This window comes from Phyllopteryx taeniolatus, chromosome 1 (assembly GCF_024500385.1).
Source record: "Phyllopteryx taeniolatus isolate TA_2022b chromosome 1, UOR_Ptae_1.2, whole genome shotgun sequence".
NCBI lineage: Eukaryota > Metazoa > Chordata > Actinopteri > Syngnathiformes > Syngnathidae > Phyllopteryx > Phyllopteryx taeniolatus.
Genome location: NC_084502.1, coordinates 11508791 through 11579686, shown reverse-complemented (window position 1 = coordinate 11579686; position 70896 = coordinate 11508791). Strand labels below are relative to the sequence as shown.

Genomic DNA, 70896 nt, shown 5'->3' with positions numbered 1-70896 from the left:
AAGTGTCCGTAGGTGTGAAAGGTTGTTTGTCTATTTGTGCCCCGTGACTGGCTGGTGACCAGTTCGAGGTGTAGCACGCCTCTCGCCCCAAGTCAGTCGCGGTGGGCGCCAGCACACCCGTGACCCTCAAGAGGATGGATGGATGGATGGATGGATGGATGGATGGATGGATGGATGGATGGATGGATGGATGGACAGGTAGGTCGCCGGACGGGTGGGTGAACAGACGGACAGATGGACGTAAGGGTGGGTGGCCTACCTTTTCACAACACAACGAGTTGGTTTATTCTCGAATTATCTGCCATTGATTTATTTTCAGGGCACCTTAAAGGTACCTGTTGCTACATTAGCCTCTTTCACAGGAATAACAACTGAGGCATTTTGTACACAATGTATTTAAATAGCAAGTCATGGCCTTAAAAACACCACATCAGAACCAGATTATTCAGTCTTGATTCATCCTTTTATCAAGGTGAACATACCGAATGGTAAGTGTTTAAAAAAAAAACTAAACCATCCATCCATCCATTTTCCTTACCGTTTACCCTGTTTAAAAAAAAAAAAAAAACATATTGAAAGGTTTAGTTTATTTGCTGATTTAGTTGTCATTGCAATCTTGAATAAAGAAGCAGCGAGCTGCAATTGCAAAACACATTCAAATGAGAAAGGGTAGTGTAAAATACCTCTGCGGTATAATCTTCGGGCATTTATGTATACAAATATTCTGTAACTGGGACAAAGTTGAACTACGTTACAGTTAAAAAGGTCAGAGGAAAAAAAGCAGTCAGAATGGCTTTGAATGCAGAAGGATGAGGCACAGTTCAAGAGCTTGCTTGTGTTCAAGACCAGACACTGCAGCAACGAGGCAGGGGGACGAGGAAGGTGACTTTAGCAATCGTCATCTTCCTCCTCCTCTTCGTCATAGTAGCGATTTCGCTTGATCATTTCCTCCACGGTCAGCATCTCCAGCTGTGCCTTGTCCTCAGCCTCCTCGCAGTCCCGGAAGCCCGCGTCCTGCGGCAAGCGGCCGGCCTCTGCCTCTTCCTCCAGAGACGACTTGTCGACTTTCGCATCTTCACGGTCGTCCGTCTGCTCCTTCCGGTGAGCCCGACCCCCTGCGCGGACCTCATGGGTGAGCTGACGCATGGGCACGTCTTCTCCCTTCTCCGCATCTTGGTCACCCTTGTCCAGCACGTCCTCACCTTCCTGCTCAGACACATCTTCGCCCTCCTCCCCAAAGCTGCCGTTGACATCCACACGGCCGTCTTGTGCGGGCACGCTGTCGTCTGGCGACGTCCCCCCGCTAGGGGACCCCTCGTCGGGCTCGGCCTGGCTGGTCGGCATGAAGGGTGTGCGGGGCTCCTTCAAGGAGGAGCTCCTCCACAGGCAGGAAGCTCCTCTGGCTTGTTCAGGCGGCGAGTAGGAGGACGAGGAGGAGCCGTCCTCTGGGGGCCACTTTGCTCGGATGGGCTTGCCGGCCCCCTCGGCGGGTGCGGCGGCTCCGCTGCGGCGGCCGACGCCTTCCGGTTGCGGCGGCCAGGAGATTTTCAGCCTGCGCGCCTCCGCCGGCCTGTCGCTCTTCTCCAGGGATCCTTGTCCCAGGGCCTCCATGGTGGCGGTCAGGACATTGACCTTGGCGAGCGGGGAGTCCTCCACGCTGGGGCTCGCCAGCTCTGAGCCGAGGGAAGAGAAGCTCTCAGCGTGAGCGCCGGCCTGTGGCGAAGTCGCCGCCGTCATTATCTCCCGCAGCTCGCCTTTGCTCTCCCACAGCTCCTTGTGGGGCCGGTGGCCAAAGCCCTCATCGTAGTTGCCCTTGGCCTTGAAGAGCTGGCAGAAGTGCGGCTTGCAGTACACGTTGTTGTGCAGGGAGGCGTAGTTGACCAAACTAGACCATGAGAGAGGGCAAAAAAAAGAAGGCGATGCTTTGAACTTACTCTACAAGGAGTACTGGGGCCTCAAGCATGCAACATCCTGGCGCAAATAACGAAGAACTGAGAGTCATCGACCCTCCCCACCCCCAAAAAAAATGCTAAAGATCCCATGCCACACCTGTTTGAAAATAAATAAATAAAAAATCTTTGATGTCCTGTTGTCGGGTTTGCAAGATAATTTGGGTCGGAAATGCCCAGGAGGCCCTTTTCAAAGCTCTTCTCGTTGCTCTACAATGCTTGACAAAGACGGATGGATTTATTATTCATTAATATTTGACATGTAAATAAGCTTTTGCTCTGATTGGATCACTGTTCTCCAGAATTTGAATATGGGAAACAGCTTTGCTCTGATTGGTAGTTGGCGCTATCTCGGTGTCTTGCGGTGACCGGGCATCGATAGCGACGTCTGGTTTTGTTCCCCGGATGTCAGCTCTTGTCATGTAAAGCAGAATTCACGGAGCGTTGGCTTGTTGGCCCACGAATAAATTAAATGACAGTTGGCGACTCACACCTGCACATTGAGCCCTTTGATCTGACCCGCTTGTTTTCCTGCCTTTCAGCCAGTACTGCATACAATCGACCTGACTCATTTTGGCCTATCTTCTTCTTTTTCTTTTCCTTTCGGCTTATCCCGTTAAGGGTCGCCACAGCGTGTCATCCTTTTCCATGTGAGCCGATCTCCTTCATCATCCTCTCTAACACCAACTGCCCTCATGTCTTCCCTCACTACATCTATCAATCTTCTCTTTGGTCTTCCTCGAGCTCTCTTGCCTGGCAGCTCCATCCTCATCACCCTTCTACCAACATACTCACACTCTCTCCTCTGGGCGTGTCCAAACCATCGAAGTCTGCTCTCTAACTATGTCTCCAAAACATCTAACCTTGGCCGTCCCCCTGATGAGCTCATTTCTAATTTTATCCAACATCCTCAATCCTAGCGAGAATCTCAGCATCTTCATTTCCGCCACCTCCAGCTCTGCTTCCTGTCGTCTCTTCAGTGCCACTGTCTCTAATCCGTACATCATGGCTGGCCTCACCACTGTTTTATAAACTTTGCCCTTCATCCTAGCAGAGACTCTTCTGTCACATAACACACCTGACACCTTCCTCCACCCGTTCCAACCTGCTTGGACCCGTTTCTTCACTTCCTGACCACACTCACCATTGCTCTGGACTGTTGACCCCAAGTATTTCAAGTCCTCCACCCTTGCTACCTGTTCTCCCTGGAGCCTCACTCTTCCCCATCCACCCCTCTCATTCATGCACATATTTCTGTTATATTCTGTCTTACTTCAACTAATTTTCATTCCTCTCCTTTCCAGTGCATGCCTCCACCTTTCTAACTGTTCCTCCACCTGCAGATCACAATGTCATCTGCAAACATCAAGGTCCACGGGGATTCGAGTCTAACCTCATCTGTCAGCCTATCCATCACCACTGCAAACAGGAAGGGGCTCAGGGCTGATCCCTGATGCAGTCCCACGTCCACCTTAAATTCGTCTGTCACACCTACACCACACCTCACCACTGTTCTGCTGCCCTCATACATGTCCTGTATTATTCTAACATACTTCTCTCCCACTACAGACTTCTGCATGCAGTACCACAGTTCCTCTCAGGGTACTCTGTCATAGGCTTCCTCTAGATCTACAAAGACACAATGTAGCTCATTCTGACCTTCTCTGTACTCTTCCATCAACATCCTCAAGGCAAATAATGCATCTCTGGTACTCTTTCTAGACATGAAACCATACTGTTGCTCGCAAATACTTACATCTGTCCTGAGTCTAGCCTCCACTACTCTTTCCCATAACTTCATCGTGTGGCTCATCAACTTTATTCCTCTACAGTTCCCACAGCTCTGCACATCACCCTTGTTCTTAAAAATGGGCACCAGCACACTTTTCCTCTATTCCTCAGGCATCTTCTCACCCACTAGAATTCTGTTGAACAAGCTCGTCAAAAACTCCATAGCCACCTCTCCTAGATGCTTCCATACCGCCACAGGAATGTCATCACGACCAACTGCCTTTTAATTTTTATCCTCTTTAATGCCTTTCTAACTTCCCCTTTACGAATCATTGCCACTTCCTGGTCCACCACAATTGCCTCTTCTACTCTCCCTTCTCTCTCATTTTTCTCATTCATCAACTCCTCAAAGTATTCTTTCCATCTATCTAGCACACTGCTGGCACCAGTCAACATATTTCCATCTCTATCCTTAACCACCCTAACCTGCTGCACATCCTTCCCATCTCTATCCCTCTGTCTGGCCAACCTGTATAGATCTTTTTCTCCTTCTTTAGTATCCAACCTGGCATACATGTCATCATATGCCTCTTGTTTGGCCTTTGCCACCTCTACCTTTGCCCTATGTCGCATCTCAATGTTTTCCTTTCGCCTCTCCTCGGTCCTCTCAGTGTCCCACTTCTTAGCTAACCTCTTTCCTTGTGTGATTTCCTGTACTTTGAGGTTCCACCACCAAGTCTCCTTCTCTCCTTTCCTGAAGAAGATACACCAAGTTCTCTCCTGTCTGCCTAGCCACACTCTCCCCTACCACTACTTTACAGTCAGATTACATCGTCTGCACAAGATATAATCCACCTGCGTGCTTCTACCTGCACTCTTGTAGGTCATTTTATGTTCCTCCTTCCCATCTACACCATAGTAAAATAATTTAAACCCTGCCCCTAAACTTCTAGCCTTACTGCCTTTCCACCTGAATTCCTGGACACACAATATATCAACCTTTCTCCGAATCATCATGTCAACCAACTCCCGAGATTTTCGCGTCATAGTCCCAACATTCAAAGTCCCCCACATTCAGTTCTGTGCTATCCTCTTCTCTTTCTGCCGAAGAACCCGCCTTCCACCTCTCCTTCATCTTCGACCCACAGTACCTGAATTTCCACCGGCGCCCTGCAGGTTAACGGCGCCGGTGGCGGACGTTGTTAACCCGGGCCACGACCGATCCAGTATGGAATTCTTTCGATGGACGCTCATATTTGTTTGGCAAAGTTTTAAGCCGGATGGCCTTCCTGACGCAACCCTCTGCATTTATCCGGGCTTGGGACCGGCCTACACTTTGCAGTGGCTTGTGAACCCCCACCCACCCACTCCATAGGGCTGCCTATGTTCTGCATAACAGTGGGAAAAAAATTGCATTTTAGTGGCATTTGATCTATTGTCTATATATTCTAAATATACCACTAACTAGGATCTTAAAACATATCAATATCATTTCACGCTCATCTTACAAATTTTATTTTTGAAATAAATGGCTGACATGATTTAATTCCTAAATAAAATGCACCGTAAGTGCACGTGTAGCAGAGCAAAAACGTACACTTGCGGCAAAGACTCAAACTTCTGCTTACAACCCAGGCTAAACTTATCTCCTCCCTGACATACAAAGATAAAATCTCTCAGTTGAGCTGTCTAACTTCAACATACTTCCTTGACACCAATTACTACATTCCTATTTGCCATGGCTTTGGTTCCATCTTGTGGCATCTTAAGAGTGTTACAGAAAGAGCACCAAAACCCTTAAATAGATTGAGTTTTAGTGAATAGCTGAGGGTAGGTTCCACAGGAAAAAAGCGAATAAACTCGAAAAATGAAACTTGACAAAAATAATTATAATAATAAATCGAACAGACGGGGGTATATATATATCCATCCATCCATTTTCTGAGCCGCTTCTCCTCACCAGGGTCGCGGGCGTGCTGGAGCCCATCCCATGTATCATCGGGCAGGAGGCGGGGTACACCCTGAACTGGTTGCCAGCCAATCGCAGGGCACATACAAACAAACAACCATTCGCACTCACGGTCACACCTACGGGCAATTTAGTCTCCAATTAATGCATGTTTTTGGGATGTGGGAGGAAAGTGGAGTGCCCGGAGAAAAGCCATGCAGGCACGGGGAGAACATGCAAACTCCACACAGGCGGGGCTGGGGATTGAACCCCGGCTCTCAGAACTGTGCGGCAGACGCTCTAACCAGTCGTCCACCGTGCCGCCTTTTTTTTTTTTTTTTTTTTTTTTTTTTTATATATATATATATATATATTTATATATATATAAAAACCTGAAATATTTCCCTTTTTGAATGGAACTATCTAAATTAAGCTTTTGACACTATTTTTTAATTTATTGAGATGTACCTGTATATTCTGTTTACGACTTCCTTCACGTCACAAAATTTCAACATTATAATATGCATTTTTCTTGAAAAAAAAAATCACACCAGGCTTCTATTATCGCTTTTTTTTTCTTCTTCTCCGTGTGGCCTTAATACTCCTTCGTAGCGTTCGGAAAAACTACACAAGGGGTGGACGAGGTCAGACTAATATGAAGTGTATAAAGTCATACGCACAATGTCTAAATGAGAAGAGGTGCTAAGAAAGTACAGCTGGAATTATTGTCGACAATGTTTCTTATTTTAGTTGCTTTTAATTTCTGGGTTGTAATCATTGGTCGGAATCGCCAGCTTCCAGTCGGCGGCCGCCTCACCTGAGTTTGGTGTTGCAGTGGCAGCAGCGGAAGCAAGCGCTGTGGAAAATTTGCTGGTTGGCCACCAGCCTCTCCAGAGGGTACACCGTCTTCTGACAGGACACGCACGCCTCCCGCACAGGTGGCCGGAAATTCTGACCCGGAAACAATCGTGATCAAAACCTGCATTGAGTCGGCGTTGAGGTGCGAAAGACTCACCCTCGGAGTTTTGGCTGGAGAGCAGGATACGGCGTTGCCAGCACCGGGACCTGTGGCGGAAAATCAACATTTCGGCAATTTGAATCCAAAAATCATGCCGGGCCCCCGGCCCACCGCTTTCACTTGTGCCAGAGGACGACGCAGAGTCAACCAAATTTCAATTAGCGGCAGTGCGCTCACACTAGCCAAACGTAGAATTCCGTGGAATTGCGTTGTCTCAGTTGTCCCCGAGATTTCCACTCTTATTACGTAATTGATCATTCACAGCAATATTTCCCGCACGCATCATCAACCGAACTAGTTGACAATATACCCACGTGGACAAAGTTGGTATGGAAGCCCTCTGTTAATGAAAGAAAACCCCACAATGTTAACTTCAATAACTTGAAACTGACAAAAGTTAAAAAAAAAAAAAAAAAAAGGCTGAAAATTATCAATTTTTTCCATCCATTTTTAACAGCGCTTATCCTGGTTAGGGTCGCGGGGTGCCGGAGCCTATCCCAGCTGACTTCAGGCAAAAGGCAGACGACACCCTGAACTGGTCGCCAGTGAGTCACAGGGCACATATAGACACTGGCAACCATTCGCACTCACATTCATAGCGTCACTGAGTGGGAACTGAACCCACGCTGCCTGCACCAAAGTCAGGCGAGTATACCACTACACCATCAGTGACTTGCTGAAAATTAAACCATGAAAATCGGGCATTGTTTCATTTTTGTGCTAATTGGTAAACGAGCTTTTTGTGCCGTCTCGGCACCAGGAGCGGCCAAATTGCTCGAACGTGGTCGCAAATGCCGAGGATGCGGGTCCTTGGAGGGCCCGTCAGGCGCCAGAGCCGCAACGCAATTCAACGAATGAAAAGGAAAGCGGACTGTACAAAAATCGTGGGACCCTTAACCTCATTACTTTATGGCATAAGCTTTCGAGGGAATCATCGCAATCAAATGAGTTTTGTTGAACATGTCCTGACTTTGTGAAGTTTGTCACAATGTTTTTGTGATGAGTGTGGCTTTGTCTTTCTTGAACAAATGGGGACCAACAATTTTGCCTGTGCCCTGTGTAAAAAAGAAAAGAACACTGGATCTACCAACTGTGAAACAAAGACCTGCCCTGATATATATACTATTGGACGACTACTGTATAAAAAAAAGCTGAAACATTCCATCTGCAGTACTGTATTTTTGTGCAGGCCACTTTCTTTACTTGTTTTTTAAGATGTTTCTGTTGGACCACTTTCATCAACAGAGGGGTCCCGACCATTTTGTACACGTGTGCGCTTCTCCCACTGAAATACCTTACCGTTGCTCTCGGCACTAAAACTCTTTCTGCTGTTTGCTGGCTCAGGCTCTGGACTCTGTACAGAGACAAAAAGAACTTCTAGAACTTGTGTCATATGTTCATGCTAAAAAAAAAATCAATCAATCAATCATTGTGATCCAGTTAAAGCTGAGCTCACCATGTCCAGGGAGAAGGGTGGAACATTCTCCTTCTGTTTGCCACCAAACGGTTCTTGCAGATCAGTCTGAGAGATAAATGACTATTATGAGTGCTTTTGTCGATCTGTGGATCTTAGGAAGTGTACAGTACTCCCACTGACCGGGGTGGCATCCTGTTTGGAGACGGCCGCCTGGTAGAGGGCCATCCGGTCTCGGAGAGGGGTCGACTCCGCGAGACTCCCGTCTGATGCAAACGCGAGGCGAGACGACACGTTAAGGTGAGAGGAAAAGTTTTGGGGTCAAAGTGTCAACCCACAGAAGTGGGGAGACTGTGAAGTCGGCCATTTCCCGCATTCGGAGGTAATAGCGGAAGCCCCTTGAACTTTCACGCCAGCAGTTGCCTTTACTTCATTTCGCTGTTCTGTATATACTGTAAGTGGTTTGCAGAAATGGCTCAGACACGGATTGGGCCCCCCATCGTTTTCCACCTTCAGGGGTCGTGTCAGAAAGCCCCCGTTATACTTCTTGGAAAGCCGCTGTTTTCCACCTTTTTGTGTAAGGCCTGCAACACAACGAACGCCACCACCAAAACCGCCTGAACGTTCACGTAGTGTGCGGGATTCAGCCACTAGTTTCATTAGTGGCCACTAGTTTTGCGGTCGGTGACGCTCCGGTGAAAAACGCACGAGCGCAGTCGGTGAATGGAGGCGATCGATCACTGCCAACAGCCTCTCCGGCCGCTCAAAATATCCACACTCTTCTTAATCTCGCTTGTTTCCTCGGTTTATTCCTTGACAATCACGCCATGTTTTTGTGGCGCCGTACAAAATTAGCAGTAGGCCTACAGTGTATTGAATGCGGAGCCTCAAAACCTAATACTGGGTCGCAGATTTTCTGTTACGGCGCGTCGGTGGATCTACGGTGCTCAGTCGCTTGCTGTGCGGCCGAGAGTTGCCAACTGTCATTTTTTTTGCAACGGTCCACATCAGTGGCGTTGGGCCGTGTTGCTCGGTTGAACTGGCCAGTTCTCAACTTCAAAGTTAGTATCGGAGCCGAAAAGCTGGACAACAACTGAAATTTAACACCTCACCTTCACTTCTCATCCCCTACGAATGGCCGTGCGACACTATTTTATACGGCGTGCGACGGCGGTGTGACCAGTCGTCATGTGAAAGCGTGCGCGCTCTGGATAGATAAAAGCTGGAAAGACATTGCGGCTCTAATACATCCATTTTCGGTGTTTTGCATTCAAATGGTCATGTTCGAGCACAGATAGGGTACATACCCCCCAGAAGCTGCTCCATGCTGGCTGGATTAGCACCGTTTCCTCTGCTTGACGACGCCTTGAAAGAAAACAACAGGAAAACAAAATAGGAGGCAATAAAACACAAGCCAGAAAGCAAAAAACTGCTCGAGAGTGTGTCCTGCATGGCACACACTCTTCATTCATGTGTCAACATGCACGGCTGACGTCCTCAGTGGCGCTCATCGCACGCATCCAAATGCAAGACACTGTTTTGAGAATGTGTGTGTGTCCGTCTCGCCACCACTTTAATAATCCCCTTAATGAGCTCAGAAAGCCCGACAGACAACCCGTCTTATCGGCAGAAGAGAAAAAACACTGCACATGTCGCAGCTTCCATGCTGGTCCCGTATTTGAATTGAAAATTTGAAACCCTGCTGGAGTCGGAAGTGCATCCAAAGCACAACTTATAATACTCATTGACTACTCATCTCCTGCTTCTCTTCAGCTAGCATTAACCAATTCAAAAACAACAACATGTTTTTTCTTCACTGGCTTGACTCATTTTAGCGCTAATAATGCACACAGCTGCATTCTTGGCTCCACCGCCACTCGATGTTGTCGGCTCACGTGTGAAGCGCCCGAACGTCCGCAGGCCTCAGTGAGTCGCATTTGACACGACAGCGCAGAACACGTAGTGGATCGTACCGCACGAGGAGCGGCGGCGCTTGATCCTGGCGGAGTGGAACGCTCCACCGGCTCCGGCTTGCTTTTCCTCACTTCAACAAGCTCCTTCGTGAAAGCTTGTAACATAAGTGCCCAACTGCAGCTCAGACCAGTGAAAGTGGAAATTGCGCTCTTACCCGGTTTACCTGCCTGCGTCAGCTGTTATGAAAATCCTAAAAATATATCATTAAAAACATCCTAAAAATATATCATCACTTGATTGTATTACGTAGAGGGCCGCAGCTATCCAATATTTTTAGAATACATTATTCAATGGATTCATTGAGAATTGTTTTTATTTTGCAGTAAAGTCTATTGTAAAATATTTGTTTCCGATTACTATTTACTAATTGATTTTTCTTGTGTATTTGGTATTATTTAATGATTAAACAACACTAAAGAACATAAAGAACATTTCAGCAATATTGCATGAGAGGGAGTGATGTTGTACTCACCAACCTTATTGAAACTGAGCTACTACATCGCTACGGATTCATGCAAAGTAAATGGTGATTTCAAAACTAAATTCAAAGCTACAAAGCCCTGTGTGGAAAAAGTTATGCCCCGTTTGTTAAATCAAGAATGAATTCAGAATTAATCAAATTTTTGGGATAGCTGAGTTCATTTTCACTGACCACACCCAAATCTGATTATCTCAAGAAACCTGTTCAATCAAGAAATCACGCAAATGGAATCTGTATGACAAAAGGAAATTGGCCAAAATATCTAAAAAAAACCTGCAACAAAATGCCACGATCCAAAGATATTCAAGAGCAGATGAGAAATGAAGTCATTGACATCTATCGGTCTGGAAAGAATTACAAAGCAATTTCAAAAGCTTTAGGATTCCAGCGAACCACGGTGAGAGCCATTAACCTCAAATGGAGAAAACATGGAACAGTGGTGAACTGGCCGGCCGAGAAAAGTTACACCAAGAGCACATTAATGTCTAAAACTGCAGGCCTCCCTTGCCTCAGTTAAGATCAGTGTTTATGACTCGTCAGTAAAGAAGATACTGGGCAAAAATCCCATCCATAGCAGAGTTCCAAGGTGGAAACCACTGCTGACCAAGAAGAACATAAAATCTCCTTTTACTTTTGCATTATATATATATATATATATATATGGACTTTTTGGAAGCTGTGTGTCGTTACATCTGACGTAAATGTAAAGCAGCATTTTAGAAAAAGAAGATCATACCAACAGGCAAACATGGTGTCGGTAGTGTGATGATTTGGGGCTGCTTGACTCCTTTAGGGCCTGGACAACTTGCTGTGATTGATAGAACCATTAATTCTGCTCTTCAACAGAAAATCATGAAGGAGAATGTTCAGCCATCAGTTTGTGACCTCTAGCTGAAGCGCACTTGGGTTCTGCGGCAGGATAACAATGCAAAACACACCAGCAAGTCAACTTCTGAATGGCTTAAAAAAAACAAAATGAAGGTTTTGGAGAGGCCTAGCCAAAGTCCAGACTTTAATCCAATTGAAATGCAGTGGCATGACCGTAAAAAGGCCGTTCATGCTCGAAAAGCTTCCATTTTTGCTGAATTCAAATAGTTATGCAAGGTATAGGGGGCCAAAATATCTCCACAGAGATGTGGAAAAACTCATTGCCAGTTCTAGAAAACGCTTGATTTCAGTTGTTGCTGCTGAGGATGGCCCAACCAGTTCTTAGGTTTAGGGAATCAATTACTTTTTCACACAAAGCCAAGTAACTTTGGATAGCTTTTTTTTCCTTAATAAATGAAATCACCATTTAACAACAGCATTTTAAGTTCACTTTGGTTCGATGTGTCCGATAATTACATTTGTTTGATGATCTTAACATTAAAGTGGGGTAACTATGCAAAAGAATGGGAATTTGAGAAGGGGGCCAATACTTGTTCACATCACTGTATATAAGACACCCACAGACCAAGAATCTAGGCTAAAGAAACCCCCTTCACTCCCAAACCACCTCCATGATAAAAGATCAAACCCTGCGGGTGGCCGAGGGGGCAGCTTAGAGGAGGGATGGACGGACGGATCCCAGACACACGAGGAGGGGGTCTAAACATGTGGCTGGGTGGATGTAAACAGGCACGCGGGAGGGTGGATCAACGGGCCAGACAAAGAATCTGCTGCTAATCTTGACGCTGTTAAAGCTCCCTCACACACACACACACACACACACGCGCGCGCGCGACCAAAAACAACAACACCCTGGCCTCACATTAGGGCTCCCAAAAACCAAGACCAAGAAGGAAAGGGCACAGTCAACACAGTTTGGCCCCAAAGAGCCACTTATCAAGTCCCCCACCCCCACATGAAGGGAACTTTTAGAGGCAGCTTTCCTTCCTCCAACAATGCAATCCACCACAAAGCAGACCACTTGGAAGACATCAGAGAGCCAAGAGCAGAGAGCAGCCCACATACAGCCAAGTACCTCTCGTGGAGACCAGCGAGGACGGAGACGAGAAGCCGGCGGCGTTCAATCGGTGCGCTGCTCAGCTCCGGTGGGGCCGGCCCGCTCTGGCTCACCGCACGGAGAGGAGATGATGGTTGGGGTTGAGCCCCCAGAAAGGCTTCAGGGAGGGCGGGGGGATGGGCACAGGGAGCAGGTGCAGCGAGGGGGGTCGGGGGGATTCATGCAGGCTGGGGAGGAGGGGGGGGGGGGGGGCCGATGGGCCTTAATCAAAAACGGCCGAATGAGGTTTACTCCTCTTCCAAAATGGGAGCGATGCCCCGCCAATCAAGGCCAGATTACAGATTACTATGGAGGGGCGGCGGGCGGCTCCAGTCACATGACTTGTCTCGCGTCGTCAATTTTAGGGCCTCGGACCTTGCTTGGCCTTTATGAAAGACTCACCTTTGACTCGGTATTGATGAGACGCGACTCGACTACACGACTTGACCGGTCTTGCCTGTGTACGTCTGAAAATCTGTACTCTCGAGATAGCGTGCCGTACGAGCAAGCTACGTCGAGTACATCCATATGATGAACTGGTCAGACATGACCTAAGCTTCACATCAGTTATGCCTTAAATTGTCAAGGCAATAAAGTAAAAGACAATAAGGCGATTGGTTGGGGGACCATTCAAAAGTGATTGTGAATGCATTCGTAGAGCGAACTCTGCGCGGGTCAAGTGTCTTGGCCAGGGACACGAAGACGGCATGCGCTCGGGCGGGGATGTCGACCCTCGTACGCTCGCCCTGTGCGCCGCTTCTGATTTATGACTTGGCTAACCTAAGTCATGACTTGAATCGACTGACTTGAAATTTAGTGCAGACTGCGCTTGAGTTAACTACATCGACTTCATTTGGGACTTGAACTTTTTTCAGACTCAAGACTCAAGAATTACCTCTGACTTGCACATGTCCAAATTTGCTCAAGTTCTTATAGTTTCACAAATCTACTATACAATTCATCAGTCTTACGTGTATTATTTTTACATGAGTTATAGACCAATGTAAAGTCTTGAAAATGGGTCGTTCTCTTTGACGATGCAAAGTTAAATGGCTCAACGAACATGCCGTTTCCTGAAAAGTGACACACTGTATTGCCAAAAGTATTGGCTCACGTGTCATAGATCATTTGACACTTGAGACTATGAGTCCCAGGATGCACGTGTCATGGAAACAATGAGTCCCAGCCCCAGAACAATGAGTCCCTGCAATTTATCATCACAGAATACAGATACAGTAATCCTTCGCTGGATCACGGTTCTTGCTTTGCGGTCCCGCTATATTGGAGAGTTTTATTGCAGTTGTTACTCTCTTTTATATTGTTTGTACAATATTTTGTTATCCATTGCTCTTGCTCTCTCTCAATATATTTTGTTGTGGTTAAGCCTGCCACGATAACACATTTTTTAGAACAATACATTTTCCCCAAAACTTTCACGATAAACGACAGTATTGTTTGTCTTGTTATGCCACTGATGGAATGATATTAGAGCAGAACATCTAACAAATTCTGCTCTGGTAATCAAAAATATGAGCACAACTGTGTAATGTTCTCTCATTTACTGACTAAAAAGTAATAATAAAACATCAATAAATAAAGTCAATAAAGTCAATAAAACATGACTTATACGTGTTGAAATAAAGTGCTCAACTTAAGAAAAATCACAAAGTTCGAATTTCCCCCTTTTTTTGTTGGCATCTTGACACAACTTAACAAATCTTAACAACTGAACCCTTTTAGAGGTTCTGTTTGTTCAAAACCCCTGCGATTGGCTGGCGACCGGTTCAGGGTGTACGCCGCCTCTGGCCCCAAGATAGCTGGGATAGGCTCCGGCACGCCCGCGACCCGAGTGAGGATAAAGGGAACGGAAGATGAATGAATGAATGAATGTTGTTCAAAACCTTAGTTTTAGTTCGTAATGGCGTTTCGCATATTCTATGCAGTATTAAGAAGTGCTCCCAGTCGGAACGTTCCACTGAGAAGTACAAACAAAAATTCGGCCACATGCAATGCAATGCGTGTCCTATAATCGACACCATCGCTCCTCTCACCAGTTATTGATGACGACCGCCACTGTGTACAATAACGATAAACAAAGTGACAATAACGATAAAGAAAGTGACTAGAGCCAATCCACAGTCAAAAAAAGTCCAAGTGAGCACATGCGTGCAGACGTCTTCAAATTGACGTCATCGTAACTGGCACCTTGCGGAGGCTGACGTGATCGTTCATCTCGTCATTCGGTGATAACCACCCCCTCTCGAACACTAGAAATCAGCAGAACAACCGACGTAAGACAAAAGTGGGAAGGTTTGGCCGTACATAACCGAGTGAGGACACAACTCAACAGGTCAAAAGTGCATCTACTCTGGTAAAGAACCACGCTTCGTACTGATGGCCACAATCATTTTATGGCTCGTGAAAACGTGCACGCCTTATAAACCAGCAGTAGATAAATCCAAGATTAGAAGTCCACCACAACATCATATACTGTCGTCTCTCTCTCTCTCGCACCATCCGCATACGTCAGCGGAAACGCAAGTGATCGTTCGCCTAAGATTTTGCAAAATAAACACTCTGACAATATCCAACACAAAACGATGACCGTAAAGGTATATATGTGCATATAAATGTATAAACGTCAATAGACAATTCAAATAGCTAAGATACACACTGACATATTTCTGTTGTCAGCAACCCAAACCTAATTTGAGCGTCAGCTACAAAGAGGGAATGCGAGCGAAGAGCAGCAGGTGGGCAGGAAAAGGAGGAGGAAATCTGGGCGTCACGTCGTCAACCCAATCAATTGACATCGAAAAAGCCTTCTGCAGTTACGAGGGGCACGCTGTGGCTTTCGAGTTTCCGAGTCGGCAGCGTACGCAGCGAGTCGGATGGGTTGTCGTCATGACGACTGCCAATCATGCCCGAGCAGGCAGGCTGCTCTTCCCAACTGACTACAAACACATTCTTGATCCAAAGATAAGAGGAGAAAGCGGACATGAGCGGACAGGCACACAAATTCCTAAGAGCGGCGTGTCTTCGCTTGCGAGGTTCACTCCAAACTTTCCATCAAGACGATTTCAAGCCCTGCTCACTTCCGAACATGTCATCAAAACAGGAGTGACCGGGTAGCATTGTGGCCAACTTACGTTCCTCTCATTCCAAGACAACAGTACCAACATGAGGTTTTAGCTTTGACTCGACTTGGTCGAAATTGAGTGGGCACTCACCCGCTCGGATCGACAAGGCCCCTCGGGGTGCGCTCGCTAACCCTGCTCATCATCTGGCAAGAACTGCGCAGCTAGCCTCAGAGCCTTTATGATGACGGGTGATGGCTTAAAGACGCACACGCTTGCGCTGGTGCGCTTTCAAGCGGCGTTAGCCTTTGCTGACATAATAAGGGGCGACCGCATTGGTGATGCAAGTTGAGTGGGCGTGTCCGTGTGACCCGGCTTCCTAATCAGCTGTTGCTTTCTGGGTCTGGGCTTGGAACTGGGAATAACTGCCTGCTTGTCAACTGTGATTGCGTTATTGTAACTTAGTGTTAATGGTGGGCCTATTTAGTTGTATGAATGGCAACAGGGGCAAATCGACTAAGAGACGAGCTTCATATGTTGCTTAGCGGAAGAACACGCGCAAATTGTTTCTAAATCAAATCATCTGTAAACCATTTGTGTTAATGTTGTATAATAAATTTGAAATAATAATAATAATGCATTCCACTTATATAGTACTTTTCATGATACTCAAAGACGCTTTACAATCGCAGGCATTATTCATTGACTCCTCACTCACACCTGGTGTTGGAAGCCACTTGTGAGCTACAGCTGCCCTGCACAGAAGCGTGGCTGCCATTCTGTGCCTACGGCCCCTCCGACCACCACCAAATATCCAACCGCATTCATTCGTAGGCAACGCGGGTCAAGTGTCTTGCCTCGGGAAACAAGGATGATATGCACTCGGGCGTGGATACGAACCGGCGACTCTCCGGTTGCAGGTTTCAAATGACTGTTTAGGGATCATTGTTTGCTGTATTTGCGGTTCGAACTGTAAATACAGGGAATTGGGACGGCACAGCTCAGGTGGTAGAGCGGTCGATTCCCGACCCGAAAGTTGTGGGTTTGACCCTCAGTCCTTGTGACCATGTCCAAATGTCCTTGAGCAAGATACTAAACCTCCAGTTGCTGCTGATGCTACGCCATCAGTAGGTGAATGACGAGAGTGTTCAAGTGCTCGGAGTAGCTTGAAGGTAGAAAAGGCGCTTTTCCAAGCTTATACAAATTTTCACTCACAGTTTCTCTGTTAGCGGGAGGGCTCAGTCGCTGTCCCCCATGAAGTCCCCACAAATTCTGGACACCTAAAATCCTTGATAATCGCTTCTTCATGTTCTTTTCCCATCATAAGTGACTCTTTGTGTTAACACGTCATATCAGAAGACTCGCGAGTGCTTCAACGTGACATTTTTTCAGACGCGCGTGGCTGCAGGCTCAACGCGTCATGCTCCACTTTCAAGCATTAGCATCCTTTCGGAACATGACGTCAGAAGCGGTCAGCTGACGGAATGATGGCACGGAGAGAGCGAGCGCGCCGCGTGACTCGGCGCGCGACCCCTCCGAGGCGTTTGACAACAAGAAGACTTATTGAGTTCATGCGTGACCGATCGGCAGCCTGCTGTATTGGGAGACGGAATGAAAGAAGACGGCAAACTTGTTGACTCGTTTGGAAATCAGAGCAGCCGGATTGACCCCGAGACAAAGCCGTTGGGTTCTCGTGCGTACGCAACCCTCGCGGAGGCGCCTCACCTGGTCCGCTTCGCCCTTCTCGAAGATCATCTTGAGGTTGTCGAGGGGCACGCTGGGCCTTTCGGAATGGGGCACCTCTGCGCGCGCCCCTTCCCGCTCCTCTGCGACTCCGCTGACCTCGGCCTCCTCCATGTCCGTCCGCTTCGCCCGCACCGCCCTCTCTGCACCTCGGTCCTCCGGCGGGAGCTGGCGGGTGTCCAGCGCGGTCCGGATCTGTGAGGCGGGCCTCGGCTCGCCACCTGTTGATCGACGGCTGACTTTCTCGGGTGAGGCGCCGTGGCTGGGCGGGGTGTCTTTAAAACGCTCTGGTTGCCACAGCGAAGGGATGACTGCGAAGATTCTGCCACCTACAGAGATGAATATTAGTTATGACACACAAAAAACACTATTATAACTCAAGCCAACACACTCGATGAGCACGAGAATCTCTTTCCTCAATCTAAAACCTAATTTCAGCCCAGAAACCAAAGACAATACTGTATATCTTTCCTCTGTTCACAAATGAACCCAGAAATGGCAATGAACCCTCCATCCATCCATCCATTTTCTTTAGCGCTTCTCCTTGCGTGGGTCGCGGGCGTGCTGGAGCCTAGACCAGCTATCTTCGGGCGAGAGGTACACCCCGAACTGGTCGCCAGCCAATCGCAGGGCACATAGAAACGAACAACCATTCGCACTCACATTCACACCTACGGGCAATTTAGAGTCTTCAATCAACCTACCGTGCATGTTTTTGGGATGTGGGGGGAAACCGGAGTGCCCGGAAAAAAGCCACTCAGGCACGGGGAGAACATGCAAACTCCACATAGGCGAGGCCGGATTTGAGCCCGCAACCTCGGAACTGTGAGGCAGATGTGCTAACCAGTCGTCCACCGTGCCGCTGCACTGACCCAACGAGCTGAAACTGTTAGCCAGATAAGAGAACTTGTCTTTGCCTGTAAAAACGACATCTACAACTTTTCGGCAAATAAGACAAGGAAAACACAAGAGAATGACAAAACTTTACCGCAGCCACATCAAGGCTCCAGATGTGATGACTCACCACTTCTTAGACACACAAGGAGCGATACGGGCCGCCTTCTAAATGTGGAGATAATTTGGACAATCGAGCCCATAAAGACACGACTAAAAGTGAGGCTGGAGACATTTGAAACCCAACTTAAGTGCGAGCAACTTTGTCAGAGAGAGGGCTGGGGGGTGGGGGGCGCATAAAGACAGCACAGACAGGAAACAACTGGGCAAAAAGACAAAGAGCGATTCAGAGAAGGGTGCGCTGGGTCCAGTCGGAAAGGAGGAAGAAAAACAAAACAAGTCCAAACCCGAGAGGGGAGCCGGCCACCCGGCAGTCCGCTGGGGCGATTTGAGCGTCGGCAGGCCGGCGAGAAATGCGGCGAGGCGCTCCGGATGCGACAGCCGCCAGAAGTGATCGGCACCTATCCCGCCCCCTTGGCCCGCGAGAGGGAAGGAAATCGGGAGGGAGGGCCGTGAGGGGGTGGGGAGGGGGAGAAAATCAGAAACAGAGGTGGTCAGTGAGGGTAAAGAGGGAAAAGAAGTCCAGGAAATGGGGAGGGGGCTTCAAACACTCCCTCAACCTGCACTCGTGGATTTTCGTTTGCCGTTGATTGCACCTTCTGTCTGTCAACGGATTCAAGAATCAAGTCCTGTTTTGAGGGTCTGGGTTTCGAATATTAGGAGATTAGAGTTGAAAGTGAATCCAAACTAACCCAATGGCACCTTGAGATATGAAAGTCTTGACTTTCGGGTTTTTTCTCGGCAATGAGCAATTTTGTACTCGGACGTGGCGGCAGAGGTTCACCTTACCGTTTTCTTCTCCTCTGCTGCCATCTGGTACCTGAGGAACAAGTCGGCACGCCACGCACGTGGCCGCTCAGACGTGATTTGGCGATCTCTGGGCAAGTGCGCGTAGCAGAACACGCTTATCTAGTGCAGTGCGTCTTCAACTCTTCACATCAAGTAACATTTCAAAAATACAGTTGCCTAATGTTCACCAAGAACGTGATGGGGCAGGGTTTCATTCCTAAAAAGTACATTCATCATCCATAAAGTCTGACGCCACCTAGGCTGGAATTCAGTATTACAACAACAGAACCGTGGCTTCAATATGACGTGGGCGGGGCTTGAATGTCATGATTGTACCACATGTTTCTTCTGTTTTCAAGGACAGCCAGTGGTGTGTGTGTGTGGGGGGGGCGGGGGGGGGATGGAATCTTCGGAAGAGGCAATTGTTGTGAATTCACAATTATTGTCGCGTTTGTACATGCGTTGTTTGGTGAGTGGTGTTTAAGGTCAAGCACCTAGTTAGGTAGCTAAGACGTCCTCGAAAAGAGGTTTTGTTCTTTGGCGGCAATTATTATTAGTATTATTATTGTATGATTATTTTCTGCTGCAGAAATGCAAACTGAGCTTTTCACGGAACACAAGGGCTCATAAAATATGTCCTTTTTGGTGCGCCACCGAGTGGGCCAGCGTGGGAAATGAATTGGGCATTCACTAAACATATCAAAAAATCCATCCATCCATCCATTCTTCCATTTTCTGTACCGCTTCTCCTCACGCGGGCCGCCGGCGTGCTGGAGCCTATCCCAGCTATATTCGGGCAAGAGGCGGGGTACACCCTGAACTGGTCGTCAGCCAATCGCAGGGCACATATAAACAAACAACCATTCGCACTCAGGTTCACACCTACAGGCAAATTAGAGTTTACTATTAACCTACCATCCATGTTTTTGGGATGTGGGAGGAAACCGGAGTACCCGGAGAAAACCCACAGGGAGAACATGCAAACGCCACACAGGTGAGGCCGGGATTTGAACCCTTTTCCTCAGAACTGTGAGGCAGATGTGCTAACCAGTCATATAAAAAAATCAAAGACTGAAAAATAGAGCAGATGTTCGAAGAGCTGAGTATTGTGTCATCTCTAATGGTGGCTTGGGTGAAAAGAACTTATTATATATTGTTGGACTTATATACACTTATATTATATACCTACATAAATATGTAAAAGTAAACTGCTCTTGAAGATGGAATGCAAATCATATGAGCAGTCTGAGATTTTTAACCCAAAATTATTCAGATGTGCATCCTTTGTAAATGTATACATAAAAATTGAAGTTGTGGCAGTGCGTGGGGGGAAAAACCCAAAAAGGTTCCAACAAACCAACCTCTTTTGAAGTGAAGCTTTTGACTGAAATTTTGTAATATTCAATGTCTTACAACATTTCTACAGGAGGTATTTATTTTCACAGAACATGGCACACCAATTTATATTAGTGTGCTCCTGAAACTTGGCATCGTTTGGCCTTCACAAGTGCATCCATGTCATTTAAGTGTTGTCAGTGCACCCTCCAGTGGACAAAATTAGCAACAAAATGGACTGTTATTGAAAAATAGCAATAAACGTGTTCTCCATCCCCACGGGCCGGATTGGTCCCCCTGGCGGGCCGGTTCTGGCCCGTGGGCCGTGTGTTTGACACCGCTGCGACAAGAGGGACCGGCGTGGGCAACTTTGAGTACGCGGTACATTGCAGCGCCACCACATCCTGTGTGCTGCATGGCCGACATGGAAGGAGCCAAGTCCAAATACTTCCTTAGTGTACGTCAGTAGATTTTGCTTTTGTTCTTTTACTCGAGTACAGGACTTGAATCATCAGTACTTCTACTCCTCCTCCTCAGTACCTGTACTTGTACTTCAGTACTGAAGTACAGAGCGCGAGCACGTTTGCCGGCTGTGTTTCAGGCCTGCATTTTTCACGAACACGAACTGGCAGACAAATGGAGGAATCAAGGCGAGTTTGTGGGGGGTGGAAGGAAATGGACCGAACGAGGAGCCACCCGGAACTGCTCCTCTCACAGCCTTCCTGGCTGACTTTTTGTGCTTTTGATGTGAATACTTCTCGTCATCTCAATTTTTCAAATATAATAAGAAACACATTCCAGCTTTATTTTCTCTCAAAACTATGAGGATCCTCATAAAATGATGGAGCCGACGGAGGGCCTTTTCTTTGCCCTTACTTTGGATTCACGTCCGCTTGCTACACAGCGCAGGTGGCCGAAGTCGCCATATGTGTTGCCCGCATTATTCTCAATGTTACATAAGGCCAGAGCTTTTTCATCATAAAAATGTTTTCAATTTACTCAGCTAATATTTGTTTGTTTAATTCTTTAACCAGGAAAGCCTCACTGATCTTCAGAATCTCCTTTACAAGTGTCCTGGATATTAAGTCTTACTCCAAAAAAAAAGGGAAAATTCAGATTTTTCTTGATCTAATTTGATCAGACCTATTTTTTTGCAATATTAGTTCTTTTAAACGAAGCATATAAAAGTTTTTTTTCAAATTCAGTAACTCCCAATTTTTTTAAGATACGTATTTTCCTTTTCTCCTCTCATAAAGTATGACTTTATTCCCATAATCTCACATTTAAAATCAAAGTAAAAAATGACAACTTTATTTTTGTCCTATTACTTCTCTTATTACAAAGAAATACAACTACTCTCGTAAAATTCTAATATTTTTAATCTAGAAAATACCATTTTAATCTTGTAATATTATTTCTTCTTTTCGATAAAACTATTCTGTAAGTCACTGATGGTGCAATGGTGCACTCGCCTGACTTTGGTGCAGGCAGCGTGGGTTCAGTTCCCACTCAGTGACAGTGTGAATGTGAGTGCGAATGGTTGTCCGTGTCTATATGTGGCCTGCGACGGACTGGCGACCAGTTCAGGGCGTAGTCCGCCTTTCGCCCGAAGTCAGCTGGGATAGGCTCCAGCGTCCCGCAACCCTAACCAGGATAAGCGGTGTTGAAAATGGATGAATGGATAAAACTATTCTCAAAAGATTGCTATTTTCAAACTATTCAACTTAATTCTTGTAATATTGTGTCTTCACTTCATGTAATTTATTGTCAGTGTACAGCTGCTACACAGCAGAGGTGGCAAAACAACAATGTACTGTTTACAGTTTTGATAACCTGGCAAAACAAAGAAAATCAACTTCTCTGCGCACAAAACAGCTTCCTTTTTTGTTAGGAATTTGCAAAGTGAGAAAAAGAACAAAATTCCACTGCAGCTTCTGCTAACGTTGTAAACAATCCACGAAAAAATGCAAAATTAGCCAATGACAGAAAAAAAATAGCACGCCTGAATGAGTTTTTTTTTTCTTTTTTTTTTTAGATTAGACAGCATTTTGAAGGGCAAAAGTGTGATTTGTTTTAGGCCTTTCTTTTACGCATGAGCCAGAATTTTTTCTCGGAGGCAACAGCATCAGACAATTGTCTTCACGAAGGCCGTGGATGGCTGTTGATGTCGTGGTTGCTCCATGGTTGAAGCTCCTCCATGTCGATGCGCTTTCTTATAAGACCTGTTAGAAATGACTAGCTGCACGCTTACATAACACTGCATACACTTTTATTCGATACATCAAATTACAGATACACATCCAAATATCCTTATAAACATATAATTGCATTACACTACTCGCACCGACACGCAACACCATATCAACGCAGGGTGCGCTGGGAAGTTCACTCCGGGCGCGCTCACCGCAACCCGGAAGACTTCGGTAACTCAGAGTGTCGGTAGTGTGTGTGCCACTCGATATAAGTAAAACTGACACATTCGATATGGCGGATGTACTGACGCATCTCTAGCAATAGCCACCGCGTTCAGTAGTAAAGTTATAGAAAGTGAAACACGCTCTGTCTCTGGGTGCCGCGGTCTCGTGGCGCGGTGGGAACATCGGACTGAATTTCCGAACGGACCCCAAACACTAGGCTGGAGCTACGATTGGTCGACGACTGCATGGCGTCACGACGAAGCAGTTTTGGTCATAAAACAAGCAGACAACAACTTCTGCGGGCTCTTCAACGCGAACGCTGGTCTGAGACACGTTGGTGAGAGCCCAGCGCTGAACCTTCACCAACCTTATTGTTTGACTTTGTATTTTCAAATAAATTGTTAAACTTTTCATCCGACCTAATCATTGAAGTTCTACCTCGACCAGAATAAAAGAACCGGGGAATAGAAGGTTGTACAGCCGGCAGGTTGCACCATTTTCTTTGTGCTCTGTTCCTAACCTCTAACAGACCCAAGAGCTCAGTCACTCAATCAAGTTGACTTTCCCTCTCTCTCTCCTTTTAGGATTTTTTAAATATATTTTTTAACATCGACAGTGAAAAAAAGTAATGAGCCTATTTCGACAAAGGAGCACAAATGTAGGGAGAAAACGTTAAAAAGTCGTCAGGGCGCGGGGAAAGCGCAATTACCTTTAAAGATACCTTTAAAAAAAAACACGACTAATGTCAGTCAGAAAGTATTTGTATTGTGTTGGTTAGTTCCCAGCCAAGGGATCTATCAAGTGCAGTAATAGAAAATGTCCACCAGATGGCAGAGTGCGCCCTCAGTTTTGAAGCCTCAAGGTTTATTGGGACGTTTCCAACAGTGAGGTCACTTCCTGGACGTTTGGAAATTCAAACTGACGCTCTCACTGCGATCCGAGAATTCAGAAAGGCCAGCCCCCTCCATTTTCGATTAATTCGCGGACGGGCGTGTTGGCCATCGGCAGGGATACGGCAGTGCGTCCGCCATCTTGAATGTGTCAAACATCTCGTTCCGCCCGGAGTGTGGCGCTGGGGATAAGCGAACGCCACACTCCGACAACGATCCGTTTCTTTATCATCTTATGATGGCCTGAGAATTACATCCATCTATCCATCCATCCATTTTCTTTACCGCTTCTCCTCACTAGAATCGCGGGCGTGCTGGCGCCTCTCCCAGCTACCTTCGGGGTACACCTTGAACCGGTCGCCAGCCAATCGCAGGGCACATAGAAACAAGCAACCATTCGCACTCACATTCACACCTACGGGCAATTCAGAGTCTTCAATCAACCTACCACTCATGTTTTTGGGATGTGGGAGGAAACCGGCGTGCCCGGAGAAAAGCCACCCAGGCACGGGGAGAACATGCAAACTCCACACGGGCAGGGCCGGGATTTGAACCCCGGTCCCCAGAACTGTGAGGCAGTTGTGCTAACCAGTCGCCCACCTAACCCATGTTTTACTAGGTGTTGACAAAACACCAGCATGCATCTGCTCAATGCACACCCACACACCTTTAGGATAACTTTTCTACTTTGGCCCACGAATTTAACAATAAAGTATCAATACTTTGTACTTGTTAATATATTTAATTGCGAAATGAATTTAAAAAAAAGTTCTGCAACGCATAAAAGGTCCTTCATTACGAGTCTATTTTCAAAAGCGTACACTGCAAGTTCATGTCAAGCTGGACACAATATGACAACCCACACAGGAAGTCCGACCAGGAAACACACAGACCGCTGAGTCAATTTTTACGTAAAATGGAGAAATTGCATCACTTACCGTATCAAAACGGGTTCCCAATGAAAACAAATTAGCTTTGGAAAAATGACCTTGAACGAGAAAATCTGGAAAGTTTATACTACTAGAAACGTAATACTGGATCATGAACACAAATGCCTCATAAAAAAACCATCACATTTTCCACTTCTCCAATTTTCAGATTTCATTGCGACTTTGCTCCGTCTTGGCAGAAGCTCGAGCGTCCGATTGTAGAGTTCCCGTTCAGACGAGGTGGACGCGATGGGATTTGTGAATGTTGCGGCGGGACGTGCGGCAAGAGTGGCACGTGGGACACCGCCGGCCCGTCGTCCGCCTCATCCTGGACGACTCGCTCCAGGACGGCTTAAAGACAGGAGGGTTCATTCCGACGAAGCTAGGTTCGAAGGTGGGACCGTTCACTCGGACCTTTTGGGGAGGGCGTTTGCTCATTGTCACAGCAGAAGAAGCCGACCGGGGAAGGCCGCACGGCGGGACGGAACCACAGTGGAGGTTGGGCAATCCTCCGCTTTTAACACCGTTTGGCATTTTACCACGACATACTCCTCTTGTTTCTAATTGGAATCATTTACAAAAATAAATACACGCACACACACAGACACAGATACAGAATACATTACACATATCCATACATATATCCTCATGCTTGTTTTCCTTCCAAACTAAATTATTTCAGAAGAGGGGGAAACATCTGATATGAATCGTCATGGTCTGTGTTTCAGTTTCAATGATATTGAGTTTTGTTTCCTGGTAACCCTATTACTATGGTTCCAAGGTCTAAGGTCACAATTCACTTTCGGCAAGCTCCTCCCCCCAAGCTCGACTTAGGGTTCAAGGGTTAGTGTTCAAGTATTTGTTCTTCTACCGAATTTTGAAAGACAATTTTGGTGACTTTGTAATCGTGGTGTGTCTTTTGACAGTTTATAGGCCAAGTAGTGTAAAAGAAAACAAAGGGAAACGGTTGTTGTTGTTGGTTGTGTTGGTGTGGTCGAAGGCAGCAAACAAGTGGGACAGCTTATGCGCGCGCGCGTTCCGGAAGTGAGGGGCGCGCGCGCGCCGATGACGAGCAGCGGCGCGTGCTCGCCAGCCGGGACGCAGGTGGCAACAAGGTGAATTCGACGACCGGGATTTGCTTCCTTTCCCGACTGCTTGAAGTAAGTTGGCTTTCGAGGATGTCTTCGGACCGAATTGCGGCTGTGTCGTGCGCGGAAGTTTAGTTTTTTTGGGAGCTGAATATGTGACGTCAGGTGCGGTTTCCTGACTTGCTGTTCGCTCGACAGTCCTCAAACGAAGACTTGATGAGATCTTCTTTAGTCCCTACACCAGCCCGCGATAATCGGATTTGATTTGATTGGGTTTTTTCTCAAACTTTTGACACCACCTCCAAAATAAAATACTGGCGCATAGTAGGCGTAAGTGTTCCTCCCAAACGAAACGAGTTTGCCAGCGCGCGGACTTGCCGACAGGTACAGTATTCGAAATTTACACGGGGACCTCGACGGTACCAAGATACAATGTTTCGAGGTTACGCATGGGGAGCGTGGGACTAGTATAAATACGCGGTCACTTGGCAAAAGAAGGCATCCTCAGTTAATGGTGGATTTATTGCTTTTCCTTGGATTATTTTATATTTATCAAGTATTTTTCATACAAAAAGATAATGTCATTATGATTTATCGATTGTGTTAGAACAGATTAGCGAGACTACGGCACATGGCCGATATACTTGCAAATCTAATGAAAAGCTTTGGATTTTTCTGCCTGTCACTATAAATCACCGGCATAGATAGCTGGTTGAACAAAGATACATCGTTGTGGTAACACTCATTTTTGGTCCAATTTAAAGAAGTGGGCGGGCCGCGGTACACCTGTTGATCTCTCACCTTGCGTGGACTAGGGTGCAGACATTAGTATAACACAGCGAATTACCTGGGACACAGAGATTTCCGCCCCTCCTTGAGCCGTTACCTTATCGTGGTGGAGGGGTTTGTGTGTCCCAATGATCCTAGGAGCGAAGTTGTCTGGGGCTTTATGCCCCTGGTAGGGTCACCCATGGCAAACGGGTCCTAGGTCAGGGACCAGACAAAGCACGGCTCCAAAAACCCCTATGACGAGTACAATTAATGGATTTAGGTTTCACTTGCCCCCTCTGGAGCCAGGCCTGGAGGTGGGGCTCGAAGGCGAGCGCCTGGTGGCCGGGCCTGCAGCCATGGGGCCCGGCCAGGCACAGCCCGAGAGGGTAACGTGGGTCCCCCTTCCCATGAGCTCACCACCTGTGGGAGGGGCCATAGGGGTCGGGTGCAGTGCGAGTTGGGCGGTGGCCGAAGGCGGGGACCTTGGCGATCCGATCCCCGGCTACAGAAGCTGGCTCTAGGGACGTGGAATGTCACCTCTCTGGCAGGGAAGGAGCCCGAGCTGGTGTGTGAGGTCGAGAAGTTCCGGCTAGATATAGTCGGACTCGCTTCCACGCACAGCTTGGGCTCTGGTACCAGTCCTCTCGAGAGGGGTTGGACTCTCTTCCACTCTGGAGTTGCCCACGGTGAGAGGCGCAGAGCAGGTGTGGGTATACTTATTGCTCCCCGGCTCGGCGCCTGTACGTTGGGGGTCACTCCGGTGGACGAGAGGGTAGCCTCCCTCCGCCTTCGGGTGGGGGGATGGGTCCTGACTGTTGTTTGTGCCTATGCACCAAACAGCAGTTCAGAGTACCCACCCTTTTTGGAGTCCTTGGAAGGGGTGCTGGAGAGCACTCCCGCTGGGGACTCCATCGTTCTGCTGGGGGACTTCAATGCTCACGTGGGCAATGACAGTGAGACCTGGAAGGTCTCACTTGAAGAAGGAGTCGTTTTGGGGCTTTTGGCCTGTGGGACTCCTGAGGCAGCTGATGAGTACAAAAACTCGGCTATGGGAGGAGTTCGGTGAGGCCATGGAGAAAGACTTCCGGACGGCTTCGAGGAAATTCTGGTCCACCATCCGGCGTGTCAGGAGGGGGAAGCAGTGCACCATCAACACTGTGTATAGTGGGGATGGGGCGCTGCTGGCCTCGACTCAGGACGTTGTGTAAGGATGGGATATTTGTATTTTTAGCATGGAACTTAAAAGAGGATGTGAATATATATTCCTGACAAGTTAGATAAAACAAGGGGGCTGTGTTGAATCATTTAGAAGTATTTTTAGCCTTTGGCAGGCTTTCAAAAAAACAGCCGCCATCTTCAGTCTACTTCCCTTGGGTTGAGCCTAATTAACGGTGCAGTGTCTGCCGTCTGGGCTCGTTCGGCGACTCGGACCGTGCGGAGTGCAAGGTGTCGAGGAGGCTGCGTGCCTGTTTGTGGGATAATCGTATGTTGAATCACTTTAGGAGGGATCGGAATAGCGCCGTCATTGCCGCGTCAAGTAAAGCCGGCCCGTACAATCCGTGATGGGAAGATTTGGAGAGTGAGTCAACCAGCTAAGGTCCTTGCGACACGCTTTTGACAAACGTACTTCAGTTGAGAGTAATTAAACAACAGCGATAAGACAAGGAGCCACCAAAGTCCTATTCCGTGATCTTGTTTGATTAGGTGGGCCAGATATATTGACCGTTCTTCTCCAAAGTCAACACGGTTCAGGTCAGAGTGTATCGCAGAACCACGTTTTGGTAGGGCAATATTTACTCCGTTTAACATGGCCCAAAACTTTTTATCCATCCACCTTGTTTCTTTTGTTGTTGTTTTTTTGCTACAATTGAACAGTAATTGAATTAACTTATTTTCCTTGACTTCTGGTTTCAAAATGTATCAATTTGTTGTGTACGTGTACTATGATGAGGCAACTGATTATACAGCTCTGGAAAAAACTGAAAATGAGACAGGGGGGAGGTTGTCTTGGGCAACCGTTGCCTTGGTTACGTGCCGGAAATGTCACTTTCATCAAATAACGCGTACGGCAGGTTCAGCGTAGTCTTGAACAAGCCACAGACACGTCAAATTTGACTGTATTATTGACTCAAAAGATTAGTGTGTGCTGGAAAATAACCTCCTTAATTCAATGTTGAGAAAACATTTTCCATGTGAAATTTTGACATGATATAACTTTTTTCCCTCATACATAGCATTACGGCTTTTTTCCATTTCAGTGGGGCCCTAATACACCTTTTGTACCACCAAGACTTTGTTTGATTAGCATTCTTTTGTTTTGATTCAGTTTCAATCTACTCATTCAGTGTTTTTGAGTCTTCTGGAATTTGAGTTATTTTTTTTCCTCATTTAATCTGAACAAACATACTGAATAATTAGTTTTTTTTCTTAAGTATTCTAATAAGACAAAACAATGGGGAGCTGGACACCTGACTTCAATGGCACCATGGCATCATTATGTCTGCACACTATTTTTTGTTACCAACATTCGAGTGATGGCCAGTAGGCTGAAATGCCAAGTTTTTATGTTTTAAGTCTTATTAATAAAAGCTTTTTACATCTACAGTATCCTGCTCAGTACCTTTGACCCGGAGTTCTTTGCAGCCTCTTTATTTCTTTTATTTCGTTTTTGAATTCTTTCAGGATGAAATATAGAAAAGTCTCCAGTAATGTTAACCTTGTGGAAAAAGTTGAAAGCAAAAACTTCACCAGAGGCTTACACGTAAGCATGACACTTGTACACAAACGAGAGGTTCCCACAACAAGGAGGAGGAAGTTGGCAATGAGTCAGCCAACCTGTTGATAAAGACATGCGCAGTGTTGAATCATCAGGCCTATCGGCATGTGTGCGGGACTTCCCATGTCACAGGAGGTGGAAGACTAGATTACGTGTATAAAAGTCCAACAGCTAGCAGCAGCAAGGCCTTTTGATCCTGAACCTCCGCAGGCAGGAAGTCATTCACTTTAAGCTTCAACCTGTTTTTGTGCAGCGCGGCGCGACGGCTCTCGCCATCCATGGCGAGCCTGGACCCCGTCAACCCTGCCCACGCGGCCTTTGACCGCTTCGTCCAAGCGCAGGACTGTAAGGATGTTCAGCGGCACTTTGATGAGCTCTGTCAGCAGCTGGACATCGATCGGAAGGATTTCCAGAGCTTCTGCAGCGAGCTGAAAGAGAGGCTCAACTACTGGCGGGCCAAAGCCTTGTGGACAAAGCTGGACAAGAGGGCCTCTCACCCGGACTACCAGCAAAGGAAAGCCTGCACCAAAAACAAGGTATCGCAAAGATGCAATTCTTCACCTTTTAAAAAGCTTGTGTGGCAATATTTGGACTGCACATCTGACTTTAAATTTTTTTTTTATTATTATTCCACTGAAGCCCCGCCAACATGTTTGCTGTTTGCCATTCACAAAAAGAGGTGCAAAATTACAGGAGTGTTCAAAATGGAAACTGTCCATTGGCATTTACTAAATTGAAGGTTGAATCTTAATCCTGACAAAAACAAGCAGATTTCCTGAAGGTACACTTGAATATGCTCAGCCTGAATAGGTTTAGCAAAAATGCAGAGGCTAGCAAAATTATGGATTTATTATAATTTTTTAATTTTTTTTTTTACATTTGAAATGGGATATTTTTGGAAGGGGAGGGGCTCTCTTCATTTAACATTTTGAATGGGAATTTGTCCTTGTTTTTGGATGGGGATGTTATTTTTTTAATGGGTTAGGTCAGGAGAATGAGTAATATTTACCTCAACATTCATGTTTTTCTTCTTCAATGAAATAATTGATTATCCAAACAAATATTTAAAATTTGAATAAATCTTTGGAAATGTCATGCTTTTTATCGTATGATTAAATATCAATAAGATTTACCATGATTTCTCCTGTATAATACGCTCTTGATGATGCTGTGCGCCCCAAAATCAAGAAGTCTTCTACCCATATACAATGCGCACCCATGATTTTCTAGCCAGTCAAATGTTTGATATGATATGGGCTCCATGTTGTCCGCTGACCCATATTTTTAGGTTTTGCTCCCAGCAAAGTCCAGGCAGGCTTACTGGTGGAGTCATTGCCGGATTTAGTGCCGTTTTCACAGGCTGCGTCCGTCATCTGAGTCTGTTCCTGTCCACTGTTTTGGGACATCGGTAAGGTGCTTTAATTCACAGACTGTCCATTTACTTCCACAACGACGAGACGGTGCATTTTCATCGCTAATATCGCCATCTTGTGAAAGAGTTTGTCATAGTCCTCAGTGGAAAAGGGAGGCATCTTGTTTGTGGTCTTGTTCACCCTCACGTTACAGTGAGGGAATAGCCGACTGTATCAAAAAAAATAAGTACAGTCACACAGGTTTAAAAGGTATCCAGGAGTTGCTGTGTCTGGCGTACTTTAGAAGAGAAAAAGAAAAAGACAACAAAAATCAAGCTGATCAGCAACAGAAATGCAAGCAAGGCAGGAGCAAGCAGCAGAAGCATCTGCACTGTACGGGAGCAGGAAGTAAAGTCTAATAAAATGCAAAATAAATCGTAGTTTTGTTATTGTAAACCTCAATAAAATGCAAAATTATAAAGTCACATAATATCAAAGCTAATGTGCGTCTTTTTCATCTAATATCTAGTAATATACCTCATTTGATTGTGTAAAAATGTTCCAACTTCTACTATAACTATGCATTATACGCACTTGATTTTTGACAAATTTCTAGGGGAACAAATTGTGCATTATACACGAGAAATTACGTTAATATGATTAAAAAGGATGACATTTTGCATTGATGTTTTATGGCAAAACAAAATGTTTATATTTATGCTTATTTCCAAAATTGCCCAGCATAACCGCCCATGGAAATTTATCTGAAACATTTCACAAAGTCGCCTATTTGTATATTTTTCTGTAGAACCTATTGGCTGGAAAAACTCACGCATCACCTGTAAGCTTCTATAAGATGCCACCAAGGCCCTGGTAATAAGAAAGTAGTGAGTGGTGTCAAGGAACAATGTTCAAGTGATACATTTCGACTCTTCTAAGATCTTTGCGTGGAGCTAATTGTTGTTAAAGTTTGGAGAATATTGGCTGTATATTTGGTTTTGTTCTGTCGGGTGGCTGTTTAAAAAGCTCAACCTAATAAAGACATTATTGCTCTAAAATTGCTATTTTTACGGGTCAGGAAGCGGCGACATACACACCAGTGTCCTTGCATTACTGGTTTCAAAATGAAATGCATTGTTTAGGCTCATCTTGTAAGATGAGTTTCAAATAATATTTGTGTTTTGGGATCATAGTTTGTGGTATATTTATGACTTAAATATTTTTGGAGTGGTTGGCGTCCATTACTCCTAGTTTTTCTCTATTATTATACTGTATTTACTTCTGCATATTATTTTGAATATCTTTTGGATACCCACATGTTCATGGATTACTTTTCCGTCGGTACAAGGAGCTTAACTGATACCAATCTCTTTTTTTTTTTTTTGGGATGGGGGGGTTGCCACCTCACCGTTCTCTCATCGTTTTGCAACGCTGAGGCTCAGGGTCAAGGACAGGTTGGAGTTGAATCCTCCCATAGTGGTCGTAACGGACCGCCCGTCTGCTCGTTCCCCTCAGTGTCTGATCCTGGGGGCCGGGCCGTGTGGGCTGAGGACAGCCATTGAACTCTCCCTGCTGGGGGCTCGGGTGGTGGTGCTAGAGAAGCGAGAGACCTTCTCCAGGAACAATGTCCTCCACCTGTGGCCCTTCACCATTTGTGACCTTCGCGGCCTCGGCGCAAAGAAGTTCTACGGAAAATTCTGCACCAGCTCGCTGGATCACATCAGTGAGTATGGACGTCGTACGGTATGCGATAGATTTTACGATATATTTAAGTGACATAAAATGACAAGCAAGCTTGAAGGAAATCAAGATCCATTCCTCCATCATCCTCACTCAGGTCACGGGTCAGCTGGAGCCTATCACAGCTGACTTTGTACCCTGGATTGGTGTCCAGCCAATCACAGGAGTCAGGACACATAAGAGCACTCCCACTCACAATCACACTTGTGGGGGCCGTTCCACCAAATTACTGATTATATTTTGATTCTTGTAACCCTCTTAAAATCAACTGAAATTTCATCTTAGAATCATAATTATCATCATCATACTAATGCATTCGACTTACATTATGTGCCCCTTATGGACCATGTGACTTTTGCAATATTCCACATTTTCCGGGGGGGGGGGGGGGGGGGGGGGGGGGGTGTAACAGAACTGAGTGAAAACCCAGTCATAATCTTTGGGGAAAGAAACTAACGGTATAGTTGGGATGAGGAGTTACATTTCTTTTCTAAAGGATTTCAATTAAAAAATAGATTAAATTATTTATTTTCTTCTCTAACCTTGCCACCCAGAATCAGAATCATCTTTATTTTCCAAGTATGTCAAAAACACACGAGGAATTTGTCTCCGGTAGTTGGAGCCGCTCTAGTACGACGACAGACAGTCAATTGGCAGAGAATACTTTTGAGACATAGACATAAGAAAACAGTCACTGAGCAATACAAGGTTACCAGTAGAAAGTAAGTAGTACAACACAGGCAAACAGCACAGGGTGTGTCAATTGTGAATTTGAGTATATGCTGCAGGCCTGCTACAAATGGAGGGTGGGCCGTAGTTAGGAGAGCTCTGATTGAACTCGAGGGATGTGAAGGCAGTTGAAATTGAATGGACCTTTTGGTTTGCAGGCATTCGTCAGCTGCAGTTAATTCTTTTAAAGATGTCTCTCCTCCTTGGGGTGGAGATTCACACTGGAGTGGAGTTCCAGGGTCTGCTTGAGCCCTCAGGAGAGAAAGGTAGACCTCAGACCTTTTTGGCTGACTCATTCAGTGCAGCATCTGCGCACTTGGTTTATGTCCATCTCTGCTGAGGCACTGCTCTTTCTTGAATTTGACAGGTTGGACGGCTAAGGTGCTCCCCGAGACTCATCCTGCTTCGGCCTACCAGTTTGATGTTTTCATCTCTGCCGGTGGAGGCAAGTTCGTCCCAGAGGGTGAGACAAACCACATGCTGTCGCAACGGGGGCCGTGACCGGCGGCAGTCTGACATTTTGCGAGCCTCGATGCCGTTACTCAACACAGCCTCATTATCATCGTACTGCGCGTTCAACACGTAAGTGTTGATCTGTCCCATTTTTGTCTGCCCCGTTCCCGGGCTGCTAGGCTTCAAGCACAAGGAGCTGAGAGGCAAGCTAGCCATCGGCATCACGGCCAACTTCGTCAACAGGTGCACTGCGGCGGAAGCCCAAGTGGCAGAGATCAGCGGTGTGGCCCGCATCTACAACCAGAAGTTCTTCCAGGACCTTCTGACAGAGACCGGTAGGAACCCACTTGTGGTCAGATGACAGAAATAGTGAGGAAAATCAACATTATCTAGTGTAGCATATATGAGGGTTAACTAAAAATGTAATTAATTTGGGAAAAGATCAAGCCGGAAGCGACTCCTGCGTTACTTCCGGTTTAGCGTAATTTTAGGTTTACTCATTAAAATCAATCTCGTAAAGGGGCACCACGTCACTTTTTATATGTATAAAATTTAGGGAAAGTGACAAACCTTTCTATCAGTCTCGTAATCTGAAGGTTGCTACGCTTTATGACATTTTGAGAGGCCTACTTAAACTCGGAACACACACAAAACACAACCAAGAGTGGAATTTGATGGTATATATTTACAAGGGATCAAGAGGGATACACACAAAGGGGTCTAACTAAAGAAAGAAAATAACACTAATAATGGTAAAAAGAAGAAAAATAGGCATACGAGAAGGGAAGTAGAACATCGTGTGTTGTGTTAAAGTGGAAAACGCGAGCATTTAACGCGTCCATTCCGGAAGAGAGAGAAGACAAAGTTTAGATTTTGTCTGAAGCTAGTAATTTCCCCGAAATTATTAGGCACTAATATTGTACAGTCTGGAAAACACTTGCAGTGGTCTACTCACGAACGTAAATGAACTGGCCTCTGGGAGTGTCTCAGGACGCACAGAGACAGATTTGGTTGCAGAAGAAAAAGATGTAGAAAAAGAAAACTAAAAACAAAAGAGGCAGAAGACGAAAAATGGTTGTTCGTCACGCTCCTTGGGAGAATATGACCGTCTCTCTCCCCGCCTGCTTGCCGGGATCCGCTCGCAAGTTCGGAGAACTCGCGCTTGGCCGGGAGCCGAACAGCAACTGTTGGGGAGGCTTGGCACCTGCGGTCCACGGAGGCTAGGGAGCCGGATCTCCATCCCCAAGCCCCGCGGTTACCGAGCCGTGTGCCCAAACAAAGAAAGGGCAGGGGGGAGGGTTGGCCGAGGCCAGCCAGACAAGAAGAGCTAAGAAGCCAGAGGGGAAAAAAAACCACGAGCCAAAAAGCAAGAGAGAGCTCAGAAGGCAGGCTTATGGTTCCTATCACATTTCATGCTGCTTGGAGTCAAATCAAGACGAACAATTCTCAAAATCTCGCAATTGCACTTGTACAGTTGACCCACACATCAAGGCATACATTTGGAAACTTTCTGCAGAGTTTGTGAAATATCAAAACAGACATTTATCCTTGGTTAAACATCAAATGAGAGTCGAGAGGACTTTGCAGTTCCTCTTCCCAGAAAATGTTCCTATTCACAGACAGGTGGTCCGTTGGAACTGTGGCCTAGTCAAAGTCCAGACTCAGATTGAAATGCAGTGGCAATACCTTCAAAAAGCCGTTCATGCTCGAAAATCCTCCATTTTTGTAATTCAAACAATTCTGCAAGGAAGAGGGGGGCCAAAATATCTCCACAGAGATGTGTAAAACTCATTGCCAGTTCTAGAAAATGCTCGATTTCAGTTGTTGCTGCTGAGGATGGCCCAACCAGTTCTTCAGTTTAGGGGGCCATTACTTTTTCACACAGGGCCAGGTAACTTTGTTCCCTTAATAAATGAAATCACCATTTAAAAACTGCATTTTAGATTCACGTGGGTTATATTTGTCTGATATTTAAATTTGTTTGATTATCCTAAACAAAGTGTGGAAACGATGCAAAAATATTAGAATTTGAGAAGGGGGCCAATACTTTTTCATGGCACTGTATTAGCCTGGCACAAGTCCTGAAGCATTTGCCATAATTTATTCTTGGAGCCAACAAAAAAGCACATCCTTCAAAGAAAGCTACGGGTGGTGGATATTTTGCTTCTCTGAATCTAACGTGGGTCCCCCTTCCCATGGGCTCACCACCTGTGGGAGGGGCCATAGGGGTCGGGTGCAGTGCGAGCTGGGCGGTGGCCAAAGGCGGGGACCTTGGCGATTCGATCCCCGGCTACAGAAGCTGGCTCTCGGGACGTGGAATGTCACCTCTCTGTTAGGGAAGGAGCCCGAGCTGGTGTGTGAGGTCGAGAAGGTCCGACTAGATATAGTCTGACTCGCCTCCACGCACAGCTTGGGCTCTGGTACAAGTCCTCTCGAGAGGGGTTGGACTCTCTTCCACTCTGGAGTTGCCCACGGTGAGAGGCGCCGAGCAGGTGTGGGTATATTTATTGCTCCCCGGCTCGGCGCCTGTACGTTGGGTTTCACCTCTGTGGACGAGAGGGTAGCCTCCCTCCGCCTTCGGGTGGGGGGACGGGTCCTGACTGTTGTTTGTGCCTATACACCAAACAGCAGTTCAGAGTACCCACCGTTTTTGGAATCCTTGGAGGGGGTGCTGGAGAGCGCTCCCGTTGGGGACTCCATCGTTCTGCTGGGGGACTTCAATGCTCACGTGGGCAATGACAGTGAGACCTGGAAGGGCGTGATTGGGAGGAACGGTTCCCCCGATCAGAACTCGAGCGGTGTTCTGCGCTCATCATGGATTGTCCATAACGAACACAATGTTCAAGCATAAGGGTGTCCACACGTGCACTTGGCACCAGGACACCCTGGGTCGCAGTTCGATGATCGACTTTGTGGGGTCGTGTTATCGGACTTGCGGCCGCATTTCTTGGACACTCTGTTGAAGAGAGGGGTGGAGCTGTCAACTGATCACCACCTGGTGGTGATTTGGATCTGATGATGAGGGAAGATGCCGGTCCGACGTGGCAGGCCCAAACGTATTGTGAGGGTCTGCTGGGAACGTCTGGCAGAATCCCCTGTCAGAAGGAGTTTCAACTCCCACCTCTGACATAACTTTTCTCATGTTCCGGGGGAGGCGGGGGACATCGAGTCTAAGTGAACCATGTTCCGCGCCTCCATTGCTGAGGCGGCCGACCGGAGCTGTGGCCGTAAGGTGGTCGGTGCTTGTCGTGGCGGCAATCCCCGAACCCGTTGGTGTACACCAACGGTGAGGGATGCCGTCAAGCTGAAGAAGGAGACCTATCGTGCCTTTTTGGCCTGTGGGACTCCGGAGGCAGCTGATGGGTACCGGCTGGCCAAGCGGAATGCAGCTTCGGTGGTCGCAGAAGCAAAAACTCGGGCTTGGGAGGAGTTCGGTGAGGCCATGGAGGGAGACTTCCGGACGGCTTCAAGGAAATTCTGGTCCACCATCCGGCGTCTCAGGAGGGGGAAGCAGTGCACCATCAACACTGTGTATAGTGGGGATGGGGTGCTGCTGACCTCGACTCTGGACGTTGTGAGCCGGTGGGGAGAATACTTCGAAGACCTCCTCAATTCCACCGACACGCCTTCCCATGAGGGAGCAGAGGCTGGGTTCTCTGCGGTGGGCTCCTGTCTCTGGGGTTGAGGTCACCGAGGTGGTTAAAAATCTCCCCGGTGGCAAGGCCCCGGGGGTAGATGAGATTCGCCCGGAGTTCCTCAAGGCTCTGGATGTTGTAGGGCTGTCCTGGTTGACACGCCTCTGCAACATCGCGTGGACATCGGGGACAGTGCCTCTGGATTGGCAGACTAGGGTGGGTTTTCAAGAAAGGGGACCGGAGGGTGTGTTCCAACTACAGGGGGAATCACAATCCTGAGCCTCCCTGGTAAGGTCTATTCAGGGGTGCTGGAGAGGAGGGTCCGTCGGGAAGTCGAATCTCAGATTCAGGAGGAGCAATGTGGTTTTCGTTCTGGCCATGGAACAGTGGACCAGCTCTACACCCTTGGCAGGGTCCTCGAGGGTGCATGGGAGTTCGCCCAACCAGTCTACATGTGTTTTGTCGACTTGGAGAAGGCGTTCGACCGTGTCCCTTGGGGGGTGGCGGGGGGGGGGGGGGGCGGGGGGGTGTCGGGAGTATGGGGTACCGAACCCCCTGATACGGGCTGTTCGGTCCCTGTACGACCAGAGTCAGCGTTTGGTCCGCATATCCGGCAGTAAGTCGGACTAGTTTCCGGTGAGAAAAACGAGGGGGTGCTGTTTGGTGGCCTCAGTATTGCATCTCTGCTTTTTGCAGATGATGTGGTTCTGTTGGCTTCATCAAGCCGTGACCTCCAACTCTCACTGGAGCAGTTCGCAGCCGATTGTGAAGCGGCTGGGATGAGAATCAGCACCTCCAAATCCGAGACCATGGTCCTCTGTCGGAAAAGGGTGGCGTGCCCTCTCCAGGTCGGGGATGAGATCCTGCCCCAAGTGGAGGAGTTCAAGTATCTTGGGGGTCTTGTTCACGAGTGAGGGAAGAATGAAACGGGAGATCGACAGGCGGATCGGTGCAGCGTCTGCAGTGAGGACTTTGTATCGATCCGTTGTGGTAAAGAAGGAGCTAAGCCGAAAGGCGAAGCTCTCGATTTGCCGGTCGATCTACGTTCCTACCCTCACCTATGGTCACAAGCTGTGGGTCATGACCGAAAGAACAAGATCCCGGGGTCTCCCTTAGAGAAGCTCGGTCATCCGGGAGGAGCTCAGAGGAGAGGCGCTGCTCCTTCACATCGAGATGAGCCAGATGAGGTGGCTGGGCATCTGATTCGGATGCCTCCCGGACGCCTCCCTGGTGAGGTGTTCCGGTCACGTCCCACCGGGTGGAGACCCCGGGGACGACGCAGGACACGCTGGAGAGACTACATCCTTTGGCTAGCCTGGGAACGCCTCGGGATCCCCGGAAGAGATGGATGAAGTGGCTGGGGAGAGGGAAGTCTGGGCGTCCCTGCTAAAGCTACTGCCCCCACGACCTGACCTCGGATAAGCGGTAGAAAATGGATGGATGGATGAATCTATTGCTATTGTTTTTAATGCAACGTACTTCACGTTCCTCCATGTTGATGATCTCCCTGTTTTTTTTTCCACCTTATAAGACCCGAAGATGCAAATCAAGATCTTAACTCTGGTTGACTTTTCCTCTCTCCATTTGTTGTTTTTATGTCGTGTTTTTATCTGGGCAAGTTGGAAAAAAAAAATTACCAAGACTTTTTTTGAAAAAGTAGAAAGTACACATCTGTTTTTAAATGTAATTGCCCGTCCTCTGAAGGAACAAGCCCCTATATGACAGTGACAGATGTCCCGATGAGAAGACAGCTGGAGAAGATGCACCATGACAAGAAGAAGAAGAAGAAGAATAGAGAAGAGAATCACCTTTTTTTGTCATGAACATGCATGCATGCACATGAAATTTGTTCTCTGCATTTAACCCATCACAGTGAACACACACACACGTTAGTGGAACACACTGGAGCATGGGCCAGCTGAAGCGCCCAGGGAGCATTTCGGGGTATCAGTGTCTTGCTCAAGGTCACCACAGCCGTGAGTCTGGGGGATGTTGGCAGATGGTCCAGTCAGGGTCTTGAACCTAGGTCCCCCACGGTGGCAGGCGATGATCTTAACCATTGGGCCACGGCTGACCAAGGCGGCAGGACCCGACCGCATTAATGTTAGGGTCCTGAAGACTTGAGGGTACCAGCCGTCTGGCATCCCGCAACAGATTTTCAAGCTGAGTCTGATGCAGGAAAAGGTGCCATTGCTATGGAAAACCTCTTGCATAGTAGCGGTACCAAATAAATCCGCCTCATCTGGCCTCATTGACCACAGACCTGTTGCGCTGACGTCACAAGTCATGAAGGCAATGCCGAGACCGGGTCTGGCCCATCTGCGACCGCAGGTGAAACGTGCCCTAGACCCGCTGCGGTCCCACGATGGCATGGATGATGCTCATTGTGCTTACTCACATCTGGATTAACGCATAGGTACTGTGGCAGTCATGTTCTTTGGTTTCTCCAGCGCCTTCAATACCATCCAGCATTTTCTGCTGCGAGAGAAGTCATTTTGGATGGGTGTCTCTTGTATAACTGACCACCTATCAAACAGGCCCCGGCTGTCGGACTGGGTGAGCAGTGATGTCGGAGCACCACAAGGGATTGGTCTCTCTCTATTTCTATTAACCATGTACACCTCAGACTTCTGATACAACTCTGGATCTTGCCATCTGCGGAGGTTCTCGGAAGACTGTGGTTTTGGTGGGGGTATTGGGGAAGTACAGAGAGCTGGTGGACAACTTTGTGGACTGGTGCAGGTCATCAATCATCTGGTCCTCAACACTACCAAAATTACAGTAGTTGTGGACTTAGAGGACCAGGACCACCACTCAAACTATCGCCATCAGGGAGGAGGGGACTGAGAGAGTGCAACAGGACAAGTACTTGGGAGTGCACTTGAACAATAAGATGGATTGGAGCACCAACATGGATGCAGTTTACAAGAAGGGACTGAGCAGAATGTATTTCCTGAGGAAGCTCAGATCCTTCAATGTGTGCAGCAAGATCTACCAGTTTGTGGTAGCAAGTGCCGTCTACCTGGCTGTTGTCTGCTCAACTAATCCATCTTGGACAATCACTCGCATCTGATCCGTCACACTTTGCAGCAGCAAAGGAACTCGCTCTCAAACAGACTGGAAACAGCGATTCAGCTCGTCTTTCAGAGCGGTCTGTATTCACTTGGATAACAATTCCCCACTGGGTGGAAGGAAAATACTCCTGGACACTTTTTTTCACATGTACAAGCAGTATTATGTAATGTGCAATATCGTGCATACAGAACAGTTTCTTTGCATGCTTAATGCATACCAGTTGTATTTAATTCAACGTCATTATTTCTTCTTTCCTTTTGCACTAGTTCTTTTGGCTGCTGCTATTTGAGAGTTGCCCTCAAATACTGTTTTGGTATTGTTTTTTCTTTTTTTCCCCCTCTTTTTACTTGAAAAGATTGACACTGTCAGGTTGGCTTTAAAGAGACTGTGAAAAGTTTAACCAAGCTCTTGATGGACGTGAGCTCATTTTCACCCATTCCCGTCTGGCCTTGGCACCAGTCATCCGCGTGGCAGTTTTCAAGCAAATTATGATCATGTATTCATGTAAACCTGCCATCCATTAGAGTGTAGTTCTCGTTGTCCTCATTCTCTTTGCTCTCTCTCTCTCTCTCTCTTGCTCTCGCTCCTTGTCGTCCTACTGTGCAGGTATTGATTTGGAGAATATCGTATATTACAAAGACGACACCCACTACTTTGTCATGACTGCCAAAAAGATGAGCTTGCTGAAGAAGGGCGTCATCAAACAGGTGCGCATCCATCACAATGACGAAGCGAGATTGTTCTGGACGCCAGCTGGAGGTGCAAGTGATAGCCAACCTCCTCCAACTTGTCATCGTGTCGTTCAGGACTTCAACGAAGCGGAGGATTTGCTGGCAGCGGCCAACGTCGATCAGGAGGCGCTGCGCCGCTACGCCCGTGACGCCGCCCACTTTTCCACGGGGGGCAAACTACCCGAGCTGCAGTTTGCCCAGAACCACGCCCGCCAGCCGGACGTCGCCGTCTTCGACTTCACCTGCATGCAACGAGCCGAGAACGCCTCGCTAGTCAGGGAGCGGAGAGGCAAGAAGCTGTTGACAGCTCTCGTTGGCGATTGCCTGGTGGAGGTGGGTGCGGCCTTGTCGTTTACAATGATGTACACTATTTCATATTTAGGGTCCACCGCTGATGACGTTGGTGTTGACCCTTTGACTTTTACTTTTGACGCTGTACTTGAGGTTCATGGAACGTGCTTATCCAAACTGCGGCCCGGGCCCCATTTGTGGCATCATTCTAATCCACAAAGTTTCAACAATATGTTTATAGTCAAGCGTACAGCCCACGGGCGAGAACTGGCCTGTCAGGGAGTCCAATCTGGCCCGTGGAGATAGATGACATATTAACTGCTAGATTTCAATAAAAGTGACTGTTGTGGTGAATTTTGTCCACTGGTGCACTGACAACCATTTCAAAGACCACTTACCACTTATATGACATTCTGAAATTGGCTGCGACTGAGGATTTGACGCCTGATATTGATGCACTTGTGAAGGCTGAAAGATGCCGAGTTTCAGGAGCAAAGAAAGCCTAGTTTGTATCAAATGCTGCTGTGAAGAATACAGTTCTGTGAAAATGAATACCTCCTTCGGTTGAAAAGAGGTTAGTTTGGTGGAACCCTTTTGTTTGTTCATGCACAACTTGTATTTATTTTGTTTACAGGGGGGTAGTTATTTAGACAAAACCCTCTTTCTGAAACGTTCCGACTTTAGTTTGTATGGTATGTTAAGTATTGAGCTCGTCAAGATTTCCAGATGAATGCTCAAATTTATGTAAATTAAAAAGTATTTCTAGATCTTAAGTTGTTTTATAAAACCGCCCCAGACTGTGCTACAATTAAATAAAATCAATAGAAATTATATTAGGAAATCCTGAAAATTGTCAATAAAAACCAATAACAAAAATAATATATTTAAATTGCAATATAACCATTGCTTAACTTCAACATAAGCATATACATTTGAATAGATGAAATTAAAAAAAAAAAAAAATGATAAAAAATCTCAATAAATAATAAATACAAATTATACATTTGAAGTGCAAAATAATAATTCAAGTTCATCCATCCATTCATTTTTCATAGCGCTTATTATCACTCGGGTCGCGGGCATGCTGGCGTCTATCCCAGCCAACTTTGGGTGAGATGCGGGGCTACACCCTGAACTGGTCGCCAGCCAATCGCAGGGCACATAGAAACAAACACCCATTCACACTCACATTCACACCTATGGGCAATTTAGAGTCTCCAATTAACCTAGCGTGTATGTTTTGGGGACGTGGGAGGAAACCGGAGTGCCCGGAGAAAATCCACGCAGGCACGGGGAGAACATGCAAACTCCACACAGGCGAGGCTGGATTTGAACCTGCAACCTCAGAACTGTGAGGTGAATGGGCTAACCAGTCATCCCCACTGTGCCGCAATTCAATTTTTTTTACTGTCAGTATGCGTTGGGAACAACATTTGCTTTCTCCACATGTGCGGCAAGACACTGTTGAACTTCTTGATGGAACTGGGGTTTAGTTTGATTGACGGTCACTGTTCCTGCTGTGCACGTCTTGACCTCTGAGGGGCAGTGTGGTGCAAACAATGAGATACACACTTGCTGTAACTAAGAAAGTAGAAGTCACGATCAAATATTGTTAATATGACAAGAGTTTTGAAGAATATATGACAGTGTTGTTATATTGCCTGTTTTTATGTATTTCTACAGCGTTTGGAAACCAATATTTATTATTTTGAGAGATAAGTGCCGTGAGTTTGGTGCTAATTCCTGTTAGCGCTTCAATGGTGTTTTTCATTCGTTGTGCGTTAGCTTTGAGCCAGCGATTTTTGTGAACAAAAACCAAAAAAGAAACGAAGGATGTGATGTATTTGAACATTCAATAGGTGTAATTCTATTGTTATGCGAGTTTAGTTTTCCAGTTAACTTCAACTGGAGTGTCAATAAAAGACTTTAAACAAGCAACATTCACTCTTGCTTGCTACTACGTGAGCACCTTAGCAAGCTGTCGTCGTGATCACGTTGGTTCTGCACGCCGGCCGAGCGCTGCTGCATGGAAGCGCCGGAGCGGAGCGTGGAACGGACTGCTTGTATAAGATCCAGTCCGATCAGATCTGATACTCCTTTGCTGACATCGGACTGATCTCAAAGATCGGCTCGGGACACCCCCATAAGAAATTTCAAATTGCGCACAAGATTTGTAAAAAGGTAATTATTTTCCAAATGTACTTATTTGCACCAAAACAACGAGACACATTTGGAATTTTTGTCATTTATAGCTTATTAGGCCACATATATTTATTGAGATCAAACTGGGTTGAATGTGGTCCCAGAACTGCCTTCGATCATTCACAAGCTCCAAAGTTGCATCACTGAATAGAAAATATTTCACACAAATGTTTCTTTCTGGCATTTCAAAAATGTTTCTGTTCTGTTCTTCTGGTCTCCTCATTTCGCCTAGGTCTCCTCCTCGTCACAATAACTGTGGTCATGGTGCCGCTTTGCATTTGCTTTTCAGACGCGATAGTTAAAGATGCAAAATCAGCCATGGCAATTCGTCTCAATAATACGTGTAGTAAATCAATGTATTTGCATCTTCTCTTCCCAGGATGCGCAAAATGAACCGCGTGGCAATTTTGCCCGTTTGGCGGGCGCGATCCCGGGTGAGTGCGCCCACTTAGTAGATGGTGAGCAATCAAGTTTGGGCCCCCTTTTGCACGCGCAAACCTCGAGTGAGGCGGGACCCAAATTGTCTGTAGTGTAGGTACTGTACGTACGTGTACGTGAATGGTCACGTGTCTCTGTGTCAGCGGGGCGACTGACAGGCGATCATTCAGGGTGTCGAACGGGATCGCCTCTCTCAGGGATGCGCAGTAGGAAAATGGTTCAAATTGAGCGGCTGCCATTTTGTGCTCTCCCCCGCAGCCATTCTGGCCTCTGGGGACGGGAATCGCTCGTGGATTCCTGGCAGCTTTGGACACAGCGTGGATGGTGAGGAGCTGGGGCCTGGGGGTGCCTCCCCTCAAGCTCCTGGCTGAGCGGTGAGTACAAACACAGCGGACCCCCGCTTGCTTTATTATCGACGGGTTTTCACGATTCGCCGTCGGGTTCGGTCTCTATCCCCCACGGAGACGGGGGTCTGTTGTGCTTCGTTGCTGTACTTAGGTTTTATAAGATAACTGTACTTTACTTGAGTATTTATTTTTCCGAGTTGTTTGTTTTTACTTGTGCACTTCAGTACATATCAGTCTGTACTTTTTAACTTCTACTTAAGAACAGGAGGTGAATCAATACTTCTAATGTTACCATGGTTGATTTATTTATTTATTTTTGTTACACAAGTCTCTGTACTTCGCGGCACAATGTCTGAGTGGTTAGCACATCCACCTCACAATGGTGAAGTTGAGGGTTCGAATCCAGGCTCTGGCCTTCCCGTGACGAGTTTGCCGGAGTACCCGCAGAAAACCCCACGTGTCCCCGTGCTTGCGTCGGTTTTCTCCAGGTGCTGCGCCTTCCTCCCACATTCCAAAAACATTCATGTTAGTTTCATTGAAGACCGGAACTTTCTCATCGGGTGGTGTACGCCACCTCTCGTTCAAGGTCAGCCGGGACGCCACCTGGCGCCCGCAACCCTAATGAAGGTAGTAAGCCATACAGGAAATGGCAAAAAATGCAAAAATAAACTTTTTTCCTATTTGTTTCTTGCAAAAGTAAAATTTCACAAAAGTAGGGAAAAAAATCAAATATTCAACTTTTTCTTGAAAAAGTATTTTGTTTTTCTATTAAAAAATAATTTTGCCTTTAAAAAAAGATGTATAATTTATTTACTCTTACTTTTTTTCCCTCTCAAAATACTGAAACTTTTGTCAAAATGTGACTTTTTAAAAAATATGCATATTCTTGTAATTCCCCCCCTCGAAACAATACAAAATTTTCGCGGACATTTGGTCACCCCAAAAAATTGGAGACTAGTTTTTGTCTGTGAAAAATACTACTACATACTTAGTTGTGATTTACTCTACATATTTTACTACAGAGTATACTCCTTTTAGTGCTCTTTTTATAATACTTTAGGACAGAGTGCGACTTGTGCCAGCTCTTTCTTACAATTGGAAGCGGGCGGCTCAGCCATCTAAACGTGTCAATAGCAGCTACAAGAAGAATTTTTTGAAGGTTGATGTTGGCTTCCTTTGTGAAATATGTCGCAAAGTTGGTGTTGCATCATGACACACGAAGCCCTTCACATTTCACCACATCTGCGTTTATATCTTCGACATCTGCTTCTCTAAAATGTGTAGAGAAAGCATCTACCAGGTCCTGTCGCAGACCACCCCAGAGAACACCGGCAAAAACTACGCCGCCTACAGCATCGACCCCAAAACACGCTACCAGAGGGTCAACCTGGCCTCCATCCAGAGCAGCCAGGTCAGCCACGTTTGGTCACGTTATGCCCTCAGTCCCACATCGGCGTCGCTACCAATTTTGCCCTTTCCAATCAGATTGTTGGTTTTAATATCTCAACAAGTCTAGAGGCACAGTCTGAAAAAACTTGAGGGGAAAAAAACCCTGTACCTTTTGAATGTAAGCAGTCCTCATCAATTGATTTTTTATTAATTTTTTTTTTAATTATTAGTTTCTCTCATTTTGCAGTAGTGTCTTAATTTTGAGTTGTTCCTCTCTCCAGGTGCAGCACCTTTACATCGTTGATAAGTCAAATCCGTCAAGCAAGAAACAGAATAACAGACGGTCTTATGCACGTCAAGGTGGGCGAGCGTCAGCCACGTCATAGTGCTGTTCCGCGACGACGCTTTGACTTGATATTAGGTGCAACCGGACAAAGGTAGCGAACTGACGGATTGTCTGTTGTGACACGTCTTTTAGATTCCGGTGGTTCTGAGGAGTTGTTGAAATGGTGCCAGAAACATACAGCGGGTTACGACGATGTGGATGTGACAGATTTCACCAATTCCTGGAGGTCCGGGCTGGCTCTCTGCGCTTTGATCCACCGCTTCAGACCTCGGCTAATGTGAGTCGCTCGCTGGGAATGACAAAGTGCCGGCGATATGAGCGTCAAAGTGCTTCTTAACCCTCGCACAGTGACATGAGCTCCTTGAATGCGTCGGCTTGCGTCCGCAATCAGCAATTGGCCTTCAGCGTCTTGGAGAAGGAGCTGGGCATCCCGCCTGTCATGTCTGCCGCTGACTTTGCCAACGGGGGGCAGATAGACAGACTGTCCATGGTCCTCTACCTCACGCAGATAAAAAACACCTTCACTGTGCTGACGCCAGGTAAACAACTACGTATGTGCATCTGCAAAAAAAAAGTTATGAATACACTAATTTCTTGTGGATGAGACAAATTTGTTTTTCTTTCCCCCAAACAAATTCCCCAAAAATCGATATAGAGCGTACTATACATGGGTACAACACAGCTGTCAAATGTTGCAGATCGTCCCTATTTTGTTACGGAAATCACTGAACGGCCGTAACGCCGATTGTTCAGATTGCTGGAAAACGAGCACAAATAGTCTGTAGATAATTTCGATATTTATGTTTGACAATGGTTAAAAAGGGGGACCACCACCCCAGTCTGCCAATCCAGAGGCACTGTTCCCGATGTCCACACGATGTTGCAGAGGCGTGTCAACCAGGACAGCCCCACAATATCCAGAGCCTTTAGGAACTCCGGGCAAATCTCATCCATCCCCGGGCCTTGCCACCAAGGAGCTTTTTAACCACCTCTGTAACCTCAACCCCAGAGATAAGAGAGGCCACCTCAGAGAACCCAGACTCTGCTTCCTCATGGAAAGGCGTGTCGGTGGAATTGAGGAGGTCTTCGACGTATTCTCCCCACTGGCTCACAATGTCCTGAGTCGAGGTCAGCAGCGCCCCATCCCCACTATACACAGTGTTGATGGTGCACTGCTTCCTCCTCCTGACACGCCGGATGGTGGACCAGAATTTCCTTGAAGCCGTCCGGAAGTCTTTCTCCATGGCCTCACCGAACTCCTCCCATAGCCGAGTTTTTGTACCCATCAGCTGCCTCAGGAGTCCCACAGGCCAAAAAGCCCCAAAACGACTCCTTCTTCAGCTTGACGGCATCCCTCAACATTGGTGTCCACCAACGGGTTCGGGGATTGCCGCCAGGACAGGCACCGACCATTTTACAGCCTCAGCTCCGGTCGCCCGACTCAGCAATGGAGGCGCGGAACATGGTCCACTCGGACTCGATGTCCCCCGCCTCCCCCGGAACATGAGCAAAGTTTTGTCGGAGGTGGGAGTTGAAACTCCTTCTGACAGGGGATTCTGCCAGACGTTCCCAGCAGACCCTCACAATAAGTTTGGGCCTGCGACATCGGACCGGCATCTTCCCCGACCATCGGAGCCAACTCACCAGCGGGTGGTGATCAGTTGACCGCTCCACCCCTCTCTTCAAGTCCGATGACACGACCACAAAGTCGATCATCGAACTTCGACCTAGGGTGTCCTGGTGCCAAGTGCACGTGTGGACACCCTTATGCTTGAACATGGTGTTCGTTATGGACAATCCGTGATGAGCACAGAAGTCCAATAACAGAACACCGCTCGGGTTCTGATCGGGGGGGCCGTTCCTCCCAATCACGTCCTTCCAGGTCTCACTGTCATTGCCCACGTGAGCATTGTCCCCCAGCAGAACGATGGAGTCTCCAGCGGGAGCGCTCTCCAGCACCCCTTCCAAGGACTCCAAAAAGGTACTCTGAACTGCTGTTTGGTGCATACGCACAAACAACAGTCAGGACCCGTCCCCCCCACCCGAAGGCGGAGGGAGGCTACCCTCTTGTCCACCGGGGTGAACCCCAACTTATAGACGCCGAGCCGGGGGGGCGATAAGTATACCCACACCTGCTCGGCGCCTCTCACCGTGGGCAACTCCAGAGTGGAAGAGAGTCCAACCCCTCTTGAGAGGACTGGTACCAGAGCCCAAGCTGTTTGTGGAGGCGAGCACGACTATACCTAGTCGGAACTTTTCAACCTCACACTCCAGCTCGGGCTCCTTCTCTGCCAGAGAGGTGACATTCCACATCCCAAGAGCCAGCTTCTGTAGCCGGGGATCAGATCTCCAAGGTTCCCCGCCTTCGGCCACCGCCCAGCTCGCACTGCACCCGACCCCTATGGCCCCTCCCACAGGTAGTGAGTGAGCCCATGGGAAGGGGGACCCACGTTACCCTTTCGGGCTGTGCCCGGCCGGGCCCCACGGCTGCAGGCCCAGCCACCAGGCGCACGCCTTCAAACCCCACCTCCAGGCCTGGCTCCAGAAGGGGGGGGGGGGCCGTTCTGTCTCGCTGGCCTAAAACCTGGACATGTATTTTTAGTGTGAGTGAAAGCTATTTTGCATTTTGATTGGCTAAATGATGCGCAGTTGGCGGGAACTACTTTTTCAGTGTGTGATGCATAAGTCAGTCACTCAGTCTTAGTCTGGAGACACAATGGCAGAGCGGAAAGCAGGGCTGTCAAACTCATTTTTTTGTCACGGGCCACATTGTCGTGACGGCCGTTATGACAGTGAAATTAATTATTATTATTAATACGGAACAACAAATTGATGGATAACTAGTTTTTTAAAATCAGAAATCAAGGCTAATTGGCCAAGTTGTAATAAAAAGGGGTTTGGTAAAAAAAAAAAAATTTTTTTTGCAATATAGCATCATTATTTATTGCATTGGACAGCTGTGGCTCAGTAGCTAGAGCTGGTCGTCCAGCGACCCAAGGGTTGCCGGTTCGAATCCCGGCTCCAACTGTCCGCATGTGGAAGTGTCCTCGGGCAAGACACTGAACCCTAATTTGCTCCCAGTGGGCCTGGCAGCGCCGCCCATTGGTGTGTGAATGTGAGGCTTTGTAAAGCGTTTTGGGCACTGTCATAGTGTAGATAAAGCGCTATACAAGTGCAGTCCATTTACCATGATTCTTAGAAATTTTAGTACAGATTTTAGCAAGAATCAAGAAAGTCGATACACGATTTGTTTTTGTGCGCCACATAAAATGATGTTGCGGCACGGATCTGGCGGTTTGTTTTGACACCTGCCGCATAAACTGAGTCCCGCGCGGAGCTCTTTCAGCACTCGGAACAGCAGTTTGTGGAAAATAGGAAGCAGTTGTGGCAACACAACATGGCTCAGGCAGAATGGGAGAAGGCATTTCCGATGACGGTCAGGCGGCATCGGTGGCAGAAGAGGATGCCGGTGTTGTTCCTCTGAGGCTGCAGCGACAGAGGGAGAAAATGTGGAGTTTGCTGTTGCAGTTGTTCCAATTAATAATTAGGCGTATGAAACGCTTCAACGAATAGCTGAATGAGTTTAGCTCTATGTATCACTGAGATTTTTTTAGGGCTATTTTATCAATAAAATAGATCATTTATTACAACCCCAATTCCAATGAAGTTGGGTGATTGTGTTAAACATAAATAAAAACAGAATACAATGATTTGCAAATAATGTTCAACCTATATTTCATTGAGTACACTACAAAGACATATTTCATTTTCAAACTGATCAACTTGATTGTTTTGAGCAAATAATCATTAACTTTGAATTAAAATTTTTTAACCCGTTCCAAAAAAGTTGGGACAGGTGGCAAAAAAGACTGAGAAAGTTGAGGAATGCTCATCAAACACGTGTTTGGAACATCCCACAGGTGGGAAAAGGTGGGTGACATGATTGGGTAGAAAAGGACCTTCCCTCAATTGCTCAGTCATTCACAAGCAAAGATGGGGCGAGGTTCACCTCTTTGTGAACAAGTGCGTGAGAAAATAGTCCAAGAGTTTAAGGACAATGTTCCTCAACGTACAATTGACAGGAATTTAGGGATTTCATCATCTACGGTCCATAATATCATCAAAAGGTTCAGAGAATCTGGAGAAATCACTGCATGTAAGCGGCAAGGCCGAAAACCAACATTGCGTGCCCGTGACCTTCGATCCCTCAGGCGGCACTGCATCAAAAACCGATATCAATGTGTAAAGGATATCACCACATGGGCTCAGGCGTTACATCCGTAAGTGCAACTTGAAACTCTACTATGCAAAGCAAAAGCCATTTATCAAGAACACCCAGAAACACCGCCGGCTTCCCTGGGCCCGAGCGCATCTAAGATGGACCGACGCAAAGTGGAAAAGTGTTCTGCGGCCCGACGAGTCCGCAGTTCAAATTTATTTGGGAAATTGTGGACGTCGTGTCCTCCGGGCCAAAGAAGCCAGCATCTGTGATGGTATGGGGCTGTGTTAGTGCCAATGGCATGGGTAACTTACACATCTGTGAAGGCACCATTAATGCTGAAAGGTACATACAGGTTTTGGAGAAACATATGCTGCCATCCAAGCAACATCTTTTTCATGGACGCCGCATCTTATTTTCAGACAATGCCAAACCACATTCTGCACGTGTTACAACAGCGTGGCTTCGTAGTAAAACAGTGCGGGTACTAAGACTGTGCTGCCTGCAGTCCAGACCCGTCTCCCATTGAAAATGCGTGGCGCATTATGAAGCGTAAAATACGACAACGGAGACCCCGGACTGTTGAACAGCTGAAGCTGTACATCGAGCAAGAATGGGAAAGAATTCCACGTACAAAGCTTCAACAATGAGTGTCCTCAGTTCCCAAACGTTTATTGAATGTTGTGAAAAGAAAAGGTGATGTAATACAGTGGTAAACATGACCCTGTCCAAGTTTTTTTGGAACGTGTTGCAGCCATAAAATTTTCAGTTCATGATTATTTGCTAAAAACAATAGTGTATCAGTTTGAACATTCAGTATCTTGTCTTTGTAGTGTATTCAATTCAATATAGGTTGAACATGATTTGCAAATGATTTTATTTTTTTATTCGTTTAACACAACGTCCCAACTTCATTGGAATTGGGGTTGTATTTACAATCAACTTAATTTGCTTTGACTGTTGAATTAGTATACTAAAGGTAGGTAGTAAGTGCCCCAAGATCTAAATCCTTGTCTTGACTGTCAATACATTCGATATGATTGAAGAGAAGTGCTGAAAAGGTGCAAAGACTGCGACCAATCTCGGCTCACTGCCACTCATCCTCCGGTCAGGCGCTGAAACGCGCGTCGAAGGGACGCTGTCTCTTTAAGAGGCGATTACCCATAATTCCTTGAGCTCTAGCGCTGCGTTCAGCTGCGGCTGCCGCCAGCGTTCTCCGTGCTGCTCCGCAGCCCGAGGATGAATTTCGGCAGCGCGACGAGCGTCGTCACTGTGAATGGTTCCAGCCGCGGCTGAGGCCAGATGGGCGCGCCGCGCGCCCTCCCTCCGCGGAGGCCGGGCGGCCGTCGTTCGCCGGTAACCTCGCGTGAGTTTTTGTGCGAAGGGGTCCGCTGGGAGGCCTTTTGTGAGAAGAGCATGAATCGCCGTCGGAAGATTTCACACAGTCCTCAGGTGTGCAGTGTCGCGAGTGGGCCGACCTCCGAACGTGCTGTGAAATGATGCTCGCCTCACGCCTTCTTGTTTCTCGTGGCCGCCTTTCAGCTCCAGAGCCCAAAGGCTTCCTGACTTCATCCCAGCCTCTTCCTCTCTCGCGGACGCGCTCGGCGATCTTCTTCCTCAGCACGCTCAAGCGCAACTCTCTGCAAAGACGCAAGGTACGCACGCACACACGCACACCCAAAGCCGGCGGGATTCGGCCGAAGAGGAAACCGCCGAGTCCTGACCTTCAGTCTGACTCGCGTTTTGAGTTTCTCCTGAATCCTGAACGTGTGTTTGATAGTTGATTTCATCTGCAGGAGAAAGTGGCAGCCGAAAAGGAGCAAACGAGTGAAAACGAGAGAAGGATGAAAGAGGAGGACTGTGTAAGTTTTTATTCACTAATCACATTTTGCTTTGGGAGCTTCCGAAACTAAAAGAGCTCATACAAACTACGTCATCTGCCGAAATTCTGGTCCTACCCTTACTGACAAAAGTAACTCACTGAAGTAGTATTTTCCTTTTTTCATGTTGTTTTCTTTTTTCTTTTTTTTTTTTAATAGAAGCACAAGAATGTTTTCAAGTACGTCTGTGGCTGAGACATAATGATTTCCTGCACAGGTCGAGGCCTGTGGGCCAGATCTGGCCTCCCGGGTCCTTGTATGGGGCCCCCTGCCATAAAACTACTTATCCATCATAAAAATGAAAATAATGAAATGAACCGGCAAAAATGTAATACCATCCCTCCCAAAATGTATTTGATGACGGACTGGAAGTGTAACTGCCTAATACGCTAGCCGCACGCATGGACTGTAAACAAATACAATGCGCCTCAGCCTCTGGCTAGCGGACGTGATGGCGAGTAATATGTTTTGATGTACTCTGAAGCACCTTGCTGTTTCCAATGCGTATTCATTCCTTTCCCCTCTATTGATGTCGATACAGATTAGCCTTTATTCTGGCCCATTTCCTCTCTTTGTGTTATTAAAATATAGCTGCAGTGGCCTGGGCAAGACCCTTCTTCTTCCTTCACTTGACAATTGTGCTACGTTGTTCATGGTTCAATGAAATCCTACGTGGCACGTGAAAAGTTTCTCATAAAGAACACCAGGAGTTAGTCGGCGACAGTAATTTGTTTGCGATTGTCCAGTCGGGCATACTCTGCCGCGTCGCTCGGCGTGCGGCAGACTTTAAAGCCAACGTATGTAACAGGAGGTGATTTTTGGTGTACTGTTCCACCCCGAGCAATTAAATCCAGTGTTTATGTGCTGTCACCGTGAGAACCCTTGGGGACGATCATGACTGACGTGCCCCGCGATGAAAACACGTTTGACACCCCAGATGTACTGGATTTGTGTTCATTCAAACATCAAAATTGAATAATCACCACAATTCTTTGCAGATTGCTATTTTACGTCAGTGCAAGCAGACAAATGTCGCCCATCCATCCATTTTCTACCGGTTATCCGAGGTCGGCAGTAGCTTTAGCATGGATGTCCAGACGTCCCTCTCCCCAGCCACTTCATTCAACTCTTCCGGGGGGATCCGAGCTGTTCCCAGGCCAGCCGAAGGACGTAGTCTCTCCAGCGTGTCCTGGGTCGTCCCCGGGAACGACGTGCCCGGAACACCTCACCAGGGAGGCGTCCGGGAGGCATCCGAATCAGATGCCCCAGCCTCCTCATCTGGCTCCTCTCGATATGGAGGAGCAGCGGCTTTACTCTGAGATCCTCCCGGATGACCGATCTTCTCACCCTCTCTCTAAGGGATAGCCCGGATACCCTGCGGAGGAAACTCATTTCAGCCGCTTGTATCCGGGATCTTGTTCTTTCGGTCATTGCAGACGCTGCACCGATCCGCCTGTCATCCCAGCCGCTTCACACTCTGCTGCAAACTGCTCCAGTGAGAGTTGGAGGTCACGGCTCGATGAAGCCAACAGAACCACATCATCTGCAAAAAGCAGAGATGCAATACTGAGGCCACCAAACCGGACCCCCTCTACGCCTCGGCTGCGCCTTGAAATTCTGTCCATAAAAGTTATGAACAGAATCGGTTACAAAGGGCAGCCTTGGCGGAGTCCAACCCTCACCGGCTCCACAAAACACATGTAGACTGGTTGGGCGAACTTCCATGCACACTCGAGAACCCTGCCGAGGGTGTAGAGCTGGTCCACTGTTCCACGGCCAGGACGAAAACCACACTGCTCCTCCTGGATCTGAGATTCGACTTCCCGACGGACCCTCCTCTCCAGCACCCCTGAATAGACCTTACCAGGGAGGCTGAGGAGTGTGATCCCCCTGTAGTTGGAACACCACCTCAGTCTGTCAATCCACAGGCACTGTCCCCGATGTCCACGCGATGTTGCAGAGGTGTGTCAACCAGGACAGCCCCACAACATCCAGAGCCTTTAGGAACTCCGTGCGAATCTCATCCACCCACGGGGCCCTGCCACCGAGGAGCTTTTTAACTACCTTGGTGACCACAAACCAAGAGATAGGAGAGGCCGCCTCAAGAACCCACACTCTGCTTCCTCATGGTAAGGCGTGTCGGTGGAATTGAGGAGGTCTTCGAAGTATTCTCCCCACCGGCTCACAACGTCCCGCGTCGAGGTCAGCAGCGCCCCATCTCCTCTATACAATGTGTTGATGGTGCACTGCTTTCCTCTCCTGGTCCACCGACCAGAATTTCCTCGAAGCCGTCCGGAAGTCTTTCTCCATGGCCTCACCGAACTCCTCCCATGCCCGAGTTTTTGCTTCTGCGACCACCGAAGCTGCATTCCGCTTGGCCAGCCGGTACCCATCAGCTGCCTCAGGAGTCCCACAGGCCAAGAAGGCCCGATAGGACTCCTTCTTCAGCTTGACAGCATCCCTCACCGTTGCTGTTTTTTCATGAACTGAGGTGAAATGTTTATTTTCTGTTGCTGCTTAGCTTCCATCTGCCTTCTGACCCCCTCCCTCAGGCGGTGCCCCTCATCCCCTCTGATCCCGAACCCCCGGCGGCCCATCTCCAGCCCGAGCCCGCTTGCGTGTCGCAGGCCGACAGCGAGGCGTGCTACTTCTGCGGCGGCAAGGTCTACGTGCTGGAGCGCATCAGCGCCGAGGGCAAGTTCTTCCATCGCGGCTGTTTCGCCTGCCGTCGCTGTGGCGCCACGCTGCGACTCGGAGACTACGCCTTCCATCGAGACACGGGTGACTGCCCCGATGCCTCACAATACTTTCTGTACACATTTGGATGGAATAAATTGCTGGCTGTCGGATGCACTGAGCCCTCCTTCAGCCGGAAGGCATACGGCGTCCAGCCCTACCCGCAATAGATGAACATTTTTGTTTATAGAGACTAGAATTAGGAAAAGAATGAGTAGTTTTACCCCTCTTACAAGCTTCAAACACATTTAAATGTATTAAAACACCTCTTTGAAACGCATTGTATATATACAAAATATATACAGTACACTGTATATATTTGAACACAGAGAACATGGCAAGCCTTTCATAATTTGGGTTTTGAGGACTTTTTCTGCAATGACAGGATCTGACTCGCGGGCGGTGGTAGCATCTGGGAAGTCCCGCTAGTATCCCCTGTAGTGACTGAGCTGTAATTTTGACATCAACACAATATTAATATGTGTGAAGAGTTTAAACGAAGCAATTCTTCCTCAATTATATTTTGTCTGGTTCAACAACTCCTTGAGAATTGATCTTTAAAATAAATAGTTGGATTATTTTCCCCTTGGCTAAAGAATAATAAGAACACAAAAAATATTTACTCGCTAGAATGAAATGATGCTTCTGCCCACTCCTCGTGGACATTTTTTAGGAGGTTGTCTTTGTCAGTTGCTCAAATCAAATAAAATGAAGAGAATAGATAAGTGACTTCAACTGCTTACGGTTTTTCAACTGTGCCTTCAGGGAGCTTTTACTGCGAACTTCACTCAGAAGAGCTGGAAGACACGGCTGCAATATCTTCTCTGAAGGTGGGTCACGGAACGCAACACATGCAAAGTGCTGAGTTTTCTTTCTGCCCTGGTCAGCCACGTGATTGTCGTCTTTCACCTCAGTCGACTAAAGAGCCATTTTCTTGTGCTCTTTCTTCGCCTCAGATTTCACAATTTTCTCATTTGCAATCAGTGACAAATTCTCGACCGACCGTCCGGCCACAATTCTGACTATTTTTGTTAACCCACTTATTTACACGCTTTTATTAGGGTGCGGTGCGGTTGTACACCTTTGCAAATTCTAAACACCGCAATGAACAGACAGCGTTGCCTTGAGATGCAAATGACCCGATTTACGATCTTATTCAGGTGCTCAATAGTAGAGTCGGGTTCTCTGCGTTTTATCCATCACAGTGAACACATACACATGTTAGTGGATGGAGCAGGGGGCAGCTGAAGCGCCCGGGGAGCATTTCGGGGTATCAGTGTCTTGCTGTGGATGTGGGTGGATGGTCCGGTCGGGATCTTGAACCCAGGTTAACCATTGGGCTACGGCTACCCGAAACGGTCAAGCTGCATTGGCCGGGAATCGGAGCCGGGCCTCCCGCGTGGCAGGTGAGAATTCTACCACTGAACCACCAATGTTTTGGGGGACAACACCGGTCCGTTTGGATCCGGGGTGACAGCTGGTCGTCCGGGGCCCCGGCAGCCCTCCCTTCCTATTTTTTTGGGGTGGAGGAAGGACTCGCGCACTGGTCCCGGATGCTCAGTCCCACGGTCGTCCCGGGGGTCAAACCGAGAATCCCACTTCTGACACCAAGTTTGTTTTGGAAATATTTTCAGGAAACAAGCTTGTCTTTTGTCATTTGAATGAAATCTTTGCAAAGAGAGAGGGAAGACAGAAGATGACACAGCTCCCGGCAGCTGCCGCCCTCTGCTCTGAAGCGCATGGCAGCAGACACCAGCAGTTATTCAAAAAGGGGGCGGGGTCACTCAGGGATGGCTTTTCTTATCTGGGTCTTCACAAAAAGGGGGCCTGCTACAGAGCGCATTCCACTGAAGCAGGATGAGGAAAAAAGAAAAACAAGCGGTGAGCTACATTTTCAAAGTTACACAGGAATTATGGAGAATTCTGGGACAATAAAAGCATACAAGTTACTGGATAGGAGTAATTGTGCCACTACACTGTTCACCTGTGGAATGTTCCGATCAGGTGTTTTTTCAGCATTTCTGAACTTTCCCAGCTTTTTCGGAACTTGTTCCAGGCATCAAATTTAAAAAATGAGACAATTTGCAAAAAAATAAAAATAAAAACGTTTGACAGTGTGTATTAGAAAGTATTCCTGTATTCAATTGAATATTGGTTGAAAATGATTTGAAAATCATATTCTGTTTTACACAACATACCAACTTTATTGGAATTGGGGTTTGTATAATTAGAATATTGCTCAGAGTGGCCAGGGCAATTGGCTACTTGACAATTGTGCCATGTTGTTTTTGGTTCAGTCAAATAATACCGTATATGTGGCACCTCGAAAGGTTTCCTCCTTAAGAACAGCAGAGGCTGTAATTTGTATGCGATTGTCCAGATCAGTCGTGTTGGGTTGCATCTCTTTCCGACTGAACGGCCTCAATTGTACTGCCTTTCTGATTGAGCCGTTTCCTTCTTGCCACACACACGCAACGACTGAGCGTGGACGGCATGACTTTTTCTTTCTTGTCGATGCCTTTTCTCCCTACAGGACAGGAAAGGAAATGAGGCCGGAAAGGCAGAGCCTTCCGGCGAGGCTTACGCGCCATCCCCGTCCGATGACGAGTACGAGCGCACGCTAGACTGCCTTCCTCCGCGATCGCCGCCTTCTGCCGGACAACGCGACTGCAAAGAAGAACATCCCTCTGATGCTGATGGGCGTGCACGTGTTGAGGGGAGTGACGGACAACCGCCGGCCTCCACCCGCCTCCCTCTCCCCAAGCCCCGCCTCTCTCGGCAGACCGCCCCCGAGCCCCGGCCCGTTCCTCTGGCCGTGAAGCCACGCGCGGTACATCTTCTAATCCCCTCGAGTCCAAAAATCAGTCCACCTCCCGCTCCCGTGCGAGAGACACCCGAGGCCGCACCCGACTCGCGTCCCAAACAGCCGCTGCGCAAACTGAAGTTGACCGATGAGGAGAAGACCCAGCTGGTAAATCTTCTGACCTTCCCCGCCGACTCTGATTCCGAGACCCCCGGCGGCTCTTCGTCCTGCTCCTCCTCATCCGCGACGGCGCGAGGACTGAGTCCTCCCAAAGCGGAGGACGGACAAGAAGAGGAGGGCTACTGGAGCGGCGGAGCGGCCGGTCACGTCCGGGAAAAGAGGAACAGGCACTGCTTCCGTAGGAAGGAGATGCCCGCTGGGCAGCCCAGACTACGATCCAAGTTCTCCCCCTGGAATCTTTCCTCGCCCAGGATCAGCAGAGACGCACGACTCAGTGTTCATCAGCCCGGGAGAGTGGGTGAGTAAAGGTCCCGTGAGCTCTCGTGTAGGGTTGCGACCGTGATTAGTCATCCATCCATTTTCTGAGCCGCTTCTCCTCACAAAGGTCGCGGGAGTGCTGGAGCCTATCCCAGCTATCATCGGGCAGGCACAAATAAACAAACAACCATTCGCACTCACATTCACACCTATGTGCAATTCAGAGTCGTCAATTAACCTACCACGCATGTTTTTGGGATGTGGGTGGAAACCGGAGTGCCCGGAGAAAACCCACGCGGGCACGGGGAGAACATGCAAACTCGCTGTGATCATTTCTTCCACACAGACTCTTTCTGCCGGCTGACGTCGAAATAAGTTGCCGCGGTTAAAAAACTATGTCCAAAGTTTGGGATGATTTCACACTTAAAAAGAAGATGAAGTGCTATGTGTCTCCTGCAAAGCAGACTTGAACAGTATTAACTAATTTAATATAGCCTACCACTTCTAATGACAGACAACGTGTTGTGATCCCCCACAGCCTGTCAAGGATGAACACAGCCGCCGGTGCACTTTCAATCACTTTATTGAAAAAACACGAACAACATAAACATGTAATCAGAACTAAAGGTGCTAAAGGATGCTCACCCAGAGACTGGCTAACAGTTAGCCAGTTAAGCTAGCCAACGCTACACTCTCATTGGCTGACTCCCATGTCAATCAACAGGCTGAGTTTGGCTCGGAGCAGCTCTTCGTGAAAAGGGGCATTGGAAGTTGTCGGCAAGAATTGCGAACAAACGACATTTTTGCGTCTAATTCCCCCCCCACAGAAACTACCTTCAGACACGTTCCCGGCGCCTCGGAAGAGTCCGTCGACGGAGACGAGGACGATGACGACGAGACGTTCGAACAGGAAGACTTTGACTTATTGGACGAGAAGGCAAGGAGGACATTTGTAATGTCACAGTCGACACGCGCTCACCGCGATGGCTTTGCAGTTTCAGACACTAGCGGCCAACCCGGCCGAGGCGGAGAAGTTGGAAGTGATGAAGATGAGGACGCTGGAGCGGCGAGCCAAGATGAGCGAGTTACAGCGACTGCGCCAAGCTCAGGTGAGCGTGACACACTCGTGTCTGTCATGTTCTTGTCGATTCTAGCACAGTGATCCTCAAAAGCCTGGGCGTAAAGTAAAGTAAAGTTGAGCTGATACATTTGCACTGTTTTCAACTCATTCATTGTTGCTGACATTTAACTCGTTTACTGCCACCAGCGAATATATTTGTATATTTGATAGGATGGGCCATATTTTATCAATATTGGTCAAGATGAAAAGACGCAGTTTTGGTAATATTCTTAATGTGCTTTTGAAAGGAGTATCTCAGTGATGCATTTGATATGATTGTCATTCATTCATCTTCCGTTCCGCTTATACTCACAAGGGTCGCGGTCGTGCTGGAGCCTATCCCAGCTATCTTTGGGCGAAAGGCGGGGTACACCCTGAACTGGTCGCCAGCCAATCGCAGGGCACATATAAACAAACAACCATTCGCACTTACATTCACACCTACGGGCAATTTAGAGTCTTCAATTAACCTACCCTGCATGTTTTTGGGACGTGGGAGGAAAGCGGAGTACCCGGAGAAAACCCACGCAGGCACGGGGAGAACATGCAAACTCCACATAGGCGGGATTTGAACCCCGGTCCTCAGAACTGTGAGGCAGATGTGCTAACCAGTCATACACCGTGTCCTTGATATGATTGATCGTAGCATATTACTCCACATATTAGAGAATTGGTAGGACTTTCTAATACTGTACTTGGGTGGTTTAAGTCCTGTTTAGAGAACAAGGACTACTTTGTTTCAATTGGTAACTTTAAGTCTAAGCAGACAAAAATCACGTGGAGGTCCTCAAGGCTCCATCCTCCGCCCTCTACCATTTAACATCTATATGCTCCCCTTAGCTAAGATAATAGAAAACAACAATAATATAAGTTACCACAGCTATGCAAACGGTACACAATTATACATCTGTTTCATCAGGTATCTATGGTCTATCTATACAGACACTGACTAAAATGCATTGAGTAGTTAAATGAATGGATATCCTAGAATTTCCTACAGTTGAACAAGGAAAAAACAGAGTTTTGGAACTGAGGCGATTGGAAGTGTTCAGACAGCTGGATTCATTAAACCTTAAAACCACAGAAGAGGCTAAGAGTATCGGTGTAGTTATGGGCTCAGACTTCAATCTTGAAGCATATTAAGACAAATACAAAGTCAGTCTACTATCATTTAAAAACCATATCTAGGATAAAAAAAGACTCTCAACAGGACCTAGCAAAACTTGTCCATGCATTTGTCTTTAGTAGGCTTGATTCTGGCAACAGTATGTTTATAGGATTGACAAAAAAAAATAGTCTGTCAAACATCTGCAGCTAAATTTAAAGCGCCGCTGCTCAAGTCCTAACAAAACTAAGAAAATGGACCGTATCACTCCAGTCCTGATATCCATCCACGGGCTACTTGTCTGTCAGAGGATAGATGTTAAAATACACCTGAAAATGCTTTAGGGCCAAAGTACATCAGAGACTTCCTCCATGAATCTGAACCGTCCAGAACATTGAGGTCTTCTGAGACAGGTCTGCTCTTCGTTCCTGGTGTAAGAACTTAACATGGAGAAGCAGCTTTTAGTTTTTATGTCCCCCCCCCCATATTTGGAAAAAACACCCAGAAAACTGTCGATCAGTTTAGACACTGAGCTTATTTAAATCAAGATTGGAAACAAAGCTGTTCAATATTGCTTTTAAGTAGATTTCATTTCATCATAAGATTTCATTAAGTAGATTTCAACCCTGCATATTGTTCGAGTCTGGTTTCCGATTGTCCGGGTGTCCGTGAAGGTAACAGGACACGTGTACGGGAAGCGTGGGAGCTGGACGTTGGGAAAATGTGGTGCTTGGAGTATTTTATAGGCAGTACTTGATGTAAAACGTTGTCTAACCACTGCTCTTGTTTATTGACAGTTGTTTTTTTTCCATTTGTTTCTCGCAGTCAATCCAGAGACGGCTCGAAGAGATCGAGGTGACCTTCCGAGATTTGGAGCAGAAAGGCGTCGTGCTCGAACGAACTCTACAAGGGGAAACTCGTAAGAACCAACCTGACGCGAGACTTTTTACATGCGCAGTCCTGCTCAGCCAACTTCCACATTCGGTTAAACGGGTCGAAGCACTTCCTTCAGGTTCAGGTGACTGGCGCAGCCCGAAGGCGGAGGACTCTGAGAAAGCGACTGTACAAATATTAAACATCTACAGTTTTTTGTTTTGCACAAGGTGTCTTTGAGAGAAAGAGAGGACCATATCCCATGTTTAGAATTTGTTAACATACATCATATAATTTATATATATACAGTATGTATGAATAAATGATACAAACATGTATTTAACTTTAGTACAAAGACACCATAAAGAAAAAATAATAATTCAAACCATGTCATCAGCCAGTAGTTGGGCTGTTATGGCAGGATACACACAAAGTCCGCTAACCTGTTGTCCGGGTTTGGTCATGTGACGCAACGTTCCGCATAAAGCAGGTTATATTAAATAGGATTATCGAATGTTCACGTTTATTTGAACTAGATTCACAACCTTTTTAAATGCAAATGTCCACAAATCTAAACGGTACAGGTCATTATCAGTTATTCAGCTCCAATACGGTTGTTCTCCTTTTATATCGGGGAATTCAACTCAAAAGTAAAAAAGGTCCAGATAAAAACAAACTCGAGCGCCAGTCTGTGGTCGTTCAAGAACCTTTTTTCAAGTGTTCGAGCCTGATAAAATCGGACACCCACAGCGCTCTGATAGCAGGGGTCCGCCGCGTTGACAGCAATCTGTCTGTGCCCATCAAAGTCAGCGGTGACATACACCAACAATCGTACTAAAACTTCATAAACACTAACACCTGTGTTGTGCCATCTTCCAAAAATGGTTTTCAAAGGTCAGCGATGCAATCAACCTGGGAAATAGCTCACAAAACCTATGAAAATAGGCGGAAATTAATCATTTACCTGAGGTGGCTGCGCTCTACAAGGAGCATTACAGCAATTGATTCCAATAAAACAAACCAACACAAATTAATTTCACCTCACTATTTCACTTGTTGTCTTAGCTTATAAATCTATCCGGATTTAAGTAGAGCTGCATTTCAAAACGAGCAAGTAATGAAAAAGTTGAAGCGCTTAACATGGATATTTAACTTCAAAAGCCGTCAATGGCAGCGAATGAATTCATTTCACAAAATAATGTTTTTGTGTTCAGCATCTTGACATATAAATTAAGTCTCAAACTATTTAGCATATTTGATTGAACAAAGCTTTGTTCCAAGCGTTTTTGTTTTGTCTCATAACGGAATTTCACGTGCACTTTCGATCAGCGCTTCCAGTGGGAACTTAGTAGGAAGTACCGTATCAACAAAAATGTTCCATTTTTATTTTTTTTTTACCCGATCTTGATCAGCTGACGATCACGTGATCGACTCCAATCGGAACATCCTTAGTTTCAATGGGATTGCAGTGTGTAGTAGGGCTATTTTACGGTTTAAACTATATTGTAAAAACTAATGTTTTGATTACATCTTCCATGATATATTTTGTTTTTGTATTCAAAGTTCACAATTCATTTAAAACGTCTTTTGAATACATTTCAAATGTATTTAAATTGTGTGGAATGGCTATTTTTAAGGCTCGAACTATTTTTACTTTCTTTCATTCTTACTATTCTATTGCGGGTGGGCCTATAACGCAACCCCAGAGGGCGATCAGTGTATTTGTTGTTGGCCCGCTAAGGTGGTGCCCTGTGCAAGTGGTTGTCAACTGTCGTCACAACCGGGACTCGCATTTTCCACATTCAAGATAAGCTGTGAACCACTTTTACAGAAGTTAAGAACAATAAGGAAAATGCATTGTTCAAACCTAGCCTTTGGGAACATATATATAGCATATTTTTAATTGCAACTACACATACTTATTTGTTAAAAGGGCCTTTCAGAGAACCTTATTAAAAAAACAGGATGAACATTACAACTGCGTGTACAAAAATAAATATAGGTAAATGAATCCTCTTAATTACACAAAATCCACAAAAGTTCACTTAAATCTCTTTCGGAAAGTCACTCACCCAAAGTAATAACGTTTCTGACACATGCTTGTCAAAATAATGTTATTTTCCAAATAAAAGGCAAGTCCCACCTGGGATGCAGGCCAAATATTTCACATGCAAGTTCCGCTCTTACGGCCACGATGTAGCGCAAATTTGTACGGTCGAAACGCGCACTAGTCTATTACTAAGCTTCGCCCACGCAGACATGAAGTCATCATTAGTGTAAATATTTGTAGGAAAAAAACTTGTAGGCCATAAATGTAAAAGAATCTAGTGAAAAAGAGCATACCTTGTCGTGCCGCGTGACCACCTATTCTTACGTCACCCGGCAAAATAGTTCAATACTCGCCATTGGTAACCTCAGAACTTCGTAAACCCAGGACCCCTTGTGATTTTTTTCAATTTCATTTTTTAAAATTATTATTCCTTTTCCCCCTTACCTGTCCGTGACCCGCTCTGGGGTTGTGACCCACCAGCTGAGAACTGCGGCTCTTTACCTGTGTAATATACTGTATATCATATCATCTTTCTTCATTGATATGAAATGATATTTTCCGCTTCCAGAGATGGAAAGCTCCCCCGACATGATCGAATGCTGGATCCAGCTCGTCCACGAGAAGAACGCCTTGGTCTCTGAGGAGTCGGACCTGATGGTGGCGTAAGTGTGCACCTTAGCTCACGGGACCGCTGCTGTCGTCGATACGGCTGCAGTTGAGCCCATTGTTGTCTCGTCCTGTTTGCTTCACCTCTCTTTCTGCTCTGTCTTCATCTCAACCCAACTGGCCGAGATAGACGCTTGCTCATAAGGCCTGCTGCACATACCTAAGGATTTTTTAAATCTTAAGTCTCCTTCCATCAGTTTTTTTATTTCTTTTTTTTATCCTCTTTGATGTCCTTTTATCGGGTTTGCATGATAATTTGGGTTGGAAATTCTAAAAAGCTATTCGAGTTGGTCTTTTCCGCCTGGCATTTGAGACAGTTGGATTTCTCATTCTTATGCGACAATTAAATGAGCTTTGCTCTGATTGGATAGCTCATCTTCGCCAATTTAAATATGGAAAACAGCTTGGCTCTGATTTGTCCATATCGCGGCGTCTGCTAGCGTAGAAGCTTGGAACAGCAGAGCATTCGTCGCGAAGTAGTGTCCTTCGATGCAACGTTTAGACTCCAGTCCCTCGCAAGATCGCAGTTATTGTTTCCCCATTTACACTGAACACACGTTTACTTTCTTTGCACCACAGCGATATGCTCCTCCCCCCTCGGTCGTCTTCAGCGGGTTCCCGGCGCGCTCGCGTCCGGCAAATGTGTGCTGCGAGCGGCCACAGTCGCCCCGGCTGGTTCCTTCGATATTTTTTTTCTGTCCCAGTTTTACTCCCCTTTCAGACCCTCTGCCCTGCGACACTCACCGCCAGTGGGATGCCTGTCCCCCATTACGATCATTGTGAAGCACAATTCAAACGGTAGATTGTTGGCCCACTAATGGGCAGAGGTGGGTAGTAACGCGCTACAATTACTCAATTAACATTTCGGATTAATTGTACTTGTGAGAGTAGTTAGAATGAACTTTACTTTTTACTGGAGTGTTTATGTTCAGAAGAATTGATACTTTTAGTCCGTTACAATGATTGACATTCCGCTTACTACTTTTATTTATTCATTATTGCATGCGTGATCTATTTTTCAACTTCACCACGGACTTCCGCATAGGGTGCCACTGCGTCCAATCCGATGTGATCACGAATGTCATTTGACTCCAATTCACCAATCAGACGGCACAAGGCGGTCACGTGATCGCACACAAACCCTTTGTGGGCCAATCAGTGACTCATTTTGGGGTGAAAAAAAAATGCCGCACACGTTTACTTTCCAGACTGAAAAACAACAGCTTTGTCAAGTAGTCTTAAATTATGAAAGGTCAAACGTGAATATTTCAGCCCACTTCTAACTTGAGAAAACAACTAAGTTACAGATGTTTCTCTCTCTCTCTCTCTCTCGACTGCACGCACACACTTAATGTCTGTCCAGCAAACCGCTTCTTCCTGAAGTCATTGAAGTGAATAAAGCAAATAATATTTCTGTAGGGCCCAATGCACGTGTTTGGGCAGTTTAAAATTGAAGCAGTGGCAGGTGTGTGTGGATTCCCAAATATTATTTTCAAATTTTACTTGACGTTCATGTTTTTTTCCTTTCTTTTTTTATTTGTTACTCTTGAGTATTTTTTTGACTGAGTACTTTCTTACTCGGTCAAGGACTACTTTTTACTTATTATTGTAAAGTAACAGTACTCTTACATGAACACAATATTTGGCTTATCTACCCACCTGTGCTAACAGGAACGTGATTTGAAAGGGGTTGTAGGTGCAAATGAAAAGAGAGTGGGATCTTTTGAGGTTAGGCTGGTCATCCGCTCCTGTTCATTTGAATTGAACCTGCCACGTTGATCATCGCTGGCGACAATGAATGCATGCTTGGCTGTTTCTTTAACTTTTACATCATAAATTATGAACATAGTTAATTATCGTTGTAACACACAACATATGTATGTATACTTTATAGACTGTATCTGTATGGCTTGGGAGCAGCTGGGACTCATTCACTTAAAACCCAGAAATGCCGTTCAGCCGGGTTGAGTTGGTCGCTACTTGAATATGAATTGATGAAACAAATTCAAATCTTGCCATTTGTAAGCGGTTTCATCATTTGAGGGCTTTCCGCCGTGTCGTTTGCATTCAATCGACTAACCTCAAAGATGTCAAAGCTAAACCATGTCACAGACTCATTTTGACCTATGTTATGCATAAAACAGTAGAAAGGAAAATCCCGTTCTCCATGACAGAAAGCTCGTGTGATCAAATGTGATCTAACAAAAACGAAGAGGAAACATAGCAACAACCGGGAAACAAGACATGACACGTGACATAGAAGAGGACACACCAGAGGAGCCAATGATCGTGGCTCTTGGGAATATATTTTAGTGGAAAATTCCAAACTGAAAAAAAAAAAAGAAAACTGGTGAAAAACTACTGTAGACAGTGTCAAAGCGGACTCTATGGTCTCGTGCGCAAGCTCGAGGTGACTTCTCAAAGGAAGCTCATGGGTGCTGTTATGGGCCTTTGCGTTTCAGGTAGTTGTGATTTACGTCCGCTTCTTGATTGGCTACATTGGGTTGCACGTCACAGTTCACCGACAAGTCGTCTTTCCTCACACACGAAGAGTTTTGGTTGTAAATATTGAACACGTTTCATATTTAAGATTGTCGGCTCCGACCTGATTAATAAGGTGAAATTCACTCGTAACGCACCTCAGACTGCCGGATAATTTTTATGGGGCAATCTTAAAGGATGTAAGATAATCTGACTTGATGCATCCTCGGATCCAAATCGTGACAAAAAGAGCCCGATGGTGTGTGTGTGTGTGTGTGTAGCAGGCCTTTTGGGGGAGTGAGTCTTTGCTTGGTGTGGGTTTTCTTGAACGCATGACACGCTTGCTTCTTGACCTGCTCAATGTGTGAAGTGCCTCGAGGCAACTTCTCTTGTCATTGTTGCTGCTATAGACAGTCGGTAGAACAGACTTGACTCGGCCGGATCACACGTTGAGCCTTTTTTGCAAGTCCGCCCCGTTGTGCGTCACGTGCACGTTCAGCCGCATCCTTCACCGCTTGTGTGTCGGCGCTTCCCCCAGGTCCCGACAGCTGGAGCTCGAAGACAAGCAGAGCGCGCTGGAATTGGAGCTGAGGAAATACGTGGACTTGAACGGTGCGTACGTTGAGTATCGATGCGTATCTGCACGCGATCGTTGTAGGGCACGGCCGTCAAACTCTAGGCCCGCGGGCCACGTCTGGCCATCCGCTTCGTTTAAGTGGCTTGCCCAAATTCTTCTTCTGTTCAAAACTAAGTTGGGGCACTTGTAAGTCAAGGTGCCACTTCATATTCTTTTCTTTTATTGTTAATTCAATTGACTTACTTGCATTTTTTAGATTTGCAACAACGGGGATTACTGTATACGTGTATGTGGTTTGACTGTTCTAAGCGGCCCCCGACCACAACTCGGAGGCAACTCTGCTGCTGTATTGTGTAACTTAGCTTTTTTTGGCTTCCGTGTGACAGACCAGACACCAGAGCAGCAAGCGGAAGAGGAGCGCGTCCTGCAACAGATGATCGAGGTGGTGGACATGCGGGACTCCCTGGTGTCCTTCCTGGAAGAGAAGAGGCTGAAAGAGCTCCAAGAGGAGCGAGAGGTCCTCTCGCTGATGGAGGCCAAGCGGCGTTCCAAGGCTGGAGCTCAGGTTCAATGGCAGTAAAAAAAACAACAACAACAAAAAAAAACAATCATTAAAAACAACCAAACAAAAAAAATCTCTTTCGGGCACATTCGCGCTTGAAACACAAATGCAAAGCCAAAGAAGACTCAACAGCGAGGAGACGAACGAACCAGCTTCCATCCACACCGGGGGGAGATGCCATGATGATGATGATGATGATGCACAAAGGGCAGAACGTCATCGCACGGCGAAGGAGCTGACCTGGATTTGGATCGTAAACAGGCCAAGACAAAGCAGCGTGAAATGACGGCTTTGCAGATGAAGGATGATGAGATGGAGGCTTTGAAAAGGTTCACATTGTTTTTGCTTCTTCTTCTGTTGCACACTGACTGACTGAGAAATAACACACATGCTTTGTTTGCTACTTGGTAAAGTCAATAAAACTTGCGGGAGGGTGGAACTAAAAGGCTTTTCAGTCATTGGATGGGAGGGATTCTCTCATCATTTCATTATGTCGCCATGACGTGGCCCTCAATCCAGCTATCGAGTGGCCACGATCGAAACAAAAAAAAGAGAGAAAAAGCCTTATTCATTGTTGCTGTTAGTCTAATAAAAATTATTATTTTTTCCCAACTCAACGTTATTTGTAGAGCACTTTAAAAAGAACAACAGCAGCTGTAATAAAGTACTGTACATAATAAAGTACTATACATAAGACTGAGCACATGAATGGAATAAGAATATAAATGAATGAAAATGCTTTTCTCGTGGAAGTATTCAAGAACCGCTCCCTTCAGGAACTTCCCAGCTACTCTGTGTTTCTACTGGAAAAAAAGAAATAACCGAGCAAGGTGCAGAAGGTTCCTGGAGGATTATTTAGTTCCTCCTGTGGCCCAGGGTCTTCTACCAGAAACTCTTGAGGGGGCGAGCTCTGCTGACGAACGCTGATTGGTCGACCTACCTCTGTAGCGTCTAAGAAGGAAAACTTGAAAATAAACACTTTTTTTTTTTAATATAAAAGTGGCGAAGTAGGAGCAGGCTGGAGAAACTGAGCTCGCCGAAATGCCCGACAGCGTTTCGGAAGTTGAAGGGGACTACAGTGTAGGCTTTGGAATGAGCCATTTTAGTACCTTCTTACAAGTTTGCCATTTTACCACGGCATACTATTGCTTCTAATAGTAATCATTTACAAAAAGACATGCATATATACACACATATATATCCTAATGCTTGTGTTCAAAACTAAATTTCCGAGGGGAAAACATTTCATATAAATACAAACTTAATAGTGAAATAAACCGTCACATCTTTATCTGTAATTTTTTTTTTGTCAACAGAAAAACTGGCTAACTTTAAAAGTAGGTATTGTGTATAATCAGGAAATTCTACGTTATTTATTAGAATTTCTGGTTCCCTTTCATGCTAATTCCGTCTTTAAGCCGCACTGATTGTGTTGAATTTTATTTTGTAAGGTAATAATCATAAGATGATAAAGAAATGAGGCCAGTGGCCATATAGCAAACAGTACGGACGAGTCAGTATGGTAGCTAACTGTATTTATCTGCAAAAGTGTTGCTAAAACTGTGGCAGTGCACTTCTAACATGTCGATAGCATAATGTTACAACGTCACTTCTTCCTATAAGTACAGCATTGACAACATATACGATAGATAGACTAATGTGATCGAAAATGGAATTTTCCATTCTTAACGGAGCCTCTGCTGCTCAGTGTGACACGGAAAAAAATATCACATCCGGGGGCATTAGCTGTCACTCAAAACAAATTAGCCAATGAGGACGCATTCCTCATAAAGCCCACCCACCCGAAAGGTTTGTCCCAAAAGTGAGCGAAAAAAACAAACGTAAAACTGAAACTGTAAACGAAAAAAACTAAAATGAAAGTTTCGTGTGAATCTTTTTGGCACAAATCCGATTCCACAGAATCATTCGTCTCTACGGATCGCGAACGATAAATTCAACGAATTACTCTTCTGTTCTCCAGTACATTAAGTTCACATAAGTGCCTCCCCCGCCTGCACGGGGCTGCCTGACGCTGGCTGCTCATTGGTCATTCGTCGAAATTCGTGACAACGCTGTCACGAGTCGCAAATCAAAAATGGCCTTCCTGCTCACTCACATTACTGTTATTGTCATCTGATGAGTGGAAAGCGTCTTTGAGTGTCTTGAGAAGCGCTATATAAGTTTCATGTATTATCTTTCCTAATATGAAATCCATCCATCCATTTTCTGAGCTGCTTCTCCTCACGCGGCAGGAGGCGGGGTACACCCTGAACTGGTCGCCAGCCAATCGCAGGGCACATACAAACAAACAACCATTCGCACTCACAGTCACACCTACGGGCAATTTAGAGTCTCCAATTAATGCATGTTTTTGGGATGTGGGAGGAAACCGGAGTGCCCGGAGAAAAGCCACGCAGGCACGGGGAGAACATGCAAACTCCACACAGGCGGGGCCGGGGATTGAACCCGGGTCCTCAGAACTGTGAGGCTGACGCACTAACCAGTACTTCACCGTGCCGCCCTAATATGAAATAAAAAGCTTTAATAATCACATTACAGACACAGAGGGACTATGTATGTGTACATATATACATTTATTATTAATTTACATTTATTTTAAATGTCTGTTTTACTGACTCAAAAATTAGCCACTAGCTTGAAGCTGCTAGTGAAAGCGATCCCCGCGAGGACGTCAGGACTTGCGGTTAAAATCAGTCATAAGTACGTTCACTGCGTAGTACGTCGTTCCTTGCGCAAACGAATCACTCATCGTACTAGTACATCGCTCCTGAGCGGATCACAAACGAACGGATCACTCTTCTGTTCTCCAGTCCATTAAGTTCACTTAAGTCCCTCCCACGCCTGCACGGCGCTGCCTCGCGCTGGCTGCTCATTGGTCATTCGCTGAAGTGAGTGACAACACCAAACCGGACCCCCTGTATGCCTCGGCTGCGCCTAGAAATTCTGTCCATAAAAGTTATGAACAGAATCGGAGACAAAGGGCAGCCTTGGCGAAGTCCAACCCTCACTGGAAACGAGTCCGACTTACTGCTGGCAATGCGGACCAAGCTCTGACACCGGTCGTACAGGGACCGGACAGCCCGTTATCAGGGGGTTCGGTACCCCATACTCCTGAAGCACCCCCCACAGGACTCCCCGATGGACACGGTCGAACACCTTCTCCAAGTCCACAAAACGCACGTAGACTGGTTGGGCGAACTCCCACGCATCCTCGAGGATCCTGCCGAGGGTGTAGAGTTGGTCCACTGTTCCACGGCCAGGACGAAAACCACACTGCTCCTCCTGAATATGAGATTCGACTTCCCAATG

The 70896-nt window shown here is 46.7% G+C and overlaps 2 protein-coding genes and 1 long non-coding RNA gene across 13 annotated transcripts; 1 reads left to right on the top strand and 2 right to left on the bottom strand.

The window, feature by feature from the left end:
• Window positions 1-570: 570 nt before the first annotated feature.
• Window positions 571-19232, bottom strand: lima1a (LIM domain and actin binding 1a). Its single transcript, XM_061771493.1, has 11 exons — window positions 19123-19232; window positions 18621-18746; window positions 18344-18381; window positions 17302-17648; window positions 9368-9425; window positions 8244-8326; window positions 8103-8168; window positions 7946-8000; window positions 6644-6693; window positions 6446-6579; window positions 571-1885 (listed from the first exon to the last, which is right to left on the bottom strand). Exons 4-11 carry the CDS (start codon window positions 17431-17433, stop codon window positions 889-891), a joined length of 1575 nt encoding a protein of 524 aa, XP_061627477.1. The 5' UTR covers window positions 17434-17648; window positions 18344-18381; window positions 18621-18746; window positions 19123-19232; the 3' UTR covers window positions 571-888.
• A 6395-nt stretch (window positions 19233-25627) lies between these two features.
• mical1 (microtubule associated monooxygenase, calponin and LIM domain containing 1) lies at window positions 25628-68178 on the top strand. Of its 11 annotated transcripts, none has more exons than XM_061771420.1 (24): window positions 25704-25853; window positions 29582-29864; window positions 32196-32403; window positions 33308-33415; window positions 33517-33612; window positions 33782-33937; window positions 40919-41019; window positions 41119-41376; window positions 44233-44348; window positions 45606-45732; window positions 45992-46070; window positions 46189-46333; window positions 46405-46595; window positions 51818-51930; window positions 52072-52137; window positions 54708-54936; window positions 55657-55721; window positions 57425-58172; window positions 58960-59069; window positions 59128-59241; window positions 61183-61276; window positions 63849-63942; window positions 66966-67039; window positions 67391-68178. In XM_061771420.1, the coding sequence occupies exons 2-24, from the start codon at window positions 29607-29609 to the stop codon at window positions 67582-67584; spliced, it is 3744 nt and encodes a 1247-aa protein (XP_061627404.1). In that variant the 5' UTR covers window positions 25704-25853; window positions 29582-29606; the 3' UTR covers window positions 67585-68178. The 11 variants fall into 11 exon arrangements, 5 of the variants coding, with proteins under 5 accessions (XP_061627451.1, XP_061627404.1, XP_061627417.1 ...); XM_061771425.1 differs by lacking the exon at window positions 25704-25853 and adding an exon at window positions 25896-26165; XM_061771433.1 differs by lacking the exons at window positions 46405-46595; window positions 55657-55721; window positions 57425-58172; ... (4 more) ...; window positions 66966-67039; window positions 67391-68178 and having other exon boundaries at window positions 54708-54848.
• Window positions 59137-63909, bottom strand: LOC133477109 (uncharacterized). The gene is made up of 3 exons (XR_009788242.1): window positions 63782-63909; window positions 61289-61417; window positions 59137-59305 (listed from the first exon to the last, which is right to left on the bottom strand). It is a non-coding gene; the product is annotated as an uncharacterized LOC133477109 (long non-coding RNA).
• Window positions 68179-70896: the final 2718 nt, after the last annotated feature.

What these genes read in the sequence shown, in the direction of transcription:
- lima1a (XM_061771493.1), bottom strand. Translation starts at nt 17,433, where the DNA reads ATGGAGGAGGCCGAGGTCAGCGGAGTCGCAGAGGAGCGGGAAGGGGCG. An exon ending in CCAAACAGGATGCCACCCCG is followed by an intron (nt 8,169 to 8,243) that starts GTCAGTGGGAGT and finishes TTTATCTCTCAG; the next exon opens with ACTGATCTGCAAGAACCGTT. An exon ending in CACCCTTCTCCCTGGACATG is followed by an intron (nt 8,001 to 8,102) that starts GTGAGCTCAGCT and finishes GTCTCTGTACAG; the next exon opens with AGTCCAGAGCCTGAGCCAGC.
- mical1 (XM_061771420.1), top strand. Translation starts at nt 29,607, where the DNA reads ATGGCGAGCCTGGACCCCGTCAACCCTGCCCACGCGGCCTTTGACCGC. An exon ending in AGAAGGGCGTCATCAAACAG is followed by an intron (nt 41,020 to 41,118) that starts GTGCGCATCCAT and finishes CGTGTCGTTCAG; the next exon opens with GACTTCAACGAAGCGGAGGA. An exon ending in TTGACTTATTGGACGAGAAG is followed by an intron (nt 59,070 to 59,127) that starts GCAAGGAGGACA and finishes ATGGCTTTGCAG; the next exon opens with TTTCAGACACTAGCGGCCAA.